We start from the raw sequence: 72089 nt of genomic DNA on the forward strand, positions 1-72089 counted from the left end.
AAAAATTTTCGGCACAGCTCCGTGCAATGTTAGCCTATGCTTTGTGATTCGTGAAGGGAATAATTATTCATTGGATAAAATCTTTAAATTGAAATGAATGCTTTTTTTTTAAAAAAAAGAAAAATACTTTATATTATAAAAATTATTATTGGGGCATTTTTTTGAAAGAAATTGGATGACAGTTAATATACATTACTAGATATGCGCAAGGCTGCTTCTTTACCTTCTACAATAATACTCATCCTCCAGAGTCCCGACCAGGGCAGACTGCACACAAGCGCAGACACGCGCCGACTACTGCCGACTCACGCAGACTACTGTCGACTACTGAAGACTAGCGCCGACTAGCGACAAGCAGCAACTAACTACATACAGCTCTCTGGTCAGAGACTCTCCTAAGTCTTGCCTGTTGCAGGCAGCGCATACATCGCATACCTCTCACATAACCCTCCACTGGGGGGGGGGGGGCAAAAATTTGGAATCGATGGAGAATCAATTGGACTTGCCATGAGCAACAAATTTTTCTTAATTAACTAAGTTTACAGTCACAGAATATATACATATATATATAAGTGCAGAACATGAAATAAAATATAGTGCACATGCACTGAGTACATAACATATCAAGCAAAGACAAAATGTGTACACAATGAGTACAAAACATATTAACAAATGGCAAAAGCGCACACGCACTGTAGTACAGAACATATCAGGAAGTCACAAAATGTATACGCAATGAATACAAATCATATTAACAAATGACAAAAAGTGCACACGCACTGTAGTTCAGAACATATCAGCAAATCACAAACTGTATACGCAATGAGTACAAATCATATTAACAAATGACATAAAGTGCACACACACTGTAATTTTTTTTACTATTTTACAAGAACTAGGATAGGAAAGGGAAGGATTGCATCATGGTTGTAGCACATTAGATTGCACGCAGCTGCACTGAAAGTCCATATCTTTCTACAGGAGTACAACACCAAGTGAGACAATCTGAAGTTCTTTTCCCTGAAGTATTAATCAGTGTAGCCAAGACACTGAAATGTCGTATTAATATTCCATGTTATCATTTTGGTAGTATATTAGGTACACCAAACAGTGGGACCATAATAACATGTCCATCGGTCAAGGTGGTGGACAGCATGTCGTGTCAACACCACGTTTTGTAAGGTACACCAACGTAGAATTAGTGCAAAAACCAAATATAGTGCTCCATGAGCATGAGGATAGACAGGAGAAACGGATATTACAGTAATATCTGGTAATTAGATCAGAAGGTGAAGGAAATTAAGTCTTATGCCAGTCATCATTGATAATTACTAGTCTATCAACTGATTTGATTAATTGGAGGCACTCATCGCCCAGTTACTGAACATTTCTGTACCATGTATGAAGTATTACAGAATAATGTTCATAAGTCATCTGTTTACAGAAAACATTGGCACTCACTGATCAGTTACAAACCATCAAAAGTCATCATTCAAAACAGGAGCTAATGAGTGTAGCATCAACCTACTAGTATTCATATATATACCATAAAAGTGACATAATACAAATTTAAAATATAAGAAACAGTGGCATTCCTTGGTCACCAAGTACTGAATATTACAAAACATTTTTCATCATTCAAGTGACATATGACATATTTAAAAATAATTATTGGCACTCATTGGCCAGTTACAAATCATCAGAAATCATCAGTCAAAACAGGAGTTAAAGAGTGTAGAGCATGCATACATGCATTATTACAAAATATCATTCACTATTACTCAGAACCCTTCATTCAAGTGACATAAGACATAATTAAAATGTAACACTCTGTAACTTACTCACAGTCTGTGTTTAGAAAACATCATTCAGTATTATTCATAACTCTTTTAAATTGTTAGCATTATTTGGGACTGGTAATACATTTTTTTTTGTGCTAGCAATGCATTGCGTTGGGATCGATAATTAATTGCTGGGGTATAATAATATTTGCATTTGACTTATTGCTGCAAATGAAGATGTGTAACGTCATTCGTCATGAGTCAGCTGTAGCAAGGTTATGAAACAAATAGAGTATATGTGATCACATTCATGAATGACACAGGTTTAATGAGCAACTGCTTATAGCACATTAATTTCATGAATAACTTCTCCTGCAAAAAATACAAAAATGGATTATTAAGCTGAAAGAAGAAAATCATATTATGCTGAAAAGTAGTGAACTTCGAATTAACAGGTAATGAAATGTGTATAAAATATATATGTTCTCTAGCTGTCCTTTCCAAAACCTTCAGTCATCATACCATTCGTCATAAGACATACTGTCAAGACGAACTGCAACAAATACTTAAATAACTACATAGCATAAATACACGAACTTCAACATTATCCTCATCTGTAAAGAAAAACTTCATTATCATCACTATCATCACCTGCAAAGAAAAATTTCATTACCCATATCACTATAATTTTACTATTATCAGCACCTGTAAAGAAAAACTTCATTATCCATATTACTATAATTCCATTATTATCATCACCTATAAAGAAAAACTTCATTATCCATATCATTATATTCTTCATCATTATTCATCACCATTCATTATCGTCTACAAAAAAGTCACTTCATTATTCATTATACAACTATTCATAGTATAGAGTTCCTTATTTCTAGCATATTTCATCACTAAAACTAAGATGTGTAGTTCTGTCTGACAGCCTGCATCAATCGCCTCGTATTCTGAAAGAAAAACTTTGTTAAGACTGCTATCATACGATGTGTGTAGTATTTTCTTGTTAATGCTTGTTAATTCTGATCCATTTACTCTTCGTGACGAGGTATTGTATCTTCTTTCGTTCATTGCGAAGGTGAAATTCCCATAATTTATTTCTTTTACACGTTATTTCTTTCTGAAAATGATGAACAATGATTAATGTCTTGCATTTAAATCATATACTCATTAAATAAGAAACTGGTTTATAGTGATATAATTGAGCATACAGCATAGCATAACAGGAAACGTAATATGTTAAAAACATAGACAGTGTACAGGTGCAAAAATGTACACAGAGTATCACAATGTAGCAGCAAAAAAAAAAAAAAAAAAAAAAAAAAAAAAAAAAAAAAAAAAAAAAAAAAAAAAAGATGTAAAATAGTCACGATGTTGAGATATCATAAGGCAAAATGTCAAAGTCAACTAGTGTTTGTTACATCTTAAATATTTCATAGTGCATACAAACAAAGCAGCAAAACAATCATACATACAAGAAAAATGGAAAAATGTGCACGGTCTGATGTGTAACGACAAGAAAAGCGACCTGGTAACCTTACGTTGCCGGGAACTTGCCAAGAAAAAATACGATAATCGTGTTCATGTGAATATAATTACATAAGTGGTGATAAATAAAATCAGGAAATGGCATTACAGTGTGATAAATCATAAAGTATGTTCATTCAATAAAAGGTTTGATGTTGGAGATATGGTGATTCCCTTCCGTTTTTCTGGTTCTCAGAGTTTCGACGTGTACTACATTGGGGTGAGGAATGCTGCGAATTCGATATGGACCTGCATATAGAAGCTCAAATTTACTACATCTACTTTTTCCTCTATTAGATAAATAATGTGTGCGTATTAATATCTTCTGTCCAATGTGAAAGTCATGGCGTGTACAAATCTGTTTTTGCCGTCTTCTCCGGCGCTCTGCGACACGTTTGATGTTGTTCAGCGCAATGTCAATTATTTCAAGGTGTCGTAGTCGACGAGATGTAGGAAAGGTTACTAATTCTTTAATTTTGTTAGGTGGTTCAACATTTTTCAGTATAACAGACGGAGATAGCATAGTAGATTCATTTGGTATGGAATTAATTACATCCTGGAATGAGAGTATGTGTGTGTCTCAACCATTATGTTTTTTATGGCAGTATATTCTACATAGTTTACCAATTTCTTTCATTAGTCGTTCTCCATGGTTTGAAGAACCATGGTACCTGGATATATACACTCCTGGAAATGGAAAAAAGAACACATTGACACCGGTGTGTCAGACCCACCATACTTGCTCCGGACACTGCGAGAGGGCTGTACAAGCAATGATCACACGCACGGCACAGCGAACACACCAGGAACCGCGGTGTTGGCCGTCGAATGGCGCTAGCTGCGCAGCATTTGTGCACCGCCACCGTCAGTGTCAGCCAGTTTGCCGTGGCATACGGAGCTCCATCGCAGTCTTTAACACTGGTAGCATGCCGCGACAGCGTGGACGTGAACCGTATGTGCAGTTGACGGACTTTGAGCGAGGGCGTATAGTGGGCATGCGGGAGGCCGGGTGGACGTACCGCCGAATTGCTCAACACGTGGGGCGTGAGGTCTCCACAGTACATCGATGTTGTCGCCAGTGGTCGGCGGAAGGTGCACGTGCCCGTCGACCTGGGACCGGACCGCAGCGACGCACGGATGCACGCCAAGACCGTAGGATCCTACGCAGTGCCGTAGGAGACCGCACCGCCACTTCCCAGCAAATTAGGGACACTGTTGCTCCTGGGGTATCGGCGAGGACCATTCGCAACCGTCTCCATGAAGCTGGGCTACGGTCCCGCACACCGTTAGGCCGTCTTCCGCTCACGCCCCAACATCGTGCAGCCCGCCTCCAGTGGTGTCGCGAAGGCGTGAATGGAGGGACGAACGGAGACGTGTCGTCTTCAGCGATAAGAGTCGCTTCTGCCTTGGTGCCAATGATGGTCGTATGCGTGTTTGGCGCCGTGCAGGTGAGCGCCACAATCAGGACTGCATACGACCGAGGCACACAGGGCCAACACCCGGCATCATGGTGTGGGGAGCGATCTCCTACACTGGCCGTACACCACTGGTGATCGTCGAGGGGACACTGAATAGTGCACGGTACATCCAAACCGTCATCGAACCCATCGTTCTACCATTCCTAGACCGGCAAGGGAACTTGCTGTTCCAACAGGACAATGCACGTCCGCATGTATCCCGTGCCACCCAACGTGCTCTAGAAGGTGTAAGTCAACTACCCTGGCCAGCAAGATCTCCGGATCTGTCCCCCATTGAGCATGTTGGGACTGGATGAAGCGTCGTCTCACGCGGTCTGCACGTCCAGCACGAACGCTGGTCCAACTGAGGCGCCAGGTGGAAATGGCATGGCAAGCCGTTCCACAGGACTACATCCAGCATCTCTACGATCGTCTCCATGGGAGAATAGCAGCCTGCATTGCTGCGAAAGGTGGATATACACTGTACTAGTGCCGACATTGTGCATGCTCTGTTGCCTGTGTCTATGTGCCTGTGGTTCTGTCAGTGTGATCATGTGATGTATCTGACCCCAGGAATGTGTCAATAAAGTTTCCCCTTCCTGGGACAATGAATTCACGGTGTTCTTATTTCAATTTCCAGGAGTGTAGATCGGAGAAATGTTTCTAGCTCGTAACATAGGTGTCCATATAGCAGTTCGAAACTGTGGTCCATTGTCGGAAATTACTTTCAATACATGCCCTACATGAAATAGAAAATGTTTTACAAATGCTTTCGAAACAGTTTTAGCAGTAGCTTTGCGTAACGGAGTGAAGGTAACAAATTTTGAAGTGAGTTCAACAGCGACAAAGATGTAGCAAAAACCTTTATTAGTTCTGGGAATCAGACCAAAAATGTCTACAGTGGCCATGTGTCTCAATTTAACAGGTACAATGGGATGTAATGGAGGAATATGTGAAGTATCTGACTTAGCTTTCTGGCAGATTTTACATGACGCTTAAACTCGTCGAATACGTTTCTTCATGTTGGTAAAATAACTAGTTCTGTCTCAGTATAAGAAAACATTTTCTGGCTCCGTAATGTGCGTAACTTAAATGGGTATACCAGATTAATTTGTTAACAACTTCGTCAGGAATGCATAATAACCAATTGTTGCTGTCAGGGTGAGAGCGGCGAAACAGAATGTTATTGCGTACAGTGTAATGGTTTCTAATGGTAACATTATTCCTATCTTGCCAAAGGTGTTTAATTTCTTTCCATACGTTGTCTTTACTCTGCTCTTGTGCTATGTCTTGTAATGACGACGAAATGAAATTCTCAAATGCAACTTGTTAAATGTAAATGACGCTGAAATTTGCTTTGCAGAAGTTGGTTGCGATGTCTTGCTGATTGTTGCTAAGAGAACGGGATAGTGCGTCTGCTACAATATTTTGTGTACCGGGAATGTGAGCAATTGTAAAATTAAACTCCTGCAAATAAAGTTTCCATCTACTTAATCTCTCGTGTGCAAATTTAGCGGAAAGTAAAAACTGTATAGCTCTATGATCTGTGTAAACGGTCGTATGTCTTCCATAAAGAAAATGCCGAAATCTCGTAAATGCCCCTACAACACATAATGTTTCAAGTTCTGTAACAGAGTAATTGCGTTCAGCAGGTGACAGAATGAGACTCGCAAAGGCTATGTTTTTATAGTGCCATCTTCTTCAACTTCCTGAAAAATGTGTACGCCTAAAGCGGTGTTAGAACTATCGGTGGCAATGGAAAAATTTCTAGTAAGATCTGGGTGTGATAAAAGTGGTGCATTCAACAAAGCTTGTTTCAGGTTCACAAATTCACAATGTGCTTGGCTACCCCAGGACCAAATAGTGTTTTTACCTATCAATTGACATAATCTAGGGGTGTCTAAAGCAGAGTAATGAATAAATTTACGAAAAAAGTTAATTAAACCCAAAAAGCTGCGCAGTTGTTTCCTCGTCGTAGGAACAGTAATATCACGTAAAGTTTGATGTTTTTCCGGGTCAGGTGCAATGCCCTCTGCTGAAATTACATGTCCAAGAAATTTTATAGAAGTTTTACCAAAGTGCGATTTACTGAGATTAACTGTGAGTCCTTGTGCACGAAAAGTTCGTAACAGTTGTTCAAGAATCAGATTGTGTTCAGACCAGTTAGCTTCTGCAATAAGAATGTCGTCTACATACGTTGTGATTCTGTTTTTCATGCAAAAGTGTGTATCGGATGTCGTCAAAAGTAATAACATTTTCGTGAACAAGATTCTGCGTGTCAAAAGCATTGCTTACGTTGCTGGAAGATGCAACCTGTACTGTATCTAGTCAAATTCTATCTGACGTGCTATTATTTGCGGGGGGATGCTGTGGCATTTCCACTATTTGTACTGTTCTGTAATTTTTTTCGGATGTATTACGTTCGGGATGATATCTACTGTCTGGTTCATTCATGATAATATGTTGTTGCGGATAATTTTGCTGCTGATAAGACAGACTGTTATTAAACGTACGCTGAAAATTGTGCTCATTACTTTGACGTCTGTCATGATAGTCATTTCTATACGGTGCGTTGCGACATGAGCTGAAATAGTGTGTTTTCTGTACGTACTGATTTCCATGTTGCTGTGCGTTACTATTTGTTGGAGCTGACGCTATACGTGTAGGCAGCGAAACATTAAAGTTTGGTTGACCTTGTACATTACATTGTTGGTTAGGTATGTTAACCGGCTGGTTTTGTTGCTATTGCGATGAAAAACCTCTCGTTACCAAAATGTGGTACCTGTTGCTGATAATTTTGACTATACTGATGATTAAATTTTTGTCTGTTATTAAAGTTCTCGTGGTTGTCATTTCTGGAGCGTCTAATGAAAACTGTCACTTTCGGTAAAACGTGTCTTATCGGGTTTTCTTTACTCATTCTGAATCCTAGATAGATCGATAGTTAAAGAGCTGTTTTGATAGATATAAAGGATAGTAGAAGAGAAGGCAGCAGTGCAGAAAACTAAAGACGAAATAGCACTACTACGGCTCGGGGCCCTGTGCACGCTACGGCACATATTCATCGAAGCGTAATGAAAACCCTGAGGTCTATTACGCGCTGCAAATAAATTTTAGTTTCTGCATTACAGGCAATGCCGGTGAAAATTCAAAAACAAATTGTTGTATCCAGTCCAATTCTAGTTTCTGCATTATAGGCCAAACTGATGGAAATACAAAAACAAATTGTCGTATCCAGTCTAAAGCGTGTACCTGTGCTCTGTCATTTTTAAATACTTTAAATTTTCGCACTGATAGAAAATGTTTGTAATCAAAATTATCGTCTCTGTACGTCTGAACAGGTTCAGGATTGTATGAGAATCTATTTGTCTGCGATTGTTCGAAATCTAAGTCACGTACTCTCTGTAAATTACCTATATTATACTGGCTGTGTGAGTGTGACAAATGTTCGGAATGTGCCGTATGCTGTGACGTGTTATTGACTGAAACATTTTTCATCTCTGTCACTTATTGCTGTAAAGTTGACAATCTTCTACGTAATGTATTATTGGACGAATCTATCTCACTGATCGTCTGCTGTAAATTTTGGAGTTCAGGTGCTCGATTAAACGAAATCGGTGAAGTATCGTCTGATTTGCTGTCATTATTACTTTCAATGACGCCAATACGACTGGCCAATTCATCATATTTTTCAGTCAGTATGTTTACCTGATCATCGTTTTTAGTGTCACAAGCATTAATTTGTTTTTGTATTTTACGTGTGGTTTCGTTCAATTTTTTAACGTCTGCTTTGATGACATCGGAATCCTGCATTAGTTCTAATTGTTCGAGTCTGTCAGTCACTGTCTGGAAGTCTATTATGTGTGTATCTGGTTTTGATTTAAGATCGGAAATTTCATCACGCAATTCGTTGTTCAACTGTTTGATAGTATTATTTTCGTCTGATACTGTAGCAATATTGTCTACGTATGTTTTTGCTTTCGTAAACAATTTACGTTTATCTTCCGGTCTCTGTGCAGAAATTGTTTCCATGACTTGTCGCTTTACTTTATTCTGTTCCTGTATAAATTTACGGTAACGCGTTTCACTGTTTTGTAGGTGGTGATTAAAACGTTCGTCAATTTGGCTGTTGTGTTGGTCGAATTTCGCGTCTACTTTTGCATCCAGTGTGCGCGAAAGTTCTGCTAACATTAATTTAAACTCGTCGCGTAACTGTGTTGCATTTTCAGAGCATTGTTTAGCGACTGCACTAATTTCGTCTCTAAGTGATTCTATTGTAGCTGCTTGCGTATTCATTAATTCTTGAGCAACAGATCTAATTTCTTCACTACTTTTCCCAGCACAAGCCTTAATTTTCTCACGTAATTGTTCCTCAGTATCATGACATTGCGCGGCAGCGGCTGTAATCTGTTCACTAAGCTGTCTTGAATTGTTGTCTAATTTTTCATTCAACTGTTTGGAATTGTTGTCTAGTTTTTCATTAATGTTATCTTGTTTTTTCGCTAAGTTGTTTGTAATTTTTGTCTTGTTTTTCATTAATTTCATTACTTTGTTGTTTGAGATTCTCGTTAAGTTCTATCATTAATGCTATGACTCGATCCATGCCAAAATTAGCTACTGTATTCTCTGTGCTGTGTGATGGTGTATCTGCTTTTGTCGCGTTTTGTGTAACCAGTTGGTCATTCTCTGATTCTTGAAAAGCTTCGCCACTTGGATGTGCACTGCTAGTGACTACCTCGGTACCAAATAAATCTGTCGTACTTCGAGTACACTGTTCATTTTCTTTAGAAAAATTTATCTGTTCGCAATTCAAATTTTGCAAATCGGGTGTGTTAAACTGGGCACCGTTCATTGTAACACAACGTCCCGCGTCACCAATTGTCGATAAATTGACAGAGGACACAATTGAATTCGTTTGCTCATCATTAGCATTAAAATCATTACTAGCGGTCGGTACGCACTGATTGTCTGTAAATGGAGGATTGTCATCATTACACTGAGTGTCGCAAATATTATCGGTCAAATTGTTCGAGTCGGATATTTCACTCATTGCACATCGCGATGTACTGTTAACAGTTTATCGCGGCATTTTCACTAACCAAAATTAAGCACAAATGAAACAAGGACAATGCAAAAATGCAACTTACACTGATCTGTGAAAGCAAGAGTGACAAATTAGTAAATGCGTTGCGCCAGATGCAAACTACATTTAAGTAAATAAGAGCAGATGTATGACTACTTATCAGAAGATTTACAAAGAAATACGATCCTGGCCGGATGTCGCCAAGTGTAACCTCCCCACAAAAAATATTAAAATGAAAATGAACCAAGTGTAACCTCCGCACAGTAATAATAATTCAATGATGAATTTAAATTTGAATAAAGGAATGTGATTCTTATTTTAATGTAACCTCTGAACAAAATTTGTTCCCATTCATAATCTCTGTGCAGAAATACATTCACATTTAATGTAACGACAAAATTCAATTCCTAAACCCGGAAATAATAAAAAAATTCAGTAACCTGGTAAATTTTATGACGACTGCAGCGCTGCGCCTCGGCCCTGCATTCTGAATAAAAAAACAAAAAAAATTCTTACCTCAATAAAAACTGCGAATATATCTGCTGTTACCTAAAAAAATTTCGTCACAGCTCCGTGCAATGCTGGCCTACGCTTTGTGATTCGTGAAAGGAATAATTATTCATTGGATAAAATCTTTAAATTGAAATGAATGCTTTTTTTAAAAAAAAATTCTTTATATTATAAAAATTATTGGTGAGGCATTTTTTTGAAAGAAATTGGATGACAGTTAACATACATTACTAGATATGCGCAGGGCTGCTTCTTTACCTTCTACAATAATACTCATCCTCCAGAGTCCCGACCAGGATAGACTGCAGACAAGCGCAGACACGCGCCGACTACTGCCGACTCACGCAGACTACTGTCGACTACTGAAGACTAGCGCCGACTAGCGACAAGCAGCAACTAACTACATACTGCTCTCTGGTCAGAGACTCTCCTAAGTCTTGCCTGTTGCAGGCAGCGAATACATCGCATACCTCTTACAATAGAAATAAACTATCCCGGGAAAGCCTACACACGAGGTTTCTCAAGAATCGGCTTTAAATGATGGTTCTAGGAATATACTACTACCACCTACGTTGGGATCGTGAGGACGAGATGAGATTAATCACAGCAGACATAGAGGCTGGGAAACAATCGTTCTTCCCGCTCTCGTTACTTGAATAGAACGAGAAGAATCCCAAACAAGTATAACAAGAGGACGTGCCTTCTGCGATGCACTTCGCAGTGATTTGCAGAATATGTGGATGGAGATGGAGATGTAGCAGTGGATTTTGCGAATTATCACGGGTACCACTGTAATTAGTGAAAAGAACGGAGCACTTTAATTCATCCGTTCTGCAGCCACTGCCTCACCGACATCCCTTTTGCACTTGCAAGAAATAAGTTTTAACAACATTTGCGGAGCTAGGGGTTCGACTGTGGTGTCAGGAATCAGCCCATTCTTTTTTCTTTTTTTTTCCATCCCGGTCGCTCTGCATTTTGTTCAGCCGCATACCGCTGCTCAACCTAGTGGCAGGTCCTAAAGGAATGTCGACCTGCTGCTCCTGTCAGTACCAGTGGCAATACAGCTCATTGATAATATACTCACGTTATACACAATATTGCGATCGCACAAGTGCGCTTGTTTCTGTCCCGCAACAAACACTGCTGTTACCTCAGCAGCGTACACAAAACAGTTATCTCTGAAAGAGAATGTTGAGGTAGTAGTTCGCAGTCGTGGGTGGGAAGGTGTGACATCGTTCCCTCTAAGCGAAGCTGCAGAGATTAATTTCTCATTATTGTAGCCGTTTCGACACACATCGTGAACCACTATCGATTTCAATCCCTCCAAGGGTCTGCTCTTGTTATCCTTTCTTTGAAAGCGGAACATCTCCACTGCTTCTCCGTTCACTTCAGTCACTTGAATTCCTTGTAGTGGAATTTCAGAAATAAAGCAGTTCACTTCCTTAGAAGCCATGGCATAAAAAATGTGAACGACACCAACAACAGACTCGTACAACTGATACAGGCACACTATTTGAGCTCTGCCGGCAGATGACCTGAAGGCGATGTTCCCAAAGCCTAGGCTGCGCGTCCCTTTATACCTGCGATTAAGAAGTTTATCACATAAATTATAGGAACTTCTCTCTAATTCGATTTATTAAATTACTATTTCCAACGTAAAGTGAGTCGGAAAGGAGATGTTGTCAAAAAATTGTATTTCGGCACAATTTTTCCATTATGGTGACACGAGAGGCGAAAAATATCCGAAAAGAGGGCAGCAAAATCTATAGAAATTCCACTTTTCAAAACACTCAGAAGAATTTCCAGGTAACCCACTTTTTGAGAACCTAATGACTGTTCTATTATTTCTGGTTGTCTGTGGTGGGAGGAGGGTATTATGATTTCTGAACCGTGAATTTACTTTCAAAACTTTTTTTAAGAATTAAATTTATTTACTAGCGATTCATCAAGAACATTAACATTTAATACCACTATGTGAGCGTGTAAGTAGTTTCCAGGGAGTAACTGATGAAATCAAAATGAAATTGCTTTTAACAAATGTGAATTTTATTCCTAAAAGCCTTTTTTTAAGAAACAGATTTAAAATTATAAGCAGAAAGCACCCTCTAAATACCAAGTTACAATTTATTCAGAAGCAGAAAGAAACAAATTTTTGAGTGTATGAACTTTCGGGCTGACAACCTTGCCGCTCCCTTTTGTCACGGCCGTAGTCACGACCGCTCACAACAACCTCTGAAAGACTACACAGGTGCAAATCTACAACACACCAGATTACCTTAAAGTAAAAGTATTAACAGTTTACACAAGCACAAAAACTATGCACTCCGTAGGAGGGATTGAAATGGTACAAAACACTAAAATTAAAAGATTAACTGGCCACCGAAGGCGCAACTTGATTTTAATTTCTAAAAAAAGTCTTACGGTGGAAGGGTGGCAACTTTATATGCTAAAATGACCATTTAAATAACATCCCATGAAATGCAATCTTACATAGAATTATAGAAGGTTGGCCAAACATGCTCTACAGTACACATATACCGCCTCTCAAGATGATAGGCAAGACAAAAACATATTTCAGGAATTAGGCCGTTACATTTCAAGCAATAAATTCGTTAACACACCGAATCCGACAAACATGACAGAGGCAGCTATCAACGTACGTCAGATTGATAGGGAGATTACCGAACAAACCGAACCGCAGGTTGCTCTAACCTGCCCCTACTCCACAAGGGAAAAACGGACCACCCAATTGATAAACCACCACCCTTCCGCGGGTGGGCAAACGGAGAAGAACGGTAGGACGACCCCAAAACAAAGCCGCAGGTGACCTTACCAAGAGAACAAGTAGAATTTAACAAGTAAATGAAACAACACATCACCAATCACTTAACTTCTCATAAACTGCGATTTCTGGCGAAGACCTGGCGCAGCACCCCCAAAACGCTCGCCCGAACCGTCCGCTGCCAGCCGCTTCAACGGACGCCGATCACCCGTCTCACGGCGTCGCAGCTCGCACTGGCCAGACGGATCTCGTGGGTTGACTCCTGTTGCTCTCGTGTCAGCCGCGAAGCCACTACCCCTCGTTATACGGCGCGGCCCACTGGACTCACGTGGCGACCTCACATGCGTCGACGCTCTAGGCGGACAAGTCATCTTGTTTCTCAGTACGCGACCAACCAACCGATCGATCCAACCGCCAATGACCGTTGCCTGAGCAACTCGAGCAGACTGGAGGCCTAACGCGCAGACTCAGATGCAGGAACTAAGCCCCCGACCGGGCGACCACTCGTTGAGTTCTCTCACTGCGCCACAAAATCGGACGAGAGACAGACTAACAAGCTAGGGACGAGGGACAGACCCACGACTGACTCCAGGCTCACCCAGACTGACCAACTGGCGAGCTCATAGCGCCCCTTAAATGTACGAGAACAGGCAACCTTTCCCCTTTCCCACCAGAGGCAGACATCAAAGCTGCGATTGCCACAGCGGCGCCACCGCCAGAAACGGAGAGCGTCTGCTTCACACAACGCGCAGCGACGGGCTCTTCAAAACAGCAATTTTTACCACAGCTCAGATTCGTATTTCGAATTATCGTATCTTGTCACCACACAGTAATTGATTCATTGACCGTTCGCTTGACATAGATTTCGTTTTGACTGATAGAAAGATGTCCTCTGACTGTCTTTCTTTCTACTGCTGACTACTTTGTTGCTAATTCACAGCGAAATACGAAATATTTTCGCTTTTCACACTGCTCCAGCTTATGTTTATACAGTGAAGTGTGCTACATGTTTATGATTTCTTCACTGTGTCTGTGTGTACGTCTTCGTAAGTGGCTGTAGTTCATGTATGTCTCCGTTCGTAACTGTAGTTTACAACATGAATGATGTGCGTAAAAAATGCGAAATTGACACGTAAATGAAGTCTTTGGGGAATATAGACTTGAGCTGAACCAGTATCATTGCATAAAACATAGGATGCAAATAATATATCGTCCTGTCCACAGTTACTTTAGTTGTGAAATTCCCGTAGGCGGTAAAAACACACAGACCAAATACTGTCCAGGCACGACATAAGACGCGTTAACGACTGACACCATACTAGGAACAGGAGTAAAACGTTACACACTTGTATCTCTTCGATTATACCCTGACGTGAGTGACACCTAACAGCTTTAGGTACCGTAAAAGAGGACGGTTTTGTGACTGAGATACTACTGAGATCTTAGAAGAAAGATTAAGAAAAGGCAAACCTACGTTTCTAGCATTTGTAGACATAGAGAAAGCTTTTGATAATGTTGACTGTAATACACTCTTTCAAATTCTGAAGGTGGCAGGGGTAAAATACAGGGAGCGAAAGGCTATTTACAATTTGTACAGAAACCAGATGGCAGTTATAAGAGTCGAGGGGCATGAAAGGGAAGCAGTGGTTGGGAAAGGAGTGAGACAGGGTTGTAGCCTCTCCCCGATGTTATTCAATCTGTATATTGAGCAAGCAGTAAAGGAAACAAAAGAAAAATTCGGAGTAGGTATTAAAATTCATGGAGAAGAAGTAAAAACTTTGAGGTTCGCCGATGACATTGTAATTCTGTCAGAGACAGCAAAGGACTTGGAAGAGCAGTTGAACGGAATGGACAGTGTCTTGAAAGGAGGATATAAGATGAACATCAACAAAAGCAAAACGAGGATAATGGAATGTAGTCAAATTAAATCAGGTGATGCTGAGGGGATTAGATTAGGAAATGAGACACTTAAAATAGTAAAGGAGTTTTGCTATTTAGGGAGTAAAATAACTGATGATGGTCGAAGTAGAGAGGATATAAAATGCAGACTGGCAATGGCAAGGAAATCGTTTCTGAAGAAGAGAAATTTGTTAACATCGAGTATAGATTTAAGTGTCAGGAAGTCGTTTCTGAAAGTATTTGTATGGAGTGTAGCCATGTATGGAAGTGTAACATGGACGATAACAAGTTTGGACAAGAAGAGAATAGAAGCTTTCGAAATGTGGTGCTACAGAAGAATGCTGAAGATAAGGTGGGTAGATCAAGTAACTAATGAGGAGGTATTGAATAGGATTAGGGAGAAGAGAAGTTTGTGGCACAACTTGACTAGAAGAAGGGATCGGTTGGTAGGACATGTTTTGAGGAATCAAGGGATCACAAATTTAGCATTGGAGGGCAGCGTGGAGGGTAAAAATCGTAGAGGGAGACCAAGAGATCAATACACTAAGCAGATTCAGAAGGATGTAGGTTGCAGTAGATACTGGGAGATGAAGAAGCTTGCACAGGATAGAGTAGCATGGAGAGCTGCATCAAACCAGTCTCAGGACTGAAGACCACAACAACAACAACAACAATACTACTTTCCGGTAACAATGTACTGTAGCTTTCTATTCTTAAGTACTGTGATTCGGGTCAACATTCAACATATAGTTCTGCTACAGTGTGTTCTTGCATAGCGCTGCCATTAGTGAAGGAAACTAGAAGTATATGAATTGCACTAGAACTTGTCGCAAAGCCATTTTCTGTGCAGGTGGCAAAACGTGGTTGCAGATTCCTTGGAAATATTATGCAACTGCCTACAAAATTAAAAGAGGTAATAACTAAAGGTGATGTTGATGTTATACGTGCAGACCATTCTGTAGAAATTCACAAAAAATTTGTTAAGCCACTGGAAAATTAAAAACATTGTTTCCGTACATTACACAGGAAACTCTCTGACTGCACACACATTGTAGAAACAAGTGTGACAGTTGAAATTGTAGAAAATATGTGTCGTTAATGAAATTATGGATACCCGCGAATGGTTTACAAAAATAGACAAAGTTTCATTTCGCATCATAGCTTTGTTCCTAAATATAGAACGTAATTCCTCAGAAAATTGTACTAAATCTATCCTGTTTTAGTTTTTTTCTCATACCACTGAACTTGTAAATGTCTGCAGTTTGAATTTTGTAAGGTGTATGCTTCGCCGGCGATGGGCAAGGCATGACAGAATCTCTGACCAGAGACTAGTTTATCGTTAGTTGTTGCTTGTCGTGAGTCTGCGCTTGTCTGCGCGAGTCTACAGTAGTAGTCGGTCGGCTTTAGTAGCGAGTGGACAGTAAAAGTCAGTCTGCGCTAGTCTGCGCTTGTCTGCGCGAGTCGGCAGTAGTAGTCAGTCGGATACGATAGTAGGGAGTCGGCATGCGTCGGCTGTGTGCTCTGGTCGCGACTCTGGTCAGGACTCTGGAGGATGAGTATTGTTTTAGAAGGTAAAGAAGCAGCCTTGCGCATAATTAATAATGTATGTTAACTGTAATTTAATTTGTTCAGAAAAAATGCCCCAATAATAATTTTTTTATAATGTAACTCTTTTAAAGAAAAGTATTCATTTCAAGTTAAAGAATTTTTCCACTCTTTTGAAGAAAAAGCATTCATTTCAATTTAAAGAATATTTCCTATGCATTCCTTCCAAGAATCAAATATATATATATATATATATATATATATATATATATATATATATATATATATATATACGCCAGCATTGCACGAAGCTGTGTCGATAAATAAGAGCAGATATAGTTGCAGTTTTTATTGAGGTAAGAATTTTGCTTTTGTTATTCAGAATACAGGGCCGAAGGTCAACGCTGATGTCCTTATGAAATTTACCAGATATTATTAATTCTGTTAGGTGGTTACATTTCGTTCATGGTTAATTATTTAAATAATATTATTGTGTGGGTTTATGGTCAATTTTCATTCCTTAATTTTTGTGGGGAGTTTACACATGGTTCCATTTTCTTATTCTTCATTTAATTAAATTTCTGCGGAGAGGTTACACTTGGCTCCATTTCCATTATTTTTATTTCTCAAAATTTTTGCGGAGAGGTTACAATTTATTACCTCGCTGGGAGGATATGGTGTAAAACGTACATGTCGTGCCAGCTTTTTTCTCACACATTTCCACCGAACATATGAGTAGAGAAGTGTGTATAGGTTTTGGATAATTGCCTTGCTGAATGTAGATTAGGTTTTTCATTCTTACTTTGTTTCAATAGAAAAAAGCACTTCCCCAAGGGAAGGTTATAGGCCCTCTGCTGTTCTTGATCTACATAAACGATTCAGGGGACAATCTGAGTGGCATTTTTACATTGTTTGCGTACTATGTTGCCATTTAACGTCTTATAAAGTCATCAGGTGTTCAAAGGAAAAGGCAAAACGATTTGGGCAACATATCAGTAAGGTGCGAAAAGTGGCAATTCACTCCAAATAGTGAAAAATGTGAATTCATCCACATGGGTACCAAATGGAATCCGCTAAATTTCATTACAAACCTAAAGCTATAAATTCTACTACATACCTAAGGATTACAATTACAAATAATTTAATTTGCAACGATCGCATAGAAAATGTTGTGGGTACAGCAAACAGAAGACTGAGAAAATTCAGCAGATCTACTGAAGAGACCGATTACACTACGCTTGTACGTGCTCTTCTGGAGAACTGCTGTGCGGTATGGGATCCGTATCAGATAGGATAGACGGAGGACATGGAAAAAGTTCAGAGAAGGACAGATAGTTGTGTACTGTCGTGAAACGGAAGAGAGCGCCGCAGATATCATACGTTAACAGGAGTGGCAATCATTAAAAAGCGCTATTCGTTGCGGCAGAATGTCTCACGACATTTCAGTCTCCAACGTTGTCCTTAGAGTGTGAAAATATTTTGTTGGCGCACACCTACATGGGGAGGAATGTTCAACATAATAAAGTAAGAGAAATCAGAGCTAAAACAATAATATTTTTGTTCGTTTTTTTTTACATTCTTCAAGAGTGACAAGGTAGATAATTACACTATGTGATCAGAAGTATCAGGACACCTAGCAGAAAACGACTTACAAGTTCGTGGCGCCCTCCATCGGTAATGCTGAAATTTAATATGGTGTTGGCCCACCCTTAGCCTTAATGACAGATTCCACTCTGCAGGCATACTTTCAATCAGGTGCTGGAAGGTTTCTAGGGGAATGGCAGCCCATTCTTCACGGAGTGCTGCACTGACGAGAGGTATCGATGTCGGTCGGTGAGGCCGGGCTTGAAGTCGGAGTCAAAAAACATCTCAAAGGTATTCTATAGAGTGCAGGTCAGGAATCTGTGCAGGCCAGTCCATTACAGGGATATTGTTGTCGTGCAACCACTCCGCCACAGGCCGTGCATTATGAGCAGGTGCTCGATCGTGTTGAAAGATGCAATTGCCATCCCCGGATTCCTCTTCAACAGTGACAAGAAAGAAGGTGTTTTAAAACATCATTGTAGGCCTGTGCTGTGCTGTGCTGCCAAGCACAACAACATGGGGTGCAAGCCTCCTCCACGAAAACCACGACCACACCGTAACACCACCGCTTCTGAATTTTACTGTTGGCACTACATACGCTGGCAGATGACGTTCATCGGGCATTAACCATACCCACACGCTGCCATCGGATCGCCACGTTGTGTACCGTCTATTCGTCACTCCACACAACGTGTTTCCACTCTTCAATAGTCCAATGTTTACGCTCCTTACACCAAGCGAGGCGTCGTTTGGCATTTACTGGAGTGATGTGTGGCTTATAAGCAGCCGCTCGACCATGAAATCCAAGTTTTCTCACCTCCCGCAGAACTGCCATAGCACTTGCAGTGGATCCTGAGGCTGTTTGGAATTTTTTGTTGATGATATGGATAGGTGTCCGCCCATTACACATTACGACCATCTTCAACAGTAGGCGGTCTCTGTCAGTCAACAGGCGAGGTCAGCCTGAACGCTTTTTTGCTGCACATATCCCTTCACTTTCCCACTTCACTAGCACATCAGAAACAGGGAACCTAGGGATACTTAGGAGTGTGGAAATCTCGAGTACAGACGTATGACATAAGTGACACTCTGTCACCTGACGACTTTCAAAGTCCGTGAGTTCCGCGGAGCGCCCCATTCTGCTTCCTCACGATGTCTAATTTCTACTGAGGTCCCTGATGTGGAGTACCTGACAACAGGTGGCAGCACAATGCACCTAATGCACCTCTGTTTTTGGGGGCGTCCGCATATTTTTTATCGCACAGTGTAGCCTGATGAAAATTCCGTGGACGCTTTGCCAGGCACTTAACTGTGAATTGCAGAGTAATCAGATAGGTGTACAGAGACGATCAACCGGTTAGTCGTGACTGCGCCACATAAAGAAACAGTGAACCAGGTAGCACAAGTAGAAACATCTGAAAATAAAGTAAGGAAGAAATGAAACATATAGTATGAACGAACACAAACGACAGACAAGGTACAACTATACAAATGAACATTATCTAATAAGCTGACCGGTAGAAGAGATACACGAATACGTAAGAACATATAGGCTAACAATTTGTAACGACGAAACAAAGAATCAATGAAACTAACAAGAATATGTGTGGACAGGCGAAGATTTTCTTTATCTTGCTTCCTGTCCTGTCATAGGGTTTCTTCTAATTCTTCCACTTACCACATGATATTCCTGTCACAAGTTATTCTGTTCGTAGAATCTCCTACACGGCAGTTGCACGTCGTTCTAACATTATACATCGACGACGGCCTTAGAAATTGGCACAGAATAGCATTGACGTATGGGATGCGTCGGTGGTCGTTGATATTTAACTGTATAACATACTTAAAAATAATTTTCCTTTTATTCTGAACTTCTCTACAAAATTTAACTGTTGTGACATGAATACGGATTCTGAGTTTCAACTGAACTTGTAATAGTGTCCTCTTGCTGATGCTGTTTCTGTGTATAGACTGTATTGTCGTGTCGCCTGGAAAAATCTTTTCTACGTCACACCACAGGGAGGAAACGTTCAGTGGGTGAATTCTAACTAGGAAACGCAATAGTCGTCGCCAAAAGTTTTGTCTAATGTCCCAGTTATAACTTGGTTGCAGAATTTAGCGCCTTTTTAACTTTTTGTGGCATGTTTCGCCTCTAAATACTGATCAAGATACCTAAGACTTTTGACTCCTGTTCTTTATGGACGATTTTTTTCCTGTCGGCTTGCTGCATATTCTACATCTTTGTTAGGTGTATTTTATCCTTTCTCTTCATAGAGTTGTACTCTCTTATACTAAAAGTCCAGGTGTGAATCTAGTTATTACGTATTTACATACTACTATTTTGTGATTAATGAGAGTCTTTCCATTCAATATTAAAAAGATTTCCTCCACAATCACATTAAAAATTTTACCAGATGTTAAAGAGACTCAGCATCAAAGCACCTCTAATGTAAAGGTGCTGCACGATTCCCAAACGAACCTGATATTTAACTTCGCAGATAAATTAATCCAGAGTGAGGAGAAATGTCTGCCTTTTGAAAATTTCAATGAAACCAAATTAGTTTTCTAAGTATTATTTCTCTTAGTGTCTAATACATAATTAAACATTTCACTGACATGTGAAATGTACCTAGAAACACATTAATCCATATGAACTTCTATGCCTCTAGGAGTTTTGAATATTCGATTTGCGAGATGCTACAGTAAATTACAACGTTACTTCCTGGGTGCTTCCAAAATTTATTTCTCTCATAAATTATTGTTTCACGTCTATAAAAATTTAAACTATGTGTACTAAAAATGTATAACTAACTTTGTTACTTAAATCTAAACTGATTATTAAAAAGCTTTTATTAGATCATTGCTTTTGTTTGTCTACCTGTTTGGTTAAAGTTTTGCAGTTTACTTTAAACTAATTCCCCCGTAGGCCAGATATCTGAAATTTAAAAAATAGCTCAGATCTGAATGACACTCTAACATTAATTCGCTTTCATATGTGTCTGATGCACTTGACTCCCAAAGGGGGTGAGGGTGGATGTGGGAAGGGTATTAATGCCTGACATCTCGGCTCCCTTGCAGGACAAGATTGTTGTGTGGGGAGTGTCAGAATGTGTTCCAGAGGGAATGTGTTCCAGTTGGAATGTGTTCCAGTTGGAATGTAAGGAACTGAGTGTCGCTAGACGGCACTGCTGCACCAGCGAGCACTAGTATTGCATCTGCAGCACTGACCTAGCAGTGCTTAAAGCCTACCGCGCTTTGTCAGCTAATTAGTGCTTGTGGCCACATTATCAAGATAGCCGCGCCAGCTCTGCCTGCAGTTGTGTACACGCTGCCCTCAAATAATCATCTCTCTCATTATGCACTGTTGGTTTGGTCTCAGAATCTACTAAATCTTACGTTTACGCTCTTGGATTACTCGTTTGAACATTATTACCCTGTCGTGCCGTCTACGTAGTCCGTTTTCTTTTTGACCCGTGTTGCTAACCGCTGGCCAGTTGTCCAGTCTCTGCTGGTTCCTTGAGTTGTTCCCAGTCCTTGTTAGATTCTGGTGCAAAAACAGAATAAATATAGCAATCTTACAAAACTTATTTTGGTTGTTTCTCTTATTTCATATTTTTAGGAAAATAAGAATGAAACAGACATAGGATTGGCCATACTTGCAAATTACTTTGCCCACCCACGGTGTCCTGAGCTCTGTTGCATATTGTCATTGGATTCAGGTTACCTCCAGCTGTTGATTACCTCTTCGTGGAGAATTTGGGGAATATTGCTTTACAAATGGCGCCATTAAAGCCTAGTTGTTTGATTCGACACATAGACAACATGTTCGTTTATCTGGCTCCACCGATGTGAAAAACGTGTCGACTACTCGGAACATCACAACAGTATTAACGGCAATATCCATTTAACCATGGAAGCAGAAAAAGGCAGTGTATTTCCTTGTCTCCAAATTCTCGTCCGCGGCAAAATAAGTGGATGCCTTGGCCACAGCGTCAACAGAAAACCTATTAGCACTGATATGTACTATACTGCCATCAGCTATCATCACTTGGCACTGAAGAGCACTGTGTTACAAGCGTTAGTGCATCGTGCAAGGACGACGTCAGACACAGATTACCTGCCGCATGAACTGAGCCACCAACGCAAAGCCTTCAGAGACAACGGGTACAACGTTCGTTAAATATAAAAGTGATCTGAAGAAGAAATGACAATAAGAATACCGACGAGGAGCAGGAACATATACTGCTTTCATGGCATTCCCAGCAGAGGTCTACTAGATACCTTGCGTGTGCCTAGACTTTTGTCGGACAAACAATGAACAGTGTAGAACAACGCAGCTAGGAGCATGAGAGGTTTCGTCGCCTACGCTAAATCCGCTTTAGTTGAAGATGCTCTAGAAATCGGTCACTGGATCAAATCTGACGAAACCTGTATCGTGGCTCGTATTATGAGCTTTTGGAATGAGTAATTGAAAGACATTCCATTAAGATCACTTATAGCGCCTTTAACGGAGACTGTTGCTTACAGCTCAGCACAGTCTGCGATGCGCCCATATATGGCGACACGGTGAGCACCAGTGACGTCACAGCCAGCTGCTAGACTATATTATCACACCACCTGACAATGGCCAAGGAGTGCTCGGTCGAAATCTTGCGGTTCTTTCACCACTTGCTGCGACTGGAAGCCCGAAATTTTTTTATCTGTGTGTGATTGGGCATGTGTATTGGGCTAGGAAAATTATTTTATAGTTTCTAGTCTGATTTACAAAAATTAGTTTTCGTTATGTTCCCCACCATCTGTTGAAGATTTGTCTACTTCCTCTCCACGTAGTCCATTAGAAACTGTATTTGTAACATCCTCTTCTCTCCACGTGATTTGGATGTACTCATTATTACGACAGAAGAGCAGTTATAAGATCATGAAAGGTAATGCTGTTATAATTTAACATCCAACGTAGTTATATATATGTGTCAGTGTCGTTAACGAACGAATACTAAATTAACTGTATACTCACGGATCTACTGCTGCGTTTCCTAGCTTTTCTTCAGAGCCAACAGAGGCTATACGGTCAAGGGAGAAAAAATTCCTTGACTCTTCGAGGAGGGATCCCGTGAGGGAAGAAGTTGCACGAGCCTCACGTAGTACTATCAGTGGACATGTGCTTTGTGCTTCGCAGAATTTAGTATGAGGCCAGAAATGACGTTGATTTCGAACATTATGATCTTGCTTCTCAGAGGAATCCAAGGTACTGTCTGGAATACCTGCTTCATTGCTGAGTCGAAAACAAACGAACCAGTAGTTCTACAAAATACTTCCTAATGACTACTACATGTAACACAGTGTATTATATCTAGGGAAATTTTTCTGCAGATACAATCATCACTTCGAAAAAATAACACTATGTAATCATCATGTCACAGTAGAGTAACAAACCGCCAAACGAGCCAAAGCGTAACGATGCAACGATTCAGTAAAGTGAACTTGTGTATATGAAGGGAGCAACGCTCCAACACACCATTCTGAGTTGGTAAATGTATGTAAGGCAGTGATGAACCATCGCATGACAGAGACTATTTGGTGCTGACGGTTTCAGTTCGGTCAGAAAGTAGAGGGGCGAAGAACGAAGGAATGTCAAAGCCCTGATGCTCGAATACTTGGCCATCAAGATGGAGACTATAGTGGTAAAAGTGAAATTCTATTCTGTATTAATTTTTATGTCTTGCGCTTCATTTTTAACATAAAAAAATCACGGGTGTTTTCGAATATAACATCGATTGAAAATGCCTGCCGAAGTGAGACTGCAGCGCAAATGAGAGAAGTGTGTCATATTTTCAACCGAGACGTTTTATTGAGCCATCTAATCACCATGTTCGAGTGCTTAGCCTATCATTATAACACCGAGACGGGACAAAACAACCAGGGCAAACGTGCTGACTCGTCACTGAATAAACAGGCGAAGAAGCAACCATCCTCGAGCTAAGTGATTTTGAGTGATAAGTAGGACTGCCTTGATTTGCTGTGAAATTCCTCCTTCCATGTCACTCGTTTAATAGCCAAGGGAGGAGTATTTTTAATAGAATACATCGAAAGAGTCCACTTCAACAATGGTGAAAAAAAATTTGTTGCTCTCCACATATGATCAGGAATTAAATTTTCATTATGTTTCTTTAATTTCCTTGTAAAGTATTTGTATGCAAGCTGACAAACACATCGTTGTCTGGGTCAGAATATATGGCATTGGAGAAGGCATGAGAACCAGCATAGATGTGAGAGGCATACAGATGTGTATCTCATTAAGGATATTGTAAAAGCAGCTATCCTGTTAGTATGTAGTTTGGTCACTGTGCATGGCAGTGAGTGAGTGTAGTCGACAAAAATCCTCCAGAAGTTAAAGATAAATAATACATGACTTAACAATCATTACCGTACTGTGAAATGCAATGTAATGGTGATAAAGTCCTCAATATGTTTCATCCCTCTGGTGGATGAAGTGGGCGATTATGGTTGGCAGTTGGCTCAATATAATAAGCGTTGTGGAACGTTTATGTCTCTTAATAAAGCTATATTCTCTATGACCTTTGAACTTGGCTGTATTAGTGAATATACTCGCTTATACAGTTGTCACCCTGTTCCTCCATACTGCCATTAACATTATGTTACGGAGACTTCAACATATTTTTCTCCAAACTTAATCATGTTCTTGACAAGATATACACTCCAAAGAACCACATTCTCATATGTGGAGACTTAAATGTAGATAAACTGAATCCTGATGCTACATGGGACTCATTACTAAGTCTTGCTCAAAGTTTCAATCTAGTTCCAATGGGTAACAGTGCAACAAGAATAACAAAATACTCAAAGACAGCTGTTGATCAGGTATTAACAGATTTAGGAGAAGGAAACTGTGAGGTGGTGGTAGCTGAGCTAGGATTATCTGATCATTCAGGTCAAATCATTAACATAAAAGTGGCTCCAGACGAAACAAAGACAATGCATATTTACAGACGAATGTTTTCTAAACAAAATAGATATGAGTTTGCCAAACATGGGACTCAGAATACTCAGAGGTGGATGCATATGAAAATTTCTAAAATTTCATGATATTGTTTAAATTAAATTTGGAAGAAACATTTCCTAATGTGCTATGTCCATTATCAACAGCAGGAAAAAAAAGTGGGCCACAAAAGGCATCAAAAAATCTTCTGAAACACTAAAGTACATGAGCTCCATTAAACACTGCCAAACTAATCCTGCTTTCTCACTCTTTTATAAAAGATATAGGAAAACATATAGGAAAATATTGTTTGCAGCAAAGAGAGCTTACAACTCCAAAATGGTGCTCTCTGCTGAAAACAAAAATAAGGCAGTATGGAAGATTGTAAAGCAGTAAATTGGTACCAGGAAAATGAATCTGTCATACTTGAAAATCAAAGAGGAAGGGACTCTAATAAAAGACCCAATATATTTGGCAAACTATATGTGATTATTTTAGAAGCATATGAATAAAATTACAGGAAAATTTTCTAACAGCCACTCAGGTCAAAAAGCCAAATAATGGTGTTATTCCCTACAACACACGAAGAAGTCTGCAAAGCGGTCAGCAAACTGAGAAACTAAAACTCAGCTGGTCTGGATGAAGTCCCCATTTTTATAATTGAGGACTGTGTCAAGAGCCTACTTCCACCTATAGTTGAAATTATAAATCAATCTTTCAAGCAGGGCTACTTTCCAGACTATTTTAAATATGCTAAATTACTATCTCTCTTTTAAAAAGGTGATGCAGGAAAAATTGAAAACTAAAGGCCGATTTCCCTACTCTCACGCTTTGCAAAAATATTAGGAACTATTATGAAAGATAGGCTAATGAATTATGTAAATAAATACAACTTACTGTCTGTTGACCAATTAGGATTTCGAACAGGGAAAAGCACAGAATCATCAACAGCACACCTCACAAAACAAATTCTAGAAGCATTAGATAAAGGGAACTACAAAACAGGCATATTTCTTGATCTAACTAAAGTTTCTGATACAGTAGACCACAACATAATGTTAAATAAATTAGATGAACTGGGAATAAGGGGACTTGTGAAAAAGTGGTTCCAGTCATATCTAAAAAATAGAAGACAGATAACTGAAATCTCACATATTTGAAGTTACTCTAACTATATTGTAAAGTATACTTCAGACCCAAATTATGTAAATATAGGTGTTCCACAGGGTAATGTCCTTGGCCCAGTACTATTCCTCATTTACATAAATGACTTCCCACAGAACATCAAGCATGGACAAACAATATTGTTTGCAGATGACTCAAATATTCTAATCACTGACCAATCACCAGATGCACTAGAAGAAAAAGCCAAACAAACACTAAACAGTGTACATGAGTGGGCATCCAATAATAAACTAAAACTAAATTTAAAATAAAACAAATGCTGTTGACATCGATGTGTGCAAAATGCACACTATAACAACTTTTAGTTAAATGATGAAACTATAGAATGTGTAAACTACACAAAATTTCTTGGTATGCATGTTGACAGTCAGTTAAAGTGGGAAGAAAATATTAAAATACCTACTAACAGAATCACTACAGCATGCTATGCTCTTAGAATTCCGACTGCAGTGTGTAATACTACTTGTGACAGATCTGTATATTTTTCTTATACCCTCTCTGTTATTACCTATGGAATAATATTTTGGGGAGTCAACAGCAAAAATATTCAAATAGTTTTCAAATTACAGAAAAGAGCAATTCATATAATAACCAGGAGTGGCAGTAGGGCTCACTGCCTTGAACATTTCCAAAAGCTGGATATGCTAACTGTCCCCTGTGAATACATTTTTCAAAGTATTATGTATGTAAAAAAATATTGACTGCTATGTCAAAAATTCTTTAGTACACAGCTATGAAACTAGAAACCAATACAATCTGCATCTAGAGAGGAAAAATAAAGTTAAAACTCAGCAGAGCTTGTTGTACAATGCCGTTAAATTATATAATAAATTACTCCAAAATATAAAAGACATTGATACAATTGGACAGTTCAAAACAAAACTACAAAAAAATTAATTAAATAAAAGTTTTTACGCAGTAACCGACTATCTGAATTAAAACATGTAGCGTAATTAAAGTAGCCTGCATTTTAATACATGAGGTAATAATTATAATATGAAATCCAGAATTGTACAGTACTATAAGAAAATTACATAAGGATATACAACTAATGTAAGATACTTTAAAAATGTGTGTAAATATTAATTTTATGTGTATAAATTGTAGGTATATTGTATTGTATATGATTTTGCTGACGAAATCCGCACAATGTAAATAGTTACATGGATTAATAAAGAAATCAATCAATCAGTCAAACAAACAAACAGCTAGTAACACGACGAGGCCACTGCAAAGTGACTGACGTAAGGAGCTAAATTATGAAAAGGATAATACTCATATATTTATCCGAAATCATTGTAGTGTACCGTTCGATTATTCATTTGTCAGTAATGAGTACTTTTATGTTTGAGTCTATTTGGATTTTTTTCTTTGTGTCTATGTTGATGGTTTGTAACACGGTGGTAAAAAGAAGGGTGGTTTCATTGCATCACAAACTTAAAACCGACGTCCGCCATGATAGATGACTCAAAATATTAGGATCACCGTACTTATACTTCCATAGTTCACCGCGGTGATACCAGTAACGTCACTCTGACGTGTCCGTGACCAATTTCGACCGCTGTAGATATCTATCGCAAATAGCACCTGGTGCTTTGATTCTGTGGAGACGTAATCGTTTCATCAAAAATGGCAGTTTGCATCGTCTAAGGGTGTACAAATGGATCCGATTGTAGTTTAAAATTTAAAGGAACCACATTTCATTCGTAAGAGGAGCCATTCGAGCAATATTTTCTTTTGGCTACGCGATTTATGGTTGCGCTGTTTGCTTCATTCTTTCCAGCTTTTTTCATTGCGTTCCAAACCGCAAACGCTCCGACATCCGAGTAACGCTGTGTCAATGACCGCAGCATCTCATGCTTTAAATTACTCTCGCCGAAGATTATTAACTGTTCACATTTCCTCCTACATAATAAAGATTCGTGACATAACAAACGGAGACAGTGGTCATGGGTGTGTGAGTCTTTTGTTTATGCTAGAATAAATCTGTATGTGTGTACTTTGCTCTCTTTCGGAGAAAGGTTTTGGTCGAATATTAATGTGAGCAAACTTTTCGTCGTGCTTGCCAGCCGCTCAGATTTTGAGTAGCAGTTTATCCGCTTCACAGGATTGTTGTTTCCTCAGTAAGTTTGTAGTAAATAAACCGCTGCACTTTAACCAGAACATTGATGTACATATTGCAACCCAAGAACAAAATATTTACATTCATTACGCTGTTTAAGGGTGTTTGCAGCACAAACGGGTTTCACAATGCTGCTACAAAAAGTTTTTATTACTTACTCAGTGATATAAAATTCCTGACGAACAGGAAAGTAAAATTTGAAAACTAAACTGCAAATGTTTCTGTTTGACAACTCCTCTTGTTCCGCAGAAAACTATCTGCTATTCTAATTTGTAAACGGTGACGGGTAGGAATTACTGACTAAGGTCTGTCTTCCTTTAACTACCAAACAAGCAACTAATAAACGATCAACAAGGAGGCATATTTACAAAAAGAGTGATGATGCTGATAGAAAATGACTCGTTCCACGTTATTTCGATTTATCACGCATGGAACATTGAACTAACTAACTATTGGTGTATAAAAAAGCATTTTACAAACTTACCACATATATTTTGAAAACCTCAAAATGAAACTCAAAAGTAAAATGAAATCGATGATCAAAGAAGACATAATTCCAGCTGTGATATGTTTTGTTATTCCTAAAAAACTGACAGAGATACTGGCGAGAAATATTCCGGGAAAAGAAGCAAATAGGTTACTGTAGGAAAGGAAGGCCTATATGTTTCACAGGTTAGGCTCTCACTATTAAAAAGCTGACTCATATCCGTGTTATAGCCAAATATTCATTTTACGGCGTCTAATCATTTGAGACATTTCCCTTCATCAAAATTATAGTATTGCGCAATTCTGGAACACGCTTAAAATTGTATCGTTTCTTTACCCCTTTAAATTGCTGTTATTGGTCATACACTGCTAAGATTTCAAAGTGCGAAGGTGAGAAAATTACGGTGAAACTAATGGACTGATAATCTAATAAAACATGAACTCTATTCAGGATGCAGGTACAGTCGTGGACAAAACGAGCGAGACCCCTCGCCTTTTCGTTATGCTGATCCGCACGGCTTTAAAGTCTGCTACACAGCATAACAGGCAAGGCGACGAAGTGCTACCAACATACTATGCGCAGGCGTGAAATTGACAAACTATCTGAACTTTTTTAGACTGTATTCCATAATTTGTAAGACTATATTAATGCTGATTAGTGTGTTAAATACAACACGTAAATATAAGACAGAACTGAAAGAACAAACGCTAATTGGTATGAACTGGACAAATAAAAATGAATTTCAACTTATCGAGATGACTTAACTGTTTCAGTAAGACAAAGAACCCCAGATCGTTACGAAGTAGCAAAATATTATCCGCATTCGGCCGCGAAACGGTCTGTGTCAACGTTCAGACCAGTCATACTGGATTACCGTTGCTGACCTACCATGAAAGTGTGCAAATTTAGCAATGCGTGAAGATTCATAACGAAATTCAGTTAAAAATCATTCAGTGCCACGCTTAAGTCAATTCCATTATTGACAGAAGCGGAAAAAGTAGGCAGTAACATGTATGAAATTCTACAAGAGTGTCATATTGACATGCACAGGGCGCCAGTACAGAATAAAGGTAGCGATAAAACGTATTGGGTACGCGAGAATTTCTTAAAATTGCTTTACTGATATTCTACCTGCCTCCATAGAGATTAGAACCGAAAACAAACCAGACCTTCCTTTCACTATGCTAGCAGACAACCTAGGCAAACAGCCCTCTATTATTACCCCAGACATGAACAAGCAGGCAATTTCGAAATGAAAATCTGCAGTTTCTGTTGCATAGAGCTTTCTGGACTCAAAAATATGAATTTTCTTCCTTTATGTCACCGCTTATGTGACAATCATTCGGGATGTTTATCGAAATAACAAATTACTGTTATTAGAGAGTAAATTTTGTAGGATAATTCTGCACCACCCCAGGAAATAAACGGCTACATAGCTGCCAAACGTATTCTGCATTGTTTCGAATTCTCCACTAGACTCGCCACAGCCAGAAAACGTTCATTAGCAGAAGTGTTTCTTAAGCTAGCTAGCAATGAGAATGTTCGTACTTCTAAAACGCGGTGGCATTAATACTGGGATGTGAATTACCACGTGTATAGGCAAATACATTGTATTTGCATTCCTGTAAACGTGATTTGGATCGAAAACGTAGCTACGACTAATATGCTTATGTATCGACAGCAACTAGAACATTTCGAATAAAGAGTAGCGGGTGTTATTTATGCGGCCCTCATCTTCAGTGTTTTCGTTGTTAGGATTTCGTCACCTAAACCGGTAAAAACGGAACCCTACTAGTCTCACTTTCTTGACCGTCTATCGGTCTACCCAACCCTTAAAACCCGTTTACCTCCAGAACGGGTGGACATAATAAGCGGAAATGTATCGCACTTCTTGCTGTAACCGGTCCCATGCTGGTGTAAAAAAGTGAGCTTCTATGTCAACGCAATCAAAAGATACGACGGTTTATGTAAAGAAAATTTACGCGAAAGGTCAAAAAATGGCTTCAAGAACTATGCGACCTAACTGCTTAGGTCATCAGCCCCTAGACCTAGAACTACTTAAACCTAGCTAGCCTAAGGGCATCACAGACATCTATGCCCGAGGTAGAATTCCAACCTGCGACTGAAGCAGCCGTGCGGTTCGTCACTGAAGCGCCTGGAACCGCTCGGCCACCGCAACGCGGCGAAACCCTACTCACCTCATGTATAATGATAATATATACTGTCTAGTGAGGATAAACTGTATTCGCCAGCAACTCAGATCGTTTGCTCACGGAACTTTTACGAAGCTACATTCAAACTTTGTCGAAGTCGTCTGCAATATCCATTACAAACACCCTAGGAACTTCGTATGCGATATCCACTTCTGAAGACGCTGGCAGATACTGCAGTACTATAACAAGTAGGTGGGAATTTATTGTTATTGGTCCACGCATGACACTTTATTTCAATATCAATTTAACGCGCCTAGGTGTTTGTATATGCCTGAAACTATTGAACAAAAAGTAAATAAACAACAAACGAGCCGGCCGCGGTGGTCTCGCGGTTCTAGGCGCGCAGTCCGGAACCGTGCGACTGCTACGGTCGCTGGTTCGAATCCTGCCTGGGGCATGGATGTGTGTGATGTCCTTAGGTTAGTTAGGTTTAAGTAGTTCTAAGTTCTAGGGGACTTATGACCACAGCAGTTGAGTCCCATAGTGCTCAGAGGCATTTGAACCATTTTGAAACAGCAAACAACTTCGATGTTTAAATCAAATGAAAGTCACAGGTCGTAATTAAAACATAATTTCGTCGTTACATCTACATGACTACATCAACAGGATTTCTTGGCAATCCGGACTTACGTGCCTGGCAGAAGGTTAGGGTTATTTCTCTACCGTCCCACTCATTAACAGTGTGCGGGAAAAAGGACCACTTAAATCTTTTCTTGCGAGCCTTGAATTACATTATTACTATGGTTTCTTCCTGTGTTCCCGAGGAAATACCCCGATCTTGCTGAAACTTCGCTCAGTGAAAGCGGGGACAAAATAAGCGAACACGTGTCTCGGCTTATCTGCTTACTCTCTACCGCTTCTGAGAAAACGACGGTCAAAGTTTTCAATGCGCTGTTACTATAGTGTAGACACCTGTTAGCGGGTAAGCATTCAACTGGAGCGGTGGCTCTGCGGCTACCATAGCGATTTCTGAACTTTGCGCTGCGAGTTCGAAACCCGGTTTTTCCTTTTTTTTCCCCTCACTCTCTGAATTATCTACGAATGTTTATTCCAATTTATGTTGAAACACTGTTGTCGTTATTCAATTTACTGTGTAAAGAAATAAGTTAAAAAGGGAACACACAGTGCGTAGTGGGGCGATCACTCTGTTGTAGAAATAATTCAGAAGCCAAGATCGCTTAAATATTGTTTACTGGATAACCGGTTTCAACACACTAAAGGTGCCATCATCGGATATGAATGTAGATTAACATTTATAAAATATTTGGTTATAACGATACATGAGGCAGCCCAGATAATGTTAGATCAGCTTGTCTCATTCGTTTATTACTTTTTAATTCATTAATTACACATAAAGTTAATTGGCGAATAATGACAACATTATTTCAACATAACTTAGAAAAAAACATTCGTAGATAATTCTGATAGAGAGGCAGGAAAATAAAATAATTAAAAAACCCAATATGGTATCGAACACGGGAATCAGTGTTAAGAAGGAACGACGGTAGCCACCGCTTCAATTGCGTTCTCGGCTGCAGAAGGTATCTACACTAGAGCAACAGCGCGTTGATAACTTTGACCGTCGTTTTCTCGGAAACGGTCGAGTGTCTGCAGATAAGCCGAAACACATGTTCGCTTATTTTGTCCTCTCCTTCACTGAGCAAAGTTTCGGGACAATCAGCCTATGACATTTGGCGAGTTCCCCTCGCTCGTCGAGTCGCTTCTTACGCCCGGCGAGAATTATGTACGCCTCCGAGTAAACTGCGCCACCTGGAAACACGGCGAGCGGGGATAAACACGTTTTCCTTCTTATAAGGCAACCTTCTACAGATAATATTCACGAAGTGTTCTTCAGGTTGCCTCAGATATTTCAGAAATGTTTCTTGCCTCAGGCCTGCCGCATATGCAAAACGTAAACATTTCATTTCATGTAATATTTATCAGGATAAGACATGACAAGAGTGGACCAGTCACTTCCGAGAAAAATTAGAGATTTTAAGTTGCTCCACTATGTAATGACACGGGCACGGGCTTGCGATCTGTCTTTTATGCCATCGATTTCCGTGTTACACATACTTGGCCACTGCGTTGCGGCTGCCATCTTGGAGGAGGCAGTCTGTTTCCTGCCAGCGCTGTTTCCGCAGCCAAAATTAACCGCGACGAATCATTCAGTCAACGCTAAATGGCCCCTCTGGCTGAGGCAGACAAGGGCGCTATAATACTCCATGCAGAGGGATCTTCAAATGCCGACATAGCAAGAACCATGGGTCTTCACAAGTCGACGGTAGCCAGGTGGATCAGACGAAAGGAAGAGAGTGGTAACTTGAATGGGAGGCCTCATGGCCGTCGCCGCAAAACAACAGCAGCTCAGGATCAGCAGATACGCCGTTTCAGTGAGAACCACCCATTTGTCAACGCACGACAAATCAGCAAATTCATGAAGCTTGGAATGAGTTACTTGAATCTCCTAGTTCTGTGGCTCGAGTTGTGGGCTCAATGCCCAACAGACTTCCAGATGTTGTGGAAGCCAAAGGAGGCTATACGCGATTTTTTTTTTACAGACTTATGTTTTATATAATTTCAAGGAAACGCAATAAGTGGAATGGGGACAAACAAATTAATTCACAGCAAGATATGTAATATTTAATTTGATAAGAGAAGAAATACTCACCTTATATATTCATTCAGTCTCTATAAAATACGTGACACACGTGTGTATGCAAGAAGGGTACAAAACAGTTCAGCACAAAATAAAAATGTTGAGGAGAAGCTCCCCGATGAAGACGTAATTGCAGAACAAAGGTTGGGCTAGAAGGAGAGGTAAGGAGGCCCGAAAAAGCAGAACAAAATCAAATACCCAATAGACTTTGAGTAGTTGTCGCAGCAAAGGGCGGTTGGTATATGCGATTCGGAGCAACTGTACAAGAATAGTTTTATTTACTGATTTTTGAGGCTTTATTTTGTGACGGCTAAACAGTGCTGCATCATGAGACCCGCTATTTTTCCACATGTGGCTAAACATAAGAGCTGAAAAAATTTTGAGAGGTACCGAAGTTCTCTGGAAGAGTAAAGTGTTTTAGACAAGAAGATGATTTTTAGTTCATTTCATTTTAACCATTCACACTATGCTTCGACATTCTGATCTTTGATTTCATTTTATTATTACGTATCTTTCCTTCAGTGAAAGTCAACGGTAGTAAGTTTCAAGATATGAAGAATAACTGGAAGTTTTTAATTTGTGGAATAGCGTATTTAACAGTTCATATTTTCAACCAATCTGTAGTTATAGGACATATTAAGAAGCAAGTAAAAATGGCACTGTGGAAAGATCAGGTTGGCCTCTAAAGGGTAACGACGGTAAAATAGCAAATACTAAACAATGGGTAACAACTATTGTTGATGGTGAGTAGCCGTAATCGATATGTCACTTTTCCGTAATTGTATTTCTGAAGTTTATCGTCAATCCTAGGACTGACATCGATACTCTGTTTTACGTAAAGAATACAACCTTCAAAATTTATTTAGCAGCGCAGAATATTAAATCACAGTTTATAGATCAGGAACCTAATCCAACTGCCTTTAATTGTATTCTCACGGATGACTTTGGGACAGTAAATAACAAGAGAAATAACAAAACTCTCAGAATCAATATATAGAATTCAAGTGTCCAGTGGATTCAAAAGTTTGCTATAATAGCGATTAATTGCTTTTACAGACTCCTTCATGCCTACATTTTCTATCAGACAATGTTTGAAACTAGGACTAAGAAGGTAAACAATTTTTCCACAAATTGTCAAATTGGAAGTCGGAGAGACAGTTACACAAATTACGATGACAACAAACGTTTTTCAAGTAAACTGATCACAGGAGGAATCCAACGCATTTATTGTGAGTTACATGCACAGTATGTAAACTGGCAACGCCACCAACACACAATACCACTAACAAGGGAACATCCCCATCGCACCGCCCTCAGATTTAGTTATAAGTTGATACAGGGGATAGGCCTTGAAAAACTGAACACAGATCAATCGAGAAAACAGGAAGAAGTTGTGTGGAAGTATGAAAAAAATAAGCAAAATATACAAACTGAGTAGTCCATGCGCAAGATAGGCAACATCAAGGATAGGGTGAGCTCAGGAGCGCCGTGATCCCGTGGTTAGCGCACGCAGCTGCGGAACGAGAGGTCCTTCCGTCAAATTTTCCCAGGAGTGAAAAGTTTAATTTTTATTTTCAGACAATTATTATCTGTCCGTCCGTCTGTCCGATGCGAGGTAACCGCGCCGTAGTATGATGACGCTACACCTAAAAAACATCGAAAGACCTGACGTCAGTCGACTATAGCGCACGGAAGAGAGAGTATTCCTGCTAATGAGGCTCCCTGGCTGGCAGTTAACTGTTCGCTACTTTGGACGAGAGTGCATTAAATACGTGCGATGCATTGCGTGGGCAATATGAATCCAGCAAATATAGCTCGTGACTCCAATAACAATGTCAATGAATATTTTCCGAACTGTAAGGCATCGGAAAGTTCCTTAAGGGATCGAACGATTGTCGAACATTTGTATGATTATTTCCTACATTTGTTGAATAACAGTACGTGTGGTGATGATTGTCTGAAAATAAAAAAAATCAAACAACTAACCCGAGGGAAGACTTAAACCAACGACCTCTCGTTCTGCAGCTCCTCACGCTAACCACGCGACCACTGCGCTCCCGTGCTCAAGCTATCCTTGATGTTGCTTATCATGCACACGGACTACTCAGTTTGTTTGGTTTGAATATTTTTTTCATAGGTCCACACAACTTCTTCCTGTTTTTCGAATGATCTGTGTTCAGTTTTCAAGGCCTATCCACTGTGTCAACTTATAACTAAATCTGAGGAGGGTGCGATGGGAAGGTTCCCCTGTTAGCTATGAAACAACTGTAGCAAAACGGAGCATCCTCGTTATCCATGTGATGGATAAGACGACTAATTCGCAACATAAATGTCAGTGTAGGCATCAGTTTCTGTTGGAACGTGCTTCCCGGACCAAATAACATACATTTCCTACGTCTTCAATGCGAATCATGTAGCAAATGTAATTTAAAGGACATAAAAATATCGAGTGAATTTACTAAAATAATTATGAACCACTTGAATTTGCATTCAACAGGCAATGTTCAGAAGTCTGGTGTAGGAGTACTGCATGCTCTAATTCGAAACAACAAAAATCAACAGAGTAACTATTATTGAACGTCATCAGGTCACTCATCGAGCATTCCTATGCAGTACTGTTACTGGTGACGTGTTATGATGCCTTTATCGTTAACTTCCTAAGAAGAAATGAAAGGCTGAGCCCCACCAAAAGACGTAAACTCGAGGAGAGAGTTGCGTGAACGTATTATTTTACATCTGATAAATCCAAAAGTGTGTTTTGGGCTACGAATTCTGCCCCCAGGGTGTGTGCAACACAGCTGGAATTTGTTGCCAACAACTGAGTCACCTTTCGGTCACAGTGTAAGAAAATCGAGCAACAAAACTACATCACCTGTGCTACTGCATGATAACGCACTATGTTGATTTGAGAAACAAAACTATCCAGGAGATTGATAGGAAAGTCGTCTCTCAGGCACATTTGTATTGATAGGGAAGTCCTCTCTCAAGCACTTGTCCCTCTCGTCATATATTTGTAAAATTTTACCTTTCCCACTCTAGATCGATCAACCGTCAAGGCAATTCATTTCTAGACGAAAATACTTTTAAAACTACTCTGGTTTATTGACATCGTTAGAACAAGTAGGTTTCTACAGGCGTAGAATTTGTAAACAACTTTACCATTGTCATATCGTTTTAGATATCGTGAAAGAAAATTCTGCTGCTAATTAATTTCTCTTTGATAATTACTGTTGCGTTTAGTAAACTAATGGAAAATGCAATTAAAATATTCACTGTACTAATACAAACTAAAGTCAGCTTAATACAGAAACATCACGACGGCAGTCTATCTTAATAAAGCATTAAGTTTCTGTGAGACAATTGGGCTTATTTTAACACGAATTAGTAGGATATTACAGACTTTACACTTAGAAAAGATCTGTATTTATTTCATTTCCTGTACCATTCGTAAGTGTTATGAAAATGGGGCTTTTCATAGATAAAATTATGTATTCACAACAACAAAAAAATGTCGGCAGAAAACAAAAGTGGCATTATGAATCTGGCAGTACCGTAAGGTTTCCACTCTGACACTAAGAGTTACTGAAAGTAGCAAGAAGATTTTTCTCGAGCGTTGTCTTACGATTCCCTTATTAAGTTTTCATCTGCCTGCTTGTAGCTGTGCTACAAAAGAATTAAAAATCTGGCTTTCAGCAAGTCTCGAAAGGCGAACAAAAACAGCTTGCACCTGGTTACTAAGCATGTTACCTGGGGACTGGTTTTTTCTTAAAGCGGGAAGACATCCTTTTGTGGTTCAATTGGCAAATGTCAGTCAGACGTGTGACGTTAGTCTAAGCGTTTCGGTGTGTTGAATTTGTACCAATGATTTTTCTACACGTTTTTTCTGTCCCAAATAGAGTTGAAGTCTCCCATTAGTATTTTCACGTCATCTTGGTGAATTTTGCTCATGGTATTTTCGAGTGTGTTCCAGAATTTTTCAACATTGTCGGTGTTTTTCTTATTTTCGATGTTGGTGGGTTCAAATGGTTCAAATGGCTCTGAGCACTATGGGACTTAACTGCTGTGGTCATCAGTCCCCTAGAACTTAGAACTAGTTAAACCTAACTAACCTAAGGACATCGCACACATCCATGCCCGAGGCAGGATGCGAACCTGCGACCGTAGCGGTCGCGCGGTTCCAGACTGTAGCGCCTAGAACCTCTCGAACACTCCGGCCGTCGATGTTGGTGGGGACACGTGCATTGATGAGTGTATATGTTTTACTGGGGCTCTGAATGACCATAGTCATAAGTCGCTTGTTGACGGGCCAGCCTCGGTGGCCGAGCGGTTCTTGGCTCTTCAGTCTGGAACCGCGCGACTGCTACGGTCGCAGGTTCGAATCCAGCCTTGGGCATGAATTTGTGTGATGTCCTTAGATTAGCTAGGTATAAGTAGTTCTAAGTTCTAGGAGACTGATGACCTCCACTGTTAAGTTCCATAGTGCTCAGAGCCATTGGAACCTTTTGATTGTCGATCGGTGTGATTTCTTTGACAGAGTTGATAGATCGGTGTTCGAGAAATGCAATGCCGAAGATTGGTACGCCTTTCGTTACCTTTTGTTGTATTCTGCTCTTGAAGATGCAATGGTTTCCCTAATGCACGGTTTCATTGTCAGTTAGTCGTGGTTCTTGAAGTGCAAGGATGAGAATTTTTTGTCGGTCCATTTCTTTTGTGAGATTATTTAGTTTTCGTGTTTGGATCAAGGTATCGATGTTTACTTTTAAATGCATGTTTTTTGCTTGTAGGGAAATTTACCAGAGATCTTCGATATTCTCTGTCGTGCTAACCTGGACTCCCCAGAATCCGAAAATCCAACTGCCGCCTGTCGACAGCCGGGTTGTGTACCACCTGGGATAAAGTTGACTTTGCTTGCATAGTTTACGTTTGCTTGTGTTTCATTGGTTGTGCTTGGGTGATACCAGGACCGGACAGGACCAGAGGGTGTTGAAGCCTTTGAAAGCAAATATTTTCAGCCAAGCTCATTGAGCTAACACGGTGACCAGAGTAACGGTGATTTTCACTCAGACGTGTCTGGATTTTGCGTTCAACGGATTGAGTAGCCGTTCAGGATTGTGTTAGTATTTGGTTCACCCCTAGTATTTGATTTCCTCGGTACCACCCATATGGGGGAGGGTTTCCACTATCCGCCACACGCGATTATTATTATTATTGTCATTATGTCTCAGCAAATCCCATATGGTGTATCTTCCCACCACTGAAATAGATGTGTATTGTTCGATTCAGTATTTCCATCACATAAATGTGGTTTATAATTACGTTACATTGCTACTAGTAGACATATTTCTCACTTTTTCTTAGACAGTTGCTACCTGTTACTCCATCATAGGAATTTATGTGCGAAGCATTGTTGAAATACAGACGTTCAAATTATCCGATTTCTGTAATTTCATTTCGATACCAGATCGTTCTAATCGGATTCAGCCAGGTAGTCTTAATGTGGATATCCGACCACGACTGTCATCATATGATAGACTGTGTAAACCACATTCTTTATCGGACTGTTGAATATAGATCACTTATCTATGACAGGACCTGAATTCTTAAACACTGTGGAAAATAATAATCCGATGTGCTTATTACAAATACGTTATTCCAATATAAATATGTGAACTAACGAGATAACAGTTTATTTACAGGAGCAGAACTAATGTTCAAATGTTCAAATGTGTGTGAAATCGTATGGGACTTAACTGCTAAGGTCATCAGTACCTAAGCTTACACACTACTTAACCTAAATCATCCTAAGGACAAACACACACACCCATGCCCGAGGGAGGACTCGAACCTCCGCCGGGATCAGCCACGCAGCTCATGACTGCAGCGCCCCTGACCGCTCGGCTAATCCCGCGCGGCTACTAAAAGTATACTCGTCCACAAAACCCATGTGGACAATTATCTGATAATCGGTCAAGCTTTGCTTTGTCGCAGCTCTTTAGGATACAAGTCCATTTACTTTCAGGCTCTTACATACAATTCTTGCAATGCAAGGTAATTGAAAAAACTCATCCACTCGACGCCAACTGAGGAACTGACTGGTGCATGTGTTGTTCAACACACAGTAGTTGTCACCCTCACTGGAATCAATGAGTGTGTGCGTGTGTGTGTGTGTGTGTGTGTGTGTGTGTGTGTGTGTGTGTGTGTGTGAGTGAGTGAGTTTTCGTGTTAATGCACAATCTGAATCAATACTATTAACATCAGACAGACAACCGGGCATCAAATATGACTGTAAAGTATGTTAATGCGATGGGAAGTTACAAACTGAATTTTCACCTAACCCACGTCCTGCATATTACGTTAAGTAAGATGTATTAACTCCATAGTATCGTTAGCAGAGAGTGCGCTCTTGTTGTCGAGGCCTGCGACAAGCGCAGCGATCAGCACTGCCCAATGCCGCCGCGATTTGTTTATGTTGGCTGAGCGTGGACACTGCAGCAGACGCTTCGCCATAAACAGAAAGAAATCACCTTGGCTCTGACTGCAGTGAGCGGATATCACTACCTGCGTGTTCTTATAGTAACCAACGTGAGACTCTACTCACAGGTGCCATGGAGCAATTGCAACGGGTATCATGTCATTAGTCATGAGAATATTAACCAGTGATGAAATGTCCACTCTATTTGAATCCTAAGAAAATAGGAACCTTCTCACAAAGGAATGTGAGGTGATATCAAAATTTATCCAACATACAAAAATTAACTGCAGGGCTTTCATGTATGCAGTAGTAGCACACAAGGAAATAATATGTCTTGGAAGCGTATATTTCATTTCCTCTTCTCATATTAACGTCCTTGTTTTAGAATGAAGTGAGAAAATTAACGCGAAAAACTTAAGTTCCTGAGAAGCATATAAGTCATTTCCTCGTCTCATATCATAGGTTTTGTTTTAGTATGAGGTGAAAAAATAAACAGTTTACGGCTCTGAAACATAATATGACACCAGATTCTTATCGTAGGCGCTATCGGAAACGCAAAAAGCAGGGAGCTGTCCATTCTTTTGTCCTAAAGAGCTGCGACAAAGCAAAGCTTGACCGATTATCAGATAATTGTCCACATGGGTTTTGTGGACGAGTATACTTTTAGTAGCCGCGCGGGATTAGCCGAGCGGTCAGGGGCGCTGCAGTCATGAGCTGCGTGGCTGATCCCGGCGGAGGTTCGAGTCCTCCCTCGGGCATGGGTGTGTGTGTTTGTCCTTAGGATGATTTAGTTTAAGTAGTGTGTAAGCTTAGGTACTGATGACCTTAGCAGTTAAGTCCCATACGATTTCACACACATTTGAACATTTGAACATTAGTTCTGCTCCTGTAAATAAACTGTTATCTCGTTAGTTCACATATTTATATTGGAATAACGTATTTGTAATAAGCACATCGGATTATTATTTTCCACAGTGTTTAAGAATTCAGGTCCTGTCATAGATAAGTGATCTATATTCAACAGTCCGATAAAGAATGTGGTTTACACAGTCTATCATATGATGACAGTCGTGGTCGGATATCCACATTAAGACTACCTGGCTGAATCCGATTAGAACGATCTGGTATCGAAATGAAATTACAGAAATCGGATAATTTGAACGTCTGTATTTCAACAATGCTTCGCACATAAATTCCTATGATGGAGTAACAGGTAGCAACTGTCTAAGAAAAAGTGAGAAATATGTCTACTAGTAGCAATGTAACGTAATTATAAACCACATTTATGTGATGGAAATACTGAATCGAACAATACACATCTATTTCAGTGGTGGGAAGATACACCATATGGGATTTGCTGAGACATAATGACAATAATAATAATAATCGCGTGTGGCGGATAGTGGAAACCCTCCCCCATATGGGTGGTACCGAGGAAATCAAATACTAGGGGTGAACCAAATACTAACACAATCCTGAACGGCTACTCAATCCGTTGAACGCAAAATCCAGACACGTCTGAGTGAAAATCACCGTTACTCTGGTCACCGTGTTAGCTCAATGAGCTTGGCTGAAAATATTTGCTTTCAAAGGCTTCAACACCCTCTGGTCCTGTCCGGTCCTGGTATCACCCAAGCACAACCAATGAAACACAAGCAAACGTAAACTATGCAAGCAAAGTCAACTTTATCCCAGGTGGTACACAACCCGGCTGTCGACAGGCGGCAGTTGGATTTTCGGATTCTGGGGAGTCCAGGTTAGCACGACAGAGAATATCGAAGATCTCTGGTAAATTTCCCTACAAGCAAAAAACATGCATTTAAAAGTAAACATCGATACCTTGATCCAAACACGAAAACTAAATAATCTCACAAAAGAAATGGACCGACAAAAAATTCTCATCCTTGCACTTCAAGAACCACGACTAACTGACAATGAAACCGTGCATTAGGGAAACCATTGCATCTTCAAGAGCAGAATACAACAAAAGGTAACGAAAGGCGTACCAATCTTCGGCATTGCATTTCTCGAACACCGATCTATCAACTCTGTCAAAGAAATCACACCGATCGACAATCAAAAGGTTCCAATGGCTCTGAGCACTATGGAACTTAACAGTGGAGGTCATCAGTCTCCTAGAACTTAGAACTACTTATACCTAGCTAATCTAAGGACATCACACAAATTCATGCCCAAGGCTGGATTCGAACCTGCGACCGTAGCAGTCGCGCGGTTCCAGACTGAAGAGCCAAGAACCGCTCGGCCACCGAGGCTGGCCCGTCAACAAGCGACTTATGACTATGGTCATTCAGAGCCCCAGTAAAACATATACACTCATCAATGCACGTGTCCCCACCAACATCGACGGCCGGAGTGTTCGAGAGGTTCTAGGCGCTACAGTCTGGAAACGCGCGACCGCTACGGTCGCAGGTTCGCATCCTGCCTCGGGCATGGATGTGTGCGATGTCCTTAGGTTAGTTAGGTTTAACTAGTTCTAAGTTCTAGGGGACTGATGACCACAGCAGTTAAGTCCCATAGTGCTCAGAGCCATTTGAACCATTTGAACCCACCAACATCGAAAATAAGAAAAACACCGACAATGTTGAAAAATTCTGGAACACACTCGAAAATACCATGAGCAAAATTCACCAAGATGACGTGAAAATACTAATGGGAGACTTCAACTCTATTTGGGACAGAAAAAACGTGTAGAAAAATCATTGGTACAAATTCAACACACCGAAACGCTTAGACTAACGTCACACGTCTGACTGACATTTGCCAATTGAACCACAAAAGGATGTCTTCCCGCTTTAAGAAAAAACCAGTCCCCAGGTAACATGCTTAGTAACCAGGTGCAAGCTGTTTTTGTTCGCCTTTCGAGACTTGCTGAAAGCCAGATTTTTAATTCTTTTGTAGCACAGCTACAAGCAGGCAGATGAAAACTTAATAAGGGAATCGTAAGACAACGCTCGAGAAAAATCTTCTTGCTACTTTCAGTAACTCTTAGTGTCAGAGTGGAAACCTTACGGTACTGCCAGATTCATAATGCCACTTTTGTTTTCTGCCGACATTTTTTTGTTGTTGTGAATACATAATTTTATCTATGAAAAGCCCCATTTTCATAACACTTACGAATGGTACAGGAAATGAAATAAATACAGATCTTTTCTAAGTGTAAAGTCTGTAATATCCTACTAATTCGTGTTAAAATAAGCCCAATTGTCTCACAGAAACTTAATGCTTTATTAAGATAGACTGCCGTCGTGATGTTTCTGTATTAAGCTGACTTTAGTTTGTATTAGTACAGTGAATATTTTAATTGCATTTTCCATTAGTTTACTAAACGCAACAGTAATTATCAAAGAGAAATTAATTAGCAGCAGAATTTTCTTTCACGATATCTAAAACGATATGACAATGGTAAAGTTGTTTACAAATTCTACGCCTGTAGAAACCTACTTGTTCTAACGATGTCAATAAACCAGAGTAGTTTTAAAAGTATTTTCGTCTAGAAATGAATTGCCTTGACGGTTGATCGATCTAGAGTGGGAAAGGTAAAATTTTACAAATATATGACGAGAGGGACAAGTGCTTGAGAGAGGACTTCCCTATCAATACAAATGTGCCTGAGAGACGACTTTCCTATCAATCTCCTGGATAGTTTTGTTTCTCAAATCAACATAGTGCGTTATCATGCAGTAGCACAGGTGATGTAGTTTTGTTGCTCGATTTTCTTACACTGTGACCGAAAGGTGTCTCAGTTGTTGGCAACAAATTCCAGCTGTGTTGCACACACCCTGGGGGCAGAATTCGTAGCCCTAAACACACTTTTGGATTTATCAGATGTAAAATAATATGTTCACGCAACTCTTTCCTCGAGTTTACGTCTTTTGGTGGGGCTCAGCCTTTCATTTCTTCTTAGGAAGTTAACGATAAAGGCATCATAACACGTCACCAGTAACAGTACTGCATAGGAATGCTCGATGAGTGACCTGATGACGTTCAATAATAGTTACTCTGTTGATTTTTGTTGTTTCGAATTAGAGCATGCAGTACTCCTACACCAGACTTCTGAACATTGCCTGTTGAATGCAAATTCAAGTGGTTCATAATTATTTTAGTAAATTCACTCGATATTTTTATGTCCTTTAAATTACATTTGCTACATGATTCGCATTGAAGACGTAGGAAATGTATGTTATTTGGTCCGGGAAGCACGTTCCAACAGAAACTGATGCTCACATTGACATTTATGTTGCGAATTAGTCGTCTTATCCATCACATGGATAACGAGGATGCTCCGTTTTGCTACAGTTGTTTCATAGCTAACAAGGGAACCTCATCGCACCCTCCTCAGGTTTAGTTATAAGTTGACACAGTGGATAGGCCTTGAAAACTGAACACAGATCATTCGAAAAACAGGAAGAAGTTGTGTGGACCTATGAAAAAAATATTCAAACCAAACAAACTGAGTAGTCCGTGTGCATGATAAGCAACATCAAGGATAGCTTGAGCACGGGAGCGCAGTGGTCGCGTGGTTAGCGTGAGGAGCTGCAGAACGAGAGGTCGTTGGTTTAAGGCTTCCCTCGGGTTAGTTGTTTGATTTTTTTTATTTTCAGACAATCATCACCACACGTACTGTTATTCAACAAATGTAGGAAATAATCATACAAATGTTCGACAATCGTTCGATCCCTTAAGGAACTTTCCGATGCCTTACAGTTCGGAAAATATTCATTGACATTGTTATTGGAGTCACGAGCTATATTTGTTGGATTCATATTGCCCACGCAATGCATCGCACGTATTTAATGCACTCTCGTCCAAAGTAGCGAACAGTTAACTGCCAGCCAGGGAGCCTCATTAGCAGGAATACTCTCTCTTCCGTGCGCTATAGTCGACTGACGTCATGTCTTTCGATGTTTTTTAGGTGTAGCGTCATCATACTACGGCGCGGTTACCTCGCATCGGACGGACGGACGGACAGATAATAATTGTCTGAAAATAAAAATTAAACTTTTCACTCCTGGGAAAATTTGACGGAAGGACCTCTCGTTCCGCAGCTGCGTGCGCTAACCACGGGATCACGGCGCTCCTGAGCTCACCCTATCCTTGATGTTGCCTATCTTGCGCATGGACTACTCAGTTTGTATATTTTGCTTATTTTTTTCATACTTCCACACAACTTCTTCCTGTTTTCTCGATTGATCTGTGTTCAGTTTTTCAAGGCCTATCCCCTGTATCAACTTATAACTAAATCTGAGGGCGGTGCGATGGGGATGTTCCCTTGTTAGTGGTATTGTGTGTTGGTGGCGTTGCCAGTTTACATACTGTGCATGTAACTCACAATAAATGCGTTGGATGCCTCCTGTGATCAGTTTACTTGAAAAACGTTTGTTGTCATCGTAATTTATGTAACTGGCTCTCCGACTTCCAATTTGACAATTTGTGGAAAAATTGTTTACCTCGTTAGTCCTAGTTTCAAACATTGTCTGTCTGACGGAAAACGTAGGCGTGAAGGGGTCTGTAAAAAGCAATTAATCGCTATTATAGCAAACTTTTGAATTCACATGATACTTGAATTCTCTATATTGATTCTGAGAGTTTTCTTATTTCTCTTGTTATTTACTGTCTCAATGTCATCCGTGAAAATAAAATTAAAGGCAGTTGGATTAGGTTCCTGATTTATAAACTGTGATTTAATATTCTGCGCTGCTAAATAAATTTTGAAGGTTGTATTCTTTACGTAAAACAGAGTATCGGTGTCAGTCCTAGGATTGACGATAAACTTCAGAAATACAATTACCGAAAAGTGACATATCGATTATGGCTCCTCACCATCAACAATAGTTGTTACCCATAGTTTCATATTTGCTATTTTATCGTCGTTACCCTTTAGAGGCCAACCTGATCTTTCCACAGTGCCATTTTTACTTGCTTCTTAATATGTCCTATAACTACAGATTTGTTGAAAATATGAACTGTTAAATACGCTATTCCACAAATTAAAAACTTCCAGTTATTCTTCATATCTTGAAACTTACTACCGTTGACTTTCACTGGAGAAAAGATACATAATAATAAAATGAAATCAAAGATCAGAATGTCAAATCATAGTGTGAATGGTTAAAATGAAATGAACTAAAAATCATCTTGTCTAAAAGACGTTATTCTTCCAGAGAACTTCGGCACCTCAAAATTTTTTACACCTCTGATGTTCAGCCACATGTGGACAAATAGCGGGTCCCATGATGCAGCACTGTTTAGCCGTCACAAAATGAAGCCTCAAAAATCAGTCCACATTCCATTTACTGCGTTTCCTTGAAATTATATAAAATATACGTCTGTAAGTAAAAAAAAAAAAAAGACGAAGAAGAAAGAAACAAAGCTTGAAACAGCTGATTGGTGAAGCCTCCTTTGGCTTCCACAACAGCTCGAAGTCTGTTGGGCATTGAGCCCACAACTCGAGCCACATAACTAGGAGATTCAAGTAACTCATTCCAAGCGTCATGAATCACATCAGAAAGCTGTCGGCGAGTCGACGGTGACTGCCCTTTTCTCGTATTACTCTGACCATTACTGCCCAGATATTCTCAATGGGATTCGTGTCAGCTCCTTTAGGTGGCCATTCCGTTACAGTAATATTACTATGGTCGTCGACCCGCCTCTTAACCACACGTGCCATATGAATAGACGAGCGATCTTGTTGGAACATGATCTGATCATCGCCAAATCTTGCTGCCACAGCAGGCAACATCACGTTCTCCAGAATTGATATGTAATTGCGCGCATCGAATCTTCCTTCCACTTCCCACAGGAGCCCACACCCTTCGGCCGATATCCACGCCCATACCGTTACCGACTACAAATGGCTCTGAGCACTGTGGGACTTAACATCTGTGGTCATCAGTCCCCTAGAACGTAGAACTACTTAAACCTAACTAACCTAAGGACATCACACACATCCATGCGCGAGGCAGGATTCGAACCTGCGACCGTAGCGGTCACGCGGTTCCAGACTGAAGCGCCTCGAACCGCACGGCCACACCGGCCGGCACCGACAACCTGCCACTCCTTCGGCAACTGTAAATATATTTTCGATTATCCCTAGCACATTTAGGCCGGTAAACTAGTACTTTTCCGGATGATGCCGTAGAGAAAACTTTTTGGTGCGTGAAAATCACTCGCCTCCAAAACTGGAGAGGTTTGTCGCCATTTTCAGTAGCAAAAGCAAGGCAAGCTTCTCTTTGGGAAACAGTCAATGTCTCTTTCACAGCAGCGCTTCTTGCTCTCAGTCCACCTTCCCTTACACGAGGAGTGACGGTCTTACTGCTAACATTGAGACCCAAAGTTTGCTGAATTTGTCGTGCGTTGACAAATGGGTGGTTCTCACTGAAACGGCGTATCTGCTGATCCTGAGCTGCTGTTGTTTTGCGGCGACGGCCATGAGGCCTCCCATTCAAGTTACCACTCTCTTCCTTTCGTCTGATCCACCTGGCTACCGTCGACTTGTGAAGACCCATAGTTCTTGCTATGTCGGCATTTGAAGATCCCTCTGCATGGAGTTCTATTATAGCGCCCTTGTCCGCCTCAGCCAGATGGGCCATTTAGCGTTGACTGAATGATTCGTCGCGGTTAATATTGGCTGCGGAAACAGCGCTGGCAGGAAACAGACTGCCTCCTCCACGATGGCAGCCACAACGCAGTGGCCAAGTATGTGTAACACGGAAATCGATGGCATAAAAGAGAGATCGCAAGCCCATACCCGTGTCATTACATAGTGGAGCAACTTAAAATCTCTAATTTTTCTCAGAAGGGACTGGTCCACTCTTGTCATGTCTTATCCTGATAAATATTACATGAAATGAAATGTTTACGTTTTGCATATGCGGCAGGCCTGACGCAAGAAACATTTCTGAAATATCTGAGGCAACCTGAAGAACACTTCATGAATTTTATCTGTAGAGGGTTGCCTTATAAGAAGGAAAACGTGTTTATCCCCGCTCGCCGTGTTTCCAGGTGGCGCAGTTTACTCGGAGGCATACATAATTCTCGCCGGGCGTAAGAAGCGACTCGACGAGCGAGGGGAACTCGCCAAGTGTCATAGGCTGATTGTCCCGAAACTTTGCTCACAAGGGGAGGCCGCCAAATGTGAAATTCAGATTCGATTCATACTGCGCATAATAAAAGCTCATGGCCAGAGGTGTAATGTGGCAAAGCACCAAGATGCACTTCTCAGCTGTTGTCGAGAAAATCGACAGTTAGAAGAAACCGTTGCGGTGAAATACTCTCTACGATTAATAATTTTCTACAGCGTCGTGGCGCAGCGGTAAGCGCTCGAGTTCGTAATCCGAAGGTCGCCGGATCGAATCTCACGCCATGCAACATTTTTTTATTATTATTATTTTTTTGTAATTCAAATATATATATATATATATATATATATATATATATATATATATATATATATATATAAACTATTAATGAATTGCTTATGCATGTTGGTGAAGGCGGATCGCTCTCCAATTGTACCGCCTCCATTTTACCGTTTGTTTAACAGGGTGTACCAGAGCTCTCACGTCCGCACTGATTTTCGACGGTGTTATAAGTTGTGCTAGGGACCGCATCTACCTTCTTTCGAAGTTAGCAGGCAACTACGCTGTTATGCGGCGGCTCGTTTCGGCCCATTCAACATCTGTCCTTCAAGTGTAACGAGCGATTAACGGAGTTTATATTTCATACCTGCCACAGCAAATTTGTGTTCGTGGGGTTTCTATTCTAATTCGAACGTTTGACTTACGCTATACGTATTCGTTTCGGAATATCGTTTCTACGTCTTCCGCTAACTATACGTGGTTAACATTATGAAGACAATTAATAACATTTGTGAAATACAAATTTGTTTGCGGAAAACATAATGATGTTCGAAGTCGCCAGTTTTTCCACGACAAACGACTTTCAACAACTTATTATATGCATAATTGTTGCAACCTGTTTGCCGGGAATTATATATATATATATATATATATATATATATATATATATATATATATATATATATATATGTGTGTGTGTGTGTGTGTGTGTGTTTATACACACATTTGAATTACAAAAAACAAATACTAAAAAAAAAAGTTGCATGGAGCGAGATTCGATCCGCCGACCTTCGGATTACGAACTCGAGCGCTTACCGCTGCGCCACTACGCTGTAGAAAATTATGAATCGTAGAGAGTATTTCACCGCAGCGGTTTCTTCTAACTGTCGATTTTCTCGACAACGGCTGAGAAGTGCATCTTGGTGCTTTGCCACATTACACCTCTGGCCATGAGCTTTTATTATGCGCAGTATGAATCGAATCTGAATTTCACAATTGGCGGCCTCCCCTTGTCAATGAAGGAGAGGACAAAATAAGCGAACCTGTGTTTCGGCTTATCTGCAGACACTCGACCGTTTCCGAGAAAACGACGGCCAAAGTTATCAACGCGCTGTTGCTCTAGTGTAGATACATTCTGCAGCCGAGAACGCAATTGAAGCGGTGGCTCAGTGGCTACCGTCGTTCCTTCTTAGCATTGATTCCCGTGTTCGAGACCATATTGGGTTTTTTAATTATTTTATTTTCCTGCCTCTCTATCAGAATTATCTTCGAATGTTTTTTTTTCTAATTTATGTTGAAATAATGTTGTCATTACTCGACAATTAACTTTATGTGTAATTAATGAATTAAAAAAATAATAAACGAATGAGACAAGCTGATATAAAATCATCTCGTCTGCCTCATGTATCGTTATATCCAAATGGTTTATCAATGTTAATCTACATTTAGATCCGATAATGGCACCTTTAGTGTGTTGAAACCGGTTATCCAGTAGACAGTATTTAAGCGATCTTGGCTTCTGAATTATTTCTACAACAGAGTGATCGCCCCACTACGCACTGTGTGTTCCCTTTTTAACTTATTTCTTTACACAGTAAAGTAACTGACGAATAACGACAACAGTGTTTCATCATAAATTGGAATAAACATTCGTAGATAATTCAGAGAGTGAGGGGGGAAAAAAGGAAAAACCGGGTTTCGAACTCGCAGCGCAAAGTTCCGAAGTCGCTATGGTAGCCGCAGAGCCACCGCTTCAGTTGAATCCTTAACCGCTAAGCGGTATCTACACTATAGCAACAACGCATTGAACACTTTGACCGTCGTTTTCTCAGAAGCGGTAGAGTTTAAGCTTATTTTGTCCCCTCTTTCAATGAGCGTAGTTAAAAGCAAGATCGGGGTCTGACACTTGGCGTGCCCCCTCGTAAATTGCGTGCGTTGGGATTCAGTAGACAGAATGCGTCCACTTTCCTCGACTACTCATTGACATGTTTGGAAACTTTCTTTGTTGTAGTTGCACTTTGCATTATGAGGGCTGGTTTTCCTGATGAGGATCTACTTATGGACTTTGCTCCTAATTTACGTTACTGTGTAGTAGACCTACTGCAACTACTTAAACCGGAAACGTTTGTTTGTTTGGATACTCCGCTTCTTAGTTGCTACATTTCGCTAAAATATTTTCCTTTTTTTCAAAACGGCAAGTTAAAATGACCACTGCAACATGGTAAGATCAGTAACAATTTAATACTTTGAAACAGTTATGTGTGGTGTACGAGGAGTCTACTGTTGTTGACTGAGGAATACATTAAACACGAAAGCTGCGTCCAATAACAATAATTAACTTTCGGTTACATGACAAAACACAAGTCGAAGCACTGTCAGTTCATCTCAGTACCCAGTAAAACTTAAACTGGAAAGATCGAAAACATACTTTTGTGGGGAAGGCAAACGAATGACTGCGTTTTATTGGCCGCACACTAAGAATACGCAACAGGCCAACTGAAAACACTGCCTACACTACGTTTGTCCGTCCACTGCTATAATATCCTTGACAGACGTGATTGACTGTGCACGCAAAAACGTCCAAGGAACGGTAGCACGCTTTGTAATGTCACGAAATAGGGGAGAGAGGATCCCAGATTTGATAATCGAGTTGGGGTAACATTCATGAAAACATATGCGTTTTTCGTTGCCACGAGATCTTTTCACGAAATTTCAATCACCACCATATGTTCTGAATGCCAAAACATTATTTCCTAGGGTACTTACACAAGAAGAAACCATAGTAATAATGTAATTCAAGGCTCGCAAGAAAAGATTTAAGTAGTCCCTTTTCCCGCACACTGTTAATGAGTGGGACGGTAGAGAAATAATCCGAACCTTCTGCCAGGCACGTAAGTCCGGATTGCAAAGAAATCCTGTTGATGTAGTCATGTAGATGTAACAACGAAATTATGTTGTAATTACGACATGTGACTTTCACTTGATCTGAACATCGAAGTTGTTTACTGTTTATTTACTTTTTGTTCATTAATTTCAGGCATATACGACCACCTAGGCGCGTTAAAGTGATATTGAAATAAAGTGTCATGCATGGACCAATAACAATAAGTTCCCACCTACTTGTTATAGTACTGCATTATCTGCCAGCGTATTCAGAAGTGGATATCGCATACGAAGTTCCTAGGGTGTTTGTAATGGATATTGCAGACGACTTCGACAAAGTTTGAATGTAGCTTCGTAAAAGTTCCGTGATCAAACGATCTGAGTTGCTGGAGAATACAGTTTATCCTCACTAGACAGTATATATTATCATTATACATGAGGTGAGTAGGGTTTCGCCGCGTTGCGGTGGCCGAGCGGTTCCAGGCGCTTCAGTGACGAACCGCACGGCTGCTTCAGTCGCAGGTTGGAATTCTACCTCGGGCATAGATGTCTGTGATGCCCTTAGGCTAGCTAGGTTTAAGTAGTTCTAGGTCTAGGGGCTGATGACCTAAGCAGTTAGGTCGCATAGTTCTTGAAGCCATTTTTTGACCTTTCGCGTAAATTTTCTTTACATAAAGCGTCGTATCTTTTGATTGCGTTGACATAGAAGCTCACTTTTTTACACCAGCAAGGGACCGGTTACAGCAAGAAGTGCGATACATTTCCGCTTATTATGTCCACCCGTTCTGGAGGTAAACGGGTTTTAAGGGTTGGGTAGACCGATAGACGGTCAAGAAAGTGAGACTAGTAGGGTTCCGTTTTTACCGGTTTAGGTGACGAAATCCTAACAACGAAAACACTGAAGATGAGGGCCGCATAAATAACACCCGCTACTCTTTATTCGAAATGTTCTAGTTGCTGTCGATACATAAGCATATTAGTCGTAGCTACGTTTTCGATCCAAATCACGTTTACAGGAATGCAAATACAATGTATTTGCCTATACACGTGGTAATTCACATCCCAGTATTAATGCCACCGCGTTTTAGAAGTACGAACATTCTCATTGCTAGCTAGCTTAAGAAACACTTCTGCTAATGAACGTTTTCTGGCTGTGGCGAGTCTAGTGGAGAATTCGAAACAATGCAGAATACGTTTGGCAGCTATGTAGCCGTTTATTTCCTGGGGTGGTGCAGAATTATCCTACAAAATTTACTCTCTAATAACAGTAATTTGTTATTTCGATAATCATCCCGAATGATTGTCGCATAAGTGGTGACATAAAGGAAGAAAATTCATGTTTTTGAGTCCAGAAAGCTCTATGCAACAGAAACTGCAGATTTTTATTGCGAAATTGCCGGCTTGTTCATGTCTGGGGTAATAATAGAGAGCTGTTTGCCTAGGTTGTCTGCTAGCATAGTGAAAGGAAGGTCTGGTTTGTTTTCGGTTCTAATCTCTATGGAGGCAGGTAGAATATCAGTAAAGCAATTTTAAGAAATTCTCGCGCACCCAATACGATTTATCGCTACCTTTATTCTGTACTGGCGCTCTGTGGATGTCAATATGACACTCTTGTAGAATTTCATACATGATACTGCCTCCTTTTTCCGCTTCTGTCAATAATGGAATTGACTTAAGTGTGGCACTGAATGATGTTTAAGTGAATTTCGTTATGAATCTTCACGCATTGCTAAATTTGCACACTTTCATGGTAGGTCAGCAATGGTAATCCAGTATGACTGGTCTGAACGTTGACACAGACCGTTTCGCGGGCGAATGCGGATAATATTTTGCTAATTCGTAACGGTCTGGGGTTCTTTGTCTGTTATCTGGATAAGCTGAAATTCATTTTTATTCGTCCGTTTCATACAAATTAGCGTTTCTTCTTTCAGTTCTGTCTTATGTTTACGTGTTGTATTTAACACACTAATCAGCATTAATATAGTCTTAGAAATTATGGAATACAGTCTAAAAAAGTTCAGATAGTTTGTCAATTTCACGCCTGCGCATAGTATGTTGGTAGCACTTCGTCGCCTTGCCTGTTATGCTGTGTAGCAGACTTTAAAGCCGTGCGGATCAGCATAACGAAAAGGCGAGGGGTCTCGCTCGTTTTGTCCACGACTGTACATCTCTATGCAGTTCCGTTTCTTTGACATATCACTTGTAACCTCCCCACAGAAATTATTTAAATTTAAAAATATGAACCAAGCGTAAACTCCACACAAAAATAATAATTAAATGAATTTTTTAATATTGTAACCTCTCAACAAAATTGGCTCCCATTTAAAATCTGTGTGCAGAAATGCATTCACACTTAATGTTCCCACAAAGTTCTTTTCTCATTTAATGTTAAGTTCGAAACAGAAAGATTCCTAAACACCAAAAATAATAAAGAAAATTTAGTAACCTGGTAAATTTTATGACGACAGCAGCGCTGCGCCTCGGCCCTGTATTCTGAATAAAAAAAGCAAAAAATTCTTACCTCAATAAAAACTGCAAATATATCTGCTCTTACATAAAAATTTTCGGCACAGCTCCGTGCAATGCTGGCCTATGCTTTGTGATTCGTGAAAGGATTAATTGTTCATTGGAAAAAATCTTTAAATTGAAATGAATGCTTTTTTTAAAAAAATTGCTTTATATTGTAAAAATTATTATTGTGGCATTTTTTTTAAAGAAATTAAATGACAATTAATATACATTACTAGATATGCGCAAGGCTGCTTCTTTACTTTCTACAACAATACTCATCCTCCAGAGTCCTGACCAGAGTCCCTAGCAGACTGCCGATACGCGCCGACTACCACCGACTCACGCAGTCTACTCAAGACTACTGTCGACACGCGCAGACAAGCGCAGACTAGTGACAAGCAACAACTAACGACATACTGCTCTCTGGTCAGAGACTCTCCTATGCCTTGCCTATTGCAGGCAGCGCATATAGCGCATACCTCATCTCTTACACACTAATCGTTCACTTTGTTGACATGTGCAAGATACGATAGCATGGCTTCATCCTTCCCTCACTGCACACTATTATGAGCTGGTAAATAACGTGTAAGTTAGTTTTTCGCAAACTTGAGCACTAAAAATGTTGTGCATACAAGTTGAAAGTTGAGAATGTAACGAAACAGAAGTAGTACCGTTACCAGGACGCAAACAAGCGTTGGTTTCGGAGTTCCATCTTAATATGCTGTCGACAGAAATACAGTAAAAGTGGAATTAAATGGATTACGAACACATGCTTTTCTCATCACTTCCTTCTCTTACTGGTTATTCAAAATACTTAGACGAGAAACAAATTTCATTAACGAGGCCCAATTTGTAGTATTACTAGAGCAAATAACCATTCAGGAATGGAAAAACGTTATAAATTGCGTTTCTGATTCTATTTTATTCATGTAAGTACTGTAATTTTTAGTACTTACAACAGCTGTTGCGTGCACACAACAGAAACAATGAACAAGATGTAATCTTAAACAGTAGTCTGCTAATGTACTGGGTTTCAAAACAACGTACAGCTGTATATCACCTTCTCCCTTCTTTTTCACCACCATGGTCGGTAAAGTGTGACTGACGAAGACGCACTCAACGATTAAAAACTTATTTATCTGGTATTACACGTCATTATTAAATTCTGAATGGTGAAACCGCGCGAGCATCTATAACGTCGAACGAGTGAAAAAATAAACGCTTTTTCACATGCACGGTTCGTAAGAAACGTAGTACGAAAGAGTACTTATTGCTCCGTACTCCGCTGACTTTTGCTCGCCACACTCAACCGCTGCAATTCACTGCGACCAAACTCCCTTACTAACAGCATGAGAGCAAGGACTATCTACCACCTCAACCACGAGTGGGTGGCAGTTGGTGGTCGTGGACCAAAGTCTGTCAGTACGTACGCAGGCCTTTCATTTGCAGATATAGATTTACTTTCATTTAAAAGATTGAAATTACATGCCAAGAGTCAATTTTTTGGTATGTTTGGTGATATGTGACCGCGTCACGAACACGAAAATGTTTGGGAAAAAGGTTACTGGACTTGGTATTAAAATTTCAGGCTTGACTTCCAGTATTAAAACAGCTAACGATAGAGGGCTAACGGGGCTCGGCCCTTGCGTCACAAAAAAAGCCACCTGCAACTTTTTTAAAACGGGTAAAAAATTATGTTCATGACTCAGTTAAGATAGAGGGAGTAATAGGTTAAATAGTTTGCTGAAATAACACTGTTTTGCATTAAACACGACGTTATTATTCATAAAAAATCATACAGTGCTTTTAACTTGCATCTGCAGTATTCAGAGTCCAGGAAGGGAAGAAGGAATTATTGTAAATAATCTAAAAACGTTTTGTCTCTTTTTTACATGCATAATTATTATTTGAAAAGACGGTTGATATAACATCGTCATTGTACTCGTATTTGCTTTCTTACTTACGGTTAGAATAAGTAGCTTCACATTGGTTCTATGAAATGACGTTACATTATGAATACTTTTTATAAAAATGACTACAAAGTAAATGATAAGTAGGAATTTGTTTAACAGTCTGTTCTGTACGGTATCGACGTCTTGAGAGTGGGGGAGGAGGGAACTGACATAGGACACGATACAGGTGCTGACAGACTACGCTCATAAGCCACAAACCATCACGGACTGTCAAGTCGAAGCGTAACGAGAATCTTCACCCAATGTGTCCTGAAAGAGCAAGACACCAGACATTCATTCGTATGGACTGTGGCTCCGATCCCAATCCGAAGGTTCAGATGTAATCTTCCGCGATATCCTTAACCCTAGAACTCTAAAGGGGGAAAATGTTACGTGGCCACTAAAGTATCATAAACTGCACAACTCCGAATATATTGTAAATATAATGAATAGGTCATGTGTTAGTCAGTTAGAATTATTAGATCTCTTCGGGTACGTCACATACCAAATTAAATAAAAAATGTCTTGTTTAGACCATACTGGTACCGTTAATTTTACAAGGCTTTATTACACTAGTGTTAAAGAGTAAGGATGACACCAGTTTTCAGCCAGGACCTAACTCCTATCTGATCTTCCTTTATGCCAGGTACTTCTCACTCTGTAGTTACCACATCGATGACGAGACATTAAACCCTAATCTTCCTTCCTGTCTACCGGCCCCTACTGATTAAAGAAGACAAATAGTTAACATTGGGCTGCAGTTACCCTGAGTTTTCAGCGGTTACAACGTTGAACTACACTCGTAGTTGCAAGTGTGAACGCTTTGAAAGCACAATACTTTTCAACTGCGATACTGTTGGCCGACCAGTGTGGCCGAGCGGTTCTAGGCGCTACAGTCTGCCTCGGGCATGGAAGTGTGTGTTGTCCTTAGGTTAGTTAGGTTTAAGTAGTTCTAAGTTCTAGGGGACTGAATGCCTCAGCAGTTAAGTCCCACAGTGCTAAGAGCCATTTGAACCATTGTTTCGCGATACTGTTATTTGTTTCACCATCGTGGCGCACAAGAAGCGTCAAAATCTACAGGTAAGACGCAGTTGGAAAGAAGTGCTCACCAATGGTTTAATGCGGAAGTTGTGCTGTAAAGAAGCATACGCCATTGTAAGAGATCTAGAGCACAGACAAATTAGCAGGCTAAACAAAGTTCATCTCAGTTATTCTGCTTCCCACAATCCCCTCCACTTCCGACATAGCGCAGTCTGATATCACAGAGTACTTTAATTTGGTGGAACGTGTTACCGCTCTACAGTCTCTAGTAACAGGATGCTTTGCGAAGTCGCAGCTATCCGACATGTTGGCAGTGAAACATTCAGGAAACTAATACTTACAACGCTCCTCGTAATAATTGTAATGGACAACACGATGTCAGTAGACAATTAAATCCCCCTAGTAGATGTAAAGAGGGGAGGATATGATATCAAAACTGCGATTTAAGACCCATTAGCCATCACTGTTTTCACGAAGAGACTCCAGTGATGTAATTATTCTATATTTTAGCTCAAACGATGAACTTTAGCCATCGGAACGGCTGCTTGTGAGGCAAAAAAATTTCTGTATATTCAGATCGGGAGGATTTTCTTCTCACATAACCATCAAAACGAAAACTTTCATAATCAGTATCAGATCAATGGTGGTGAACACGTTGTTAATTAATTAGTGCCTACGTTCCACAGCCTACAGTACATACTGCGACTTTTTTGTTTATTCCCTTTTGACATGTTCTTCTTTGGAATTCATCACATAACTGCATTAGCGACCACGTGTATGATGAGAGGTTCCGGTCGGAAGTATATGGATTGAATTAGAAGTATCTGATTTGAATGGTGTACCCATGAGAGGCAACATCTGTCGCAAAAGTTTAGAATTCAATTTTGCCAAGTTACTTTTTATGTCAAAGTTAGTGAATTCTTAGTGAAATACGCCCAAAAAGGAATTTTCTAAGTTAGCTATCAATAACCTGGATATCTTGTAGATAAGAGCAACCAAAGTTGTGACTGTTCATAACCTGTATTGAAACAATTTGGTTATCATATCACTGATATCCATATCCTCAGGTGACATTTGCACAACAATGAGCCATGAAGTACTACACCCTACAATACCTACTACTGTGAAAAATTTCGAAGAACATTTAAGATCAAGTAAACTAGAGAAAATTGTACTCACTTAACTACGACGTAAGACCTAAGTACCCTGAACGTGGAACCCAACATTCGTTGTTAGATCAAACTAATACACCGGTAAATGGCGGTACGACAGTGTATCGAAATCAGTCCAGTCGGACGTAGGAATCCAAGTCCAGAATGGTCGGTGGAGCCTAAAAAGATTATGTCACATCCATCAATGACCTTTCTTAAAGCAGACGCTCATCAGCCCTTCTCTGTTTTACGTGTCGTTAAAAATTCCTTAAGCTTTTCCGGAGTAGTAAGTGTGTTAGACTTTGTTACTCTTACATGAATCACTGCTATGCAGATGTCACCTGAGAATGTGGTTTTCAGTGCCACGAAACCGGTTGCGATCTGTAAATACAAAAAGGTTAAATACAGCTGCAGCTGCTGCTTAATGCAGAAGACTATGTGAATAATCAGTTTTCTACCATAAAATATGAGGCGTCATGAAATCATCTCCATACCTGTGCCAAATCCAGTTAACATTTAAAGCGCTGGGATAGGTAATAAAGCATGTTTTTTAGTGCAAAATTCTGCTTACTCAACTGGTCAAATTAGCTTATGTGTAGGTGAGTCCCAGTTAATCTGCTTTGCCTATGAATATTTATTGAATCTTAATTTTCAGAATTTCAAGTTTATGTGATCACTTCAGGTTTACCTGTACAGAATGCAACAATACTTTTAACTCTTGGTTGGTACAATCTTTCGGACATAAGCAACGTTCAAATCCCACAAGGCGCCATATGACTTAGATTTTACAGTGATAAGACTTTATTTTATTACAATTTGATTACATATATCACATTTTTCTAATTAATGCTATCTCTAATTGAGGTCTGTATGAAAGTATTGGCATAAATAATAATGTTTTAATCATATTTCAGTACTATATGCTCTTCGATGTTGCACGAGCAGGTCTATGTACAGTTCTCGAGATAGTCAGCAATATTATTGGTTATGAATCTTTGTTTTCGCCCACTTCCGATATTTCAGTCTCTGTGGTGATCATAATACTCTGTATATATATATGCAATTTTAGAACTACGCAGTAGTTCCATCACAATGAAACAATCCAACAGCGCATATTTACTTTCTGAGTAAATAAAATTTCACTCACAAAAATTATCCAGTTACCTCACAATTCTTTTCCTTAGAAACCAGCACGGACTTCTTTCACTACCGTTGATCTGAAAGACAAGTGGCAACAGCGAACGAAATTGTTTGTATTTATATCCGCGCCTTGAGCCTCGCAGTTTTTCCTCTCCCAGCAGTTACTTGAGTAAACAGATGAAAAGTGCAAAGGAATGTTGCTGTGAACTTTCTCTCCGGTCTGATGTTTGACAGCAGTCTAATTGCCGCCTTTCCTTTGTGTTTTAATAAAGACAGCCTCACGATTTGTTCAGCAAATCGCTGAGTTTTTAGTTAACGAAGCGAAACAGGACGACGATCAGAGAATGAATCGGTGTGAAAAATTGTCGTTTTCTCAAGGAACGTTGTAGAATTAATCCTCTCCGTTTTTGTACCTAATGTTACTACCTGCTCTGCACCTGATTTTTTATGTCCTTGAATTTTCTGATGTCGACACCTTGTGTACGCGATACTATCACCATCTGTATAAGTGCTGACCCATAACTTTTGCCACATCAGTGTATATTCAGCACTTCATACTGCATGTTTACCAGCTAGACTTCAAATAATGATATAGCAGACGTTAATTATGCGCTATCCAGAAGAAAAGATTCTAGAATTATTACCGATTATCACATTTATTATATTATTAGTTATAGTTCATTCAGGAATTTGTAGGTTTTCCAAGATATTTATTACTTCGATTTGTGTCTCCTTGTGTTTGCAGTTAAAATTGTAGTATGTGAGATCCGCCAGTTTTGCAAAACATCATTTTTTCCCAGTATCCAAAGATGTTTCAACACCACTGTGCCATCATCAGTGGGTTTCTATTTTATCTATCCTGTAATGTGAACATTTTTATTAAATTATTACAAAAGTATGTGGATGTTTAGTTCAAACAACAGTTCGTTTCCTTTTGATAATACCTTTACACTTGGTGTGCATGATTTTTCCAGATCACGTGTGTATTAATTACTGCAGGTAGCTTGTCATCTGCAACCAAACGATGTTGATGAGAAGTTACATTTTAGATGATAGGTTAACACCCAGCAAAATTTCTCATTACATAGTAAACAATACAGAAGTTATCAAGAAAAATTGTGCACTCCAAGTGTAAAGGTATTAAGAAAATGAAAGGAACTATTGTTTGAACTAAACACCCACATAATTTTGTTACGTTCTGTGCTAACGGCGTTCGAATCCTGACAGTTCTGTTGCCGAAAACAGAGAAACCAGAACTTCTCGAAGTTTCAGAGTAAGTAGAGGCTATTGATTACTTGTTGCTTGCTAGTTGAGTGCATTTTACACAGGTGTTCTTCAGAGGACAGAGGGCCAACGAGCAGCTGGTTCCTTGTATATTTTAAAAAGAAAATTGAATACAGTGGGTCTTTCAAAAACTAACTTATTTCAGAAATGTAAAGTAGTTCTACAAAATAGTAACTTGTGAATCAATTACTCGAATTTTGCAACGCAAGAATCTTAGGAGCTGATTAATGCTCGAAGAGTGCCAACGGCAAATTTTGCTTGTTTGAGAAAAGCAAATTAATTAATTCCATGAAAAATTTGCGCTACCTTCTGTAACAATCACCCTGTATCTGTAATTCAAAAATCTGAAGTAGTTCTACCAGGCAGTAACTGTGAATAGAGTAAACGTTGCAGCTCAAGAATATTAATTGCTTTACAAGACATGACTAAAGCTGATATTGCCATCACTTAAAACTATTACTCTTATACAACTAGATGCCCCCGTTTTCCGTGCGCCATCTACGGCATCTACAAAATAACTCAGATACACATCACTGGCTGATACGTAAGTGCATCAACCAGCTTCTAGTCTCATAAATATCTAAAGCAGGTTTCGCAGTGTCACTGAAAAAAATGTGTCGAAGTCTCATTAGTGCAAAATCGTCGTATCTACCAGTCACCGCCACCTAAGTACAGTTGTGAGAAGAGATGATAGGCACTGTACTACATACATCCTTTGTAATAGTAAATCCACTAGTGACCAAAGTCTAAGTGCATTATTGGAACAATGGTTTCTAAAGAGATGCTCTCTCTTAAAACAGAACGATGAATAAGTCTGCCACAACGGCTAAATTTTAGTATTAGTCCGAGCAGCAGGGAAGTTGGCGAAGATAAACAAGGGTTGCGGTAGCAACTCTTCCGAAAAAGTGTTCGAAAGAGCTTCGAATCGTAGCGGAAAATGTATGAAAGAAGGGAAAGTTTTGGGATTTTTCGGGTAAAAAAATGCGGTAACTTGATTTTGAATGAGACGTTGTTACATTGTGTCTGGCGTAGAGTTTCTACCAAAGATCGTATATTTACGAATTGGTTTTGAGATAGGGATCTAACAGAAATATTTAAAATGCTGTCAATCAAAGGAGCAAAATGGCTTTTACAGTCTTTATTGTCTCCCAGTATTCGCCCTTCTTTCGGAATGTGCCGCGATCTCCGAGCTGATGGCTAGGTTGGGACCGAAGAACGCAGTTAAAATTTAGTAGCATCCCATTCAGCATCTTGTCGCATTTATTAATATCTTGCTGTGGCACTCTTTAGCTTCCTCAATGAATGGCTCGATGACGCAGTCTGTTACTGGTCTGCTGTAATCTGTATAACTCAATGGCAGCTACTATCCGGTATTTCGCATTTTGGAAACTATCGTGATTTCGAGAGTCACGTTGGGAGCCAAATGTGGTAACATAAAAATATAGTCCACGCTGGGCGCTATAATGGGGTACTATACAAACATCGTCCCATTTTTAGGTCTAAAGATTTAAAATTCAAAAGAGGATATGATAACGGGAGAACTTTAATTAAGTTCTCTTTAGCAGGGTGCTAGCTCTTATCATTGACTATCAAACCAAAAGTGCATTGAGAGATAAACAGAAATGTTATCATGAAAAGTAACGCATTAAACCTATAAAACAGGAATAACAGTGATACTAATTAACCTCATGGTCACTTCTCCTGCCACGGCACAGGTGGTGATCTGAGTATCGGTGACTGTACTAATATCTTGAGTCAGTATTGACTGAGACAGCAAAATCCTGTTGCTACGTATTTTGTTCAGCGTGGCCTGCAGTGACTGGTCTCAAATCTTTTGAATAATGGAAAAAGAACACCACAGCCTCCCTTCAAAGTATTTATGAGGCTCAGATGTACATTCGTGTAAAAAAAATGGCTCTGAGCACTATGGGACTTAACTTCTGAGGTCATCACTCACCTACAACTTAGAACTACTCAAACCTAACTAATCTGACATCACACACATCCAAGTCCGAGGTGGGACTCTACCCTGCGACCCTAGCGGTCGCGCGGTTCCAGACTGTAGCGCCTAGAACCCCTCGGCCACCACGGCCCGCTATATTCGTGTCATTTTCAGGTTCTACTATTAACCAAACAAATATTTCCAGTCATTGGCTGAGGTATCATAGAACCCATGCAGTAACGAGGTGCCGTGGACCGCAGTTCATCAGGTTTGTTTGTTCTGAATTCACAGTCATCATTCACTCTCATTTTGTTGGCCTGGAAGACTTGAGCAACTGTCTCCTGGCCGTCGCTACATCGTCTATGGGCACACCACAGGTACCTTTTTGGGAGGGGTTCATTCTGTGGTCGAGATGTGTGCGGCCGTTTTGCACAGGCGGCACTGACAGAATTGGTCAAACCCCAACGGGCGTTGGGTATAAAACAACAAAAGCAACTCGGACGAGGAATAGACGACTGTCTTCTGAAAAATGCACAGAACGCTCGTGACATAAGCACTGGACTGTAATCGGAATGCCGTAGACACGGGGAAGGAATGTATAATGGGATGAATGAAGTGGAATCTAACAGGCAACACGTCTTCGATAAGCACTGGTGCATAACAGACCTTGACTAACAAATGTTGAGGTAAAGTTCCAACATTAATCAGAGAATAATCAAACCGTAAGCTCTTATCCAGATTGTGAGATAACGAGCAATGCGCTCTCATTTAAATATATGGCCGAAAGAGTCAGCCTAAAGGAATTGTGAAACGAACCCTGTCGTCCAGGACCGCGTGCCACAAAGGGCGCAAATTCACCGCGGGATGGGGAAAGTCAAAGGCGTCTATTGTCTATTGAGGTGAAAGCACTGTAGTGTCCGATTCCGTAGAGTAGCGGTAGCGTTACCACTGACCACGCTGGGTGCCTGGTTCGATTACCGGCAGGGGACTGGGTATTGTGTGACCCTCATCATTATTTCATCATCATTGACTCGCAAGTCGCCGTAGTGGCGTCAACTTAAAAGGGCTTCTCCCCCGAATGGGGCCTCCCGGTCAACAATGCCATGCGATCATTACATATTTCTCTTAAGCGCTGTAGAGTCAGGGTAAGACAGAACCTACGTCATAGGGACACCCTGTAGAAGGCTTTTGCGGTCAAGGAGACGTAGCAGTATTAAATATGGCGGACATAAAATGGTACAAATGGTTCTGAGTACTATGCGACTTAACTTCTGAGGTCGTCAGTCGCCTAGAACTTAGAACTAATTAAACCTAACTAACGTAAGGACATCAAACACATCCATGCCCGAGGCAGGATTCGAACCTGCGACCGTAGCGGTAGCTCGGTTCCAGACTGTAGCGCATAGAACCGCACGGCCACCCCGTCCGGCGGCGGACATAAGATCGGTCACAGAGGGAAATATTTACGGAAACTATTTAATTCTGTAGTACTGCAGGGAATGAAGTCATAGTAATTTTAATCTACCATCCACCATAAATTTTCATGGTGATCTCAATAAAACTTGAATATTCATAATATGCATAATAGCTTAGGATTTACTGTTAAAGTGGATTTTACAAATTTTGTAACAAATACCTCAATGGTACAATCTGAACGCCTTAGAAACGAATCATTACAATGACCAATGTTGTAAATATCAACTCTGTAACGTCATTGTTTTAAAAGATATAGTAAATTTAAATTAACATTATTTTCAGTTAGGCATCAGATCATCAACACAAAACACAATGTACGATGACAGCACGACACCTTATTGAACCATTAGGTAATAGAATATTTGTTTTAATGTTTAGTGCATAATAGTTCCTTTTGTTCTTTATTTATTTATTAGAAAGCACACTGGTGCAAGGCTACTGGCCGTGACATTCAAAGCTAAGAAGGAAAATTTATTGGTTTTATGTAAAAAAATTTAACAATGGATATTATTGTTACTTTATTGAGAACGTGAAAGTGGTCAAGCTTTGATTATTTAAATGTGTTAAAATGTAAAATAATGTAGAATAAGCTGCATCCAATGACATAGGCGGCTTCAGGAAAGGGAACTGCCCTCGTCAGCCTAGCGAGGATGCTCGGCGTGCGGGAAACGCGGCCGGGGACGGACAGAGGGAGTGCTGGTGCAGACGCGATGGCGGACAGTTCGGCTGGAGACAGGAAAGGGTACAGTTCGGATTGAGACACGAGACAGGACAGTCGGTCTTTAGGCAGCTAGAAAGTGAAACCACTTAGAAAAACTCGCGTTGTGTGGTTTCGTGGGACTCAGTCTCTGAGCGGTGAGCAGCCGCGAACCTGGTGTGAAACATATTTTTTTGCTTAGATAACTTCCGTAGATAACTTTGCGATGAGATTGTGAGTGATCGAACTGTGTCAAATGGATAAGCGCTCGAGTGTAACAGTAACTCTAAATACGACCACTTTCGCTTTTAGTTTGCTTTCTGAATAAAAATTATTCCAACCAAATCGCAACTGTGTGGCCTACATCATTGATGGGTCGTGAAGCTAGTTCCCGATATTATTATTACCGTTATTATATGTTGTGTTAACTTTGTATTTCGCAAACTTGCCATCAGTGTGTGTGTTTGTCCTTAGGATAATTTAGGTTAAGTAGTGTGTAAGCTTAGGGATTGATGACCTTAGCAGTTAAGTCCCATAAGATTTCAGACACATTTGAACATTTTTTGAAAAATTTAACCAAAGGATCACAAGTGTCTAATTTAGGGCGTGTAATGCGACACATGCGGTTCAACCCGTAGACGAGTTTGAGCCAAAACTTTCGACGAAGAGGAACCACACTTCAGCCGAACATCTTTGGGATGATAGCTCGCAATTTGAAACTCGTCCGGGATAGGAATTCGGAAAGTGTTAGTTGAGGGATAAGAATCCTGCAATGTGTTGGAACCGGATAGGATTTTGGCAAGTGGTAGTTGCGGAATATGAACCCTGGAAAGATTAGAATTGGATATGAATTCTGCAAAGTGTTTCCGAAAGTGTAATCTAAACTTCTATAGGCAGAATCCTCAACAAAACTTAAATGTGAGATTGGTTCAGGACTGAATATTAGGTTTCTTTAATAGTTGTGCAATTCTCACAGTTAACGACATTCTGTGACCTAGGTCCCAAGTCAGTGGCAGCTTAGGCAGTTTGCGTGGGGGCTCTGAACAACGAATTCTGCAACAGTTGTGTGCAGCGAGTTTTAGCAGTGATTAGGAGTGATATAAAAGTAACGGAGAATAAGAGGGGACGTCGAAAGCATGTGGTTCCAGCTAGCAGTGGCATCTTCAACGGTGATCCACTGCGCAGCGGCGGTTGCAGTACCACAGCTGAGGCTACAAGATCTCCAGCGTCGGTTTCAACTGCAACATCGGAAGCAATACCACGGCAGAAGAATGCAAGTACGTAAACCTAAGTACCTCCTCTGATAGCGAGATTATGTATGATTCTGTATTTCAATCGCCAACAGTAGACGTCGCTAATTTTAAGCAGTCGGCCAATTTCTGTGGGTTCGAAAATACTACCGATCCGTTTAACCGGAAGTCGGAGCGGGAGAGCGTGATCGGCGGTGAATTTAGTTGGGCAAATAGTCCGAAATCAGGCAAGGGGGATGATTTGGGGGAGACATGATGTCGCAGTTAATGCAAATGATAAGAGGACTGGGATCCAAATTTGATTCTGTTAAAACCGATATGGGCGACATAAATTTAAAAATTGTTTCGGTTCACTCCGAAATAGCTTCGGTTGTGAAAGAGGAAGTAGGTAGAATTGCTACTAGAATTGAGGAATTGATAGACGAAAAATTAAGAACCATTCTGGACGATATAGGCAAAATTTCTGATGAAGTTGGGATACTTGTTTCTAAGGTAGATCAAGAGAAGAAAAATTTCAGTGATAAGTGATAAGTTACAGGCAGATCTGGGTGGCAACGTAAGAAACAGCATGAGTGGGCAAGATGGTCTAATGGCTGAGACCACAGAGGCTATTTTTGCAACTTATCCGTTCGAATAGGTAAAGGAGAGAAATAAGTGGATAAAATAAAGTAACAAGTAGAATCTGTGTTAAAACTGAAAATCAATTAAATAAAAAGCGAATTGAATTCTTTTAGCGGCAAATCAAACCTCTACAATGATCAGTGTTCCGTGTATAAACTCGGGAATGGTCAAATGTTTTGGAGGCGACGGGAAATATCACCCAGTAAATTATCTAGCAGCATGCAAGGGAATGTCGGACGAGGCTAAGATAAAATTCGTGAAAAGACATATGGAAGGTAAGCCGACACGTGGGCAAATGTAGACAATGATACGGTCACTGCCAATGAAATTTTGGAAAGCAGTTTCCTGAACAAGTTCTGTTGTGAAGCGAAGCAAACGCGACTCCAAAATGAGTTTCTGAACGGGCCAACATTTAAATGCGGGGATGGGTCCATGCGAGAATTTTGTAAACGAGAACTTGCGATATTAATGCATGTGAAACGTCCATTGGGACTGCTTACTGAAATTACGACCTTGATAAGGTGGTTGACGGAAAATTTGCGGTAGGATCTAGTGCACATTCCTAGCAACTCAGTAGACGGATTTTTGGACTTTGTAGAAAATTAGAACTAGTGTTGAAACTTAAACCGCCAAGTAAGCAGACAAATAGTTTTCAAAATGGAAATCATAACTAGTACTAGTCATTACTATGAAAGACATCCGGGAAGTTATGAACGGAATGCAAACAGCAGTTTTGATAAGAGAAACGGTATCAAGAACACATCTAATGATAAATTTCAAAGGGGTAAAGGGAACGGATACTTTCGTGACAGGGATCGACACCAAGAATGTAGATTTGAGAGACCGGCACCTGGACTAATGAATCAGCGTACTGGGAGATCGGGAAACTAAGTTTCGCTGCATTTCAGGCCCGGAGATGGAAAAATAAATCGGCAATGAATAGCACACGAGTAAACGGAAATGTGATAGGTGTTAAGAAATCGGCAGAAAGGCGTCAGAATATTGAGATGAAATCAGTACGAGATGAGAGTGAAATGGTTAAATTTTCAATTCGGATCGTACGTAAATTACGTAATCCTAAGGTAATGAAAGATAATGATAAAGGCGATGACGACGATTTAGGGCTAAATGATTTAGGAATTTGAGACAAAAGATAGTGTGAATGTTAATACAATGAAAAATTCTATGTGCCAAATGGAAGCTGAGATGGAGCTGAATTTGGCGGAGCTAGATGGTGTAGGAAATTCTGAAGAGGTACTATCCAGCGGTAACGATTATAGTGATGAAGGTGATGATATTTCAGGTGATACTGTGACGACGAAAGTTGTTAAGGAGGTTAATAAGAGCGGCGTAGCGTTAGTCTCGTCAGCTGTTGATGAATTTGTGTGTATTGGCGGATATTTGTGAATTATTTTTGAAGAATGGTAGTAATGATGTTTTACGTGCAGAAGTTACGAAAGTTGAAGCTACTGGTGTTGGTACTTCAGACGAAGGAATCTGTGTGTATCTTTCTGATATTGGAGGTGAACCCGAAAGTCTGCATGGAAATGTAGATCTTGAATGTTTGTTTGAGAATGAATGTGGATCTGAATTTGATGTGCGATCTGAAGTTAATGTGGTGCAGGAGCGTGTATGAGAGAAAAAGGTATTATGCTCAGGTTTAAATCAAAACGCAGCGGAATTTAATGGTGCTGTTCATTTTGAAATTGCTGTAGGTACAATTTTTGTGATGTAACGGCAGAGGATGACGAAACTATGAACGGTTCTTATACTGGTGATTTGTTGACGGAAGTAAATGTTTCATGTAGCGAGTTGTATGATGTATCACCGGCTGTTGAAAGTGCTGTTTGTGAAGGTATTTGTAATGATGTGGAAATAAAAAGTATGCTTTATGTCATGATAATGTTGTTGTAGCTACTAATGTCGATAATTTTAAGGGAGAACACAGTGAGTTTGATTATAATATAGAAAATAATATTTGGACAGAGTGGTAACTTAAGGAGGAATGTATTTTACTGTAACTGATTGGTGATGGTACAGTAGAATATTACGATCGTTATTGCCTCATTTGTGGACTCGAGAGAAGTTTAAGATAACAAGAGGTCTGGAAGGGAGAAAAAATGAAAGTGGGGCGAAAGAAGCATTTAATGAATTATTTTGGGACGAGTTCGAAATTGAGGGGTGGAGCGAACAGGATATGTGTAGAGATGGAAGAGAAGGAAGAAGACATAGAGAATGATTTATTAAGGGAAAAGTGTTTAGCGCTAAAAGAAATGATTAATGCGCAGACTTTGATTGAAATTAAAGTAAATGAGGAGGAAGCAGATGCACTGCTCGATTCTGGGACTAAAGTGTCGGCAGTGTCGGAAAGTTTTGTAGATAGGGTAAAGAATAAGAAATTAGTATTACTACCTGTAAATAGTGTAAAAATTAAAACGGCATTTGGCAGTTTAAGTAAGCCAATAAGGCAAGAAGTGTTCTTGGTAAAAGTGCGATGAAAATCATTTTAGTATAGGACACTTTGCAGTGAATGAACTTGTAAAATATGTGGTGCTGGAAACAGATTTCATATGAAAGTATGAAACTTGGCTTCACTGTGTGGAAAGGTGTTTGGATTTTGAAATTAAGGGTGAAAAAAGTAAAGTAAAATTTAAGAACCTTTTGACGAGGAACAGCCACAATGCACACATCATAATTACACATGGTTATGCTGAAGAGAACAATATGTGTGACAAGTTTGGAGGGTTAATTTGCAATGTTTTATTTCAGGATTAATTGTCACTTGTTGGTTGTTTTGTCGCATAAGGCATTTTTTTCACAGGGTCTGTGCAGTTATAAACAGATAGTTTAGACGCACATTTTGGCGCGAGGAGCGCAGAGAACTCAGTTAATTGGTGAAAGGTACCAGTCGAAAATCAGTGCACATTATGGATATAAATTAGGTTTTTGGGGGTTTATTAGGGATTTATTTACGTGAATGTACGTGTTAGGCTTAAGTTCTTGGATGGTTTTATGTCTGTTATAATTTCCAATTGGGTGCATGGAAGTCAGAGATATTTGGAAAACGAAAATTAATAATGCTTACCTAGGAAGACAGACGTATGTTTATCTACTTATCTGAGGGCATTTAGGGGAAATGACTTATTGTTGTATGGAGTAACGATTTGTGTACGCAGCTTCACTGCACGGAATTAAACGAGAGATGAGATTTGTTCACATTTGTTGTTAGTTTTGCGTCTAAGGGAGTTATTTAAATTAAGACAAAATATTACTTTGCCAATGAAGTAGACTGTGAATCTGTCACGAGATGCATGTCTCTAGTGGAACTTGAGTAACGTGTCATAATCATTGAAGAACTTACGAGCATCTTGCAAACGTTGTAAATCAGTTGTTTAGTGTGTAGCTTACTTCTGTTTGTATCGATTCCACAGTGGGAAATCTTCATTGCAGATCGTGGGTGGTGTCGGAAAGTTTTTGTTATCTGGTATCTACACCCGATTTGAATTTCAACTGATTTTTTCCCGCAAAACTATGCCGATGAAATGCAGAGCTACACTGAACATATCCAGGGTACTCGGCTCCGAATCTGTGGAGAGCCGTTGGAGACATCGTTGTGACGAAAAGGTGGTGTGAAAATGAGCGCAGTTGTGCTGATGTTTCTGCTGCATTTCATTAGACAGTCGATTTTGATAAACGTATAGTTTTATTTAGCATTTAATTAATATGCCGCAGTTCATAATTTATGTTAGATGTAAGTTTCTTTAGATTTAAGGCATGCTTCATCAACACCACTACAAAAGATTACACTATTGATCTGGCGTTTGGGATATTTATGTTATTGTATAATGAATTTGTGTCTTCTAAATTCGGGTGCTACTACATAAAATATACAGGGTGATACAAAAAGGTACGGCCAAACTTTCAGGAAACATTCCTCACACACTAAGAAAGAAAATATGTTATGTGGACATGTGTCCGGAAACGCTTACTTTCCATGTTAGAGCTCATTTTATTACTTCTCTTCAAATCACATTAATCATGGAACGGACGCACACAGCAACAGAACGTACCAGCGTGACTTCAAACACTTTGTTATAGGAAATGTTCAAAATGTCCGCCGTTAGCGAGGATACATGCATTCACCCTCCGTCGCATGGAATCCCTGATGCGCTAATGCAGTCCTGGAGAATGGCGTATTGTATCACAGCCGTCCAAAATACGAGCACGAAGAGTCTCTACATTTGGTACCGGGGTTGCGTAGACAAGAGCTTTCAAATGCCCCCTTAAATGAAAGTCAAGAGGGTTGAGGTCAGGAAAGCGTGGAGGCCATGGAATTGGTCCGCCTCTACCAATCCATCGGTCACCGAATCTGTTGTTGAGAAGCGTACGAACACTTCGACTGAAATGTGCAGGAGCTCCATCGTGCATGAACCACATGTTGTGTCGTACTTGTAAAGGCACATGTTCTAGCAGCACAGGTAGAGTATCCCGTATGAAATCATGGCGGTGAATCGAGGAACTACAGTACATACTGACGAAACTAAAATGAGCTCTAACATGGAAATTATGCGTTTCCGGACACATGTCCACATAACATCTTTTCTTTATTTGTGTGTGAGGAATGTTTCCTGAAAGTTTGGCCGTACCTTTTTGTAACACCGTGTATATGGAACGCAAACGTGTTTTGAAGTGGAGGTGTGTGAATCAACGAGCACTGCGCTCTCATTTAAATATATGGCCGAAAGAGTCTGCCTACAGGAATTGTTAAGCGAACCCTTTCGTCCAGTACCGCGTGCCACAAAGGGCGCAGATTCACCACGAGATGGGGAAATTCACAATCGTCAATTGTGTATTGAGGTCCAAGCGCAGTAGTGTGCAAGTGAGACAGACGCGAAACTACGTCATAGGTAAATACAGTAGAAGGATTTTGTGGAAAAAGGAGACGTAGCTGTGTTAAATATGGTGGACGTGGATCGGCCATAAGGGGCAACATTTATGGAAACTATTTAATTCTGTATTAATGCAGGGAATGAATCACAGTAATTTTAATCTACCATCCCTTATAAATTTTCATGGTGATCCCAATAAAACTTGAATACTGACCATATCTATAATAGTTTAGGATTTACTGTTGAAGTGAAATTACCAATTTTGTAACAAAGACCTGAATGCTAACATCTGAACGACTTAGTCGATCTTAACGATCGACATTTCATATAGAAGCGCACATTAAAATGACTAATGTTGGAAATATCAATTCTGTAACTTTACTTGTTTAAAAGATATCGTAAATTTAAATTATCAGTATTTTCAGCTAATCATCAGATCATCAATTTCTCCACCCAAAAGACCATGAACAATGACAGTATTACACCTTATTGAATCATTAGGTAATAGAATATTTGTTGTAAAGTTTTGTGCGTAATAGTTACTTTTGTTATTTATTTATTT

Source organism: Schistocerca nitens, chromosome 8, assembly GCF_023898315.1.
Source record: "Schistocerca nitens isolate TAMUIC-IGC-003100 chromosome 8, iqSchNite1.1, whole genome shotgun sequence".
Taxonomy (NCBI): Eukaryota; Metazoa; Arthropoda; class Insecta; order Orthoptera; family Acrididae; genus Schistocerca; species Schistocerca nitens.